Source organism: Cryptomeria japonica, chromosome 7 (assembly GCF_030272615.1).
Source record: "Cryptomeria japonica chromosome 7, Sugi_1.0, whole genome shotgun sequence".
NCBI lineage: Eukaryota > Viridiplantae > Streptophyta > Pinopsida > Cupressales > Cupressaceae > Cryptomeria > Cryptomeria japonica.
The window spans coordinates 302000833-302072921 of record NC_081411.1 but is presented as its reverse complement, the minus strand read 5'-3'; the positions used below and the strand labels follow the sequence as shown (position 1 = coordinate 302072921).

Sequence of the window (72089 nt, the reverse complement as noted above, 5' to 3'; positions counted from 1 at the left end):
GTAGTGCAGCTGGAGACAAGGGAAAGGTAATTGATTGCAAATATGATTGAATGAATAGTTTAAATAACTTATAATAATTATATACATCTAGACATAAATTGAGAGTTTCACATACTTGTGTATATGTAGAGAAAATTCTTGGCTTCACATCCTTGTTGACTACACCCACTATACCTGAACATGAAGAAGAAGAGCAAGAAGAAGAAGAAGAAGAGATGCCTCAGGTACATGTGTTTATTTTATTTTGTGTTTAGTAGATATAATTCGTTATTATTAGTGATAATTATATGCTAACTTGTATCAATGTCATGTTTGTGAACATATGTAGGTTGTGTATGAAATTATTGAAAACATTCCTCCTCTATCAAAGACATACATCAAGAGTCCTCCAAAGCCAAAGAGAAAACATGGAGATGAGGTAAACAAGAATAGTTCAATTATAGTTAATTTTATGTTAATTTTTCTAATGTGAGTTATATAATATAACTAATCCTAATTGTGGTTTGTTTTTTCTTGTGCAACATGCTTCAAAGCCGAGCAATGCGGTGAAGAGGATCAATTTTGATGATCCATTAGTAGCTTAGGATGGTATAGATAGTTTTGGGATTCTTACATGTCTATTTGCCATGTATACTTTGTATATGAACACACATTCATGTTTATAGACATACATTTTGTTTGAGTTGGCATTTATGTCATATTTGTGTATGGACATACGCTTGTAATCATTTGTCATTTTCATATGTATAGAAGTTGATATTTGATCATATAAATTGTTGCTCATGTGTGCATGGTGTTATCAGTTTAAAATTTAATCTTCAATCCAACAATTAACAATGGTTAATAATCTTTATTTAATGAACAATACAATTCATTTCATTTCATCGTAAGTGTTGTTTGTATAATCTTCAGATTATATATAATTCATTTCATCTAAATTGTAAGTGTTAAATTTGGTTGCCTTTGGCAACTTCACCAAATTTAATGACTTCCTCGCTCATCAGGCCTCCATGAGGTCAAATTTGGAAGACAAGTGTTTTGATGGATTCTCAATGTAGATAAGGTGAAGTATAATCATTTTTTCTGTAATAAGGTCATCTAGACCAATATTTGTTATGTCTAGTCATAGGTTACTCATATTGGCAAAATTGCTCAAGATTTCTCAAAAGTTGTAAGAAGTTGTCAATGAGGGATTCATTCGTTGAAATGATTCATCTAGGTTTTTCAAGATTCCCTATGGTTTTATTAGGGCAACATTTTTTTCAGTTGCCAAAAAAATCGTCAGTCTCCGTCAATCAAATATTGTCGCGTGGCTAATTTCTTGTTTTGCTCGTTGTGATAAAAAACCGTAAGTTCTCAAATGTCCAGTTAGGAATTCTTACCCTATGCATGCTCCTATTCCCCCCCCCCCCCCCCCACTCAGTCGAACGCTCAGGGTCATACCCTACCGGCATCATCCCTTGAGCACCCTAAGTGCTAAAAATTGTCAAACTTTGATGGACCCTGACTCAAAATATATGGTGCCTGCGAACAATCTGTTTGAACCTACGAGGCCACGAGATAGGTCCCTACAAAATCCTATCTCGGTTTTTAAATTTTCCCTATAGTTTTATTAGGGCAGCAATTTTTCGGTTGGGAAAAAAATCGTCAGTCTCATTCAATCGAATGTTGTCGCGTGGCCAATTTCTTGTTATGCTCATCATGATAATGAATGATGGGCTTTGACATGTCCAGTTAGGAATTATTACCCTATGCATTGTCCTATTCCCCACCCCCCCACTCGGTGGAACACTTCGGGTCATACCCTATCGGCGTCATCCCTTGAGCACCCTAAGTGCTAAAAATTGTCAAACTTTGATGGACCCTAACTTAGAATCTGTGACACTTGCAATGATCTGTTTGAACCTACAAGGCCATGAGAGGGGTCCCTACAAAATATTATGTTGTTTTTTCAATATTCCCTATGGTTTTTTTAGGGCAGCATTTTTTAAGTTGGCAAAAAAATCATCAATCTCATTCAATCAAATGATATCTCGTGGCCAATTTCTCATTCTTCTCATCGTGATCATGAACCGTTTGTTCTGAAATGTCTAGTTAGGAATTCTTACTCTATGCATGCTCCTATTTCCCCCCTCTCCACTCGGTCGAACACTTGGGGTCATACCCTATCGGTGTGGTCCCTTGGGCACCCTATGTGCTAAAAATTATCAAACTTTGACGAGCCCTAACTCAGAATCTGTGGCACCTATAAATGATCTATTTAAACCTAGTGGGCCATGAGAGGGGTCCCTACAAAACCCTATCTTGTTTTTTTAAATATTCCCTATGCTTTTATTAGGGCAGCATTTTTTCAGTTGGCAAAAAAATCATCAGTTTCATTCAATCAAATGTTGTCGTGTGGCCAATTTCTCATTCTACTCATCATGATCATGAACTGTCAGTTCTAACATGTCTAGTTGGGCATTATTACCCTATACATGTTCCTACTCCCCCCCCCCACACGGTCGAACGCTCGAGGTCATACCCTACAGGTGTTGTCCCTTGAGTGCCCTAAGTGCTAAAAATTGTCAAACTTTGATAGGACCTAACTCGAAATCCATGGCACTTGGGAATGATCTATTTGAACCTATGTGGCCATGAGAGGGGTCCATACAAAAACCTATCTCTTTTTTTTCATGGTTCCCTCTAGTTTTATTAGGGAAACATTGTTTTAGTTGGCAAAAAAATCAACAGTCTCATTCAATCAAATGTTGTCGCGTGGCCAATTTCTCGTTCTTCTCATCATGATCATGAACCATCAGTTTTGACATGTCCAGTTAGGAATTATTACCCTATGCATGCTCCTATCCCCCCCCCCCCCTCACTCGGTTGAACGCTCGGGGTCATACCCTACCGATGTTGTCTCTTGAGCGGCCTAAGTGCTAAAACTTGTCAAACTTTGATGGGCCCTAACTCGATATCCGTGGCACCTGCAAATGATCTATTTGAACCTATGAGTCCATGAGAGGGGTCCCTACAAAATCCAATCTTGTTTTTTCAAAATTCCCTACGGTTTAATTAGGGTAGCATTTTTTTAGTTGGCGAAAAAATCGTCAGTCTCATTCAATCAAATGTTGTCGCGTGGTCAATTTCTCGTTCTACTCATCATGATCATGAACCATTAGTTCTAACATGTCTAGTTAGGCATTCTTACCTTATTCATGCTCGTATTTCTCCCACCAACTCGGTCAAACGCTCAGGGTCATACCCTACCGATGTCACCCCTTGAGCACCCTAAGTAATAAGAATTGTCAAACTTTGATGGGCCCTAACTCATAATTTGTGGAACCTACGAATGATTTGTTTGAACCTATGGTGCCAAGAGAGGGGTCCCTACAAAATCCTATCTTAGTTTTTCAATATTCCCTACGGTTTTATTAGGGCAGCATGTTTTTAGTTGGTGGAAAAATCGTCACTCTCATTCAATCAAATGTTGTCACGTGGCCAATTTTGCATTCTGCTCGTCATGATCATGAACCGTTCATTCCAACATGTCTAGTTAGGAATTATTACCCTATGCATGCTCCTATTTCCCCGCCCACCCCCCCCACTCGATCGAACGCTTGGGGTCATACCCTACGAATGTCGTCCCTTGAGCGTCCTAAGTACTAAAAATTGTCAAACTTTGATGGGCCCTAACTCGGAATTTGTGGCACTTGCAAATGATCCGTTTGAACCTACAGGGCCACAAGCAAAATACTATCTTGTTTCTTCAAGATTCCCTATAGTTTAATTAGGGTAGCATTTTTTCAGTTGGCAAAAAAACATCACTCATTCAATCAAATGTTGTCACATGGCCAATTTCTCATTCTTCTCATCATGATCATGAACTATTAGTTCTGAGATGTCCAGTTAGGCATTCTTACCCTATGTATGCTCCTATTTTTCCCCCCCACTCAATCGAACGCTCGAGGTCATACCCTACGGGTGTCGTCCCTTGAGAGCCTTAAGTGCTAAAAATTGTCAAACTTTGATGGGCCCTAACTCAAAATCCTTGGAACCTAAAAATGATCTGTTTGAACCTACGGGGCCATGAGATGGGTCCCTAGAAAATCCTATCTTGGTTTTTCAAGATTCCCTATGGTTTTATTTGGGGAACATTTTTTTAGTTGATGAAAAAATCATTAGACTCATTCAATGAAAAAATATAGATAAACAAGCATTACACTATAGACACATAATGATCATCAATATTTCCATGTATTGTATACACATAATTACCATTACACTTTCATGTTACATCCATGAATGAATATGCAAATAGGATTTTTCATCATTATCAATGCAACTACACCAATGTACTCATGTACAGATACATTGTATATCATCAATACAACTAAACCAGTTTGCTCATGGACATCGTATATCATCATAACAAAGTTGCATCAATTCACATCCATATACAAATACAACATCCCACTTCATCTGTATTAGACATCCTCATGTCCTGAGAGAAAAGCTTACATAGAGCAATGCCTACATATAAATGAAGACCAAAATAAGCAAATTTTTTATGCGGAATGAATGTGCTACAAGAAACAAATTATAAAACATAATACAAATTATTTTTTCAAATTATAAATAGATCATTTGAAACATTTTTAAGATGCACAAGATTGAATAACTACAAAACTTACCAGTTTCTCTACAAAGTCTACAAGCATAACTTCAAAGAAAGACACATGTTGATTAAAGCCCTTCTCACTGCATTTCTTTGCATGGTTTGAGACAATGGTAGATATTATCATTTCTAAATGGCAATACATTCACTTGACATAGTGTATGAAATTTTGCAAAATTTAATCACATTGACAAAGTGAGGGAATTAGTGTTTACACATAAAATTTAATCTCATTAATGCACACAAAGCATACAGTATTGTATTTGGTTGTAAATTTTTGTAGTTCTTGAAAAAATAAATTAAAAAGTAGCTAAATATTGATAACCCCAAGGAATATGTACCATCACCAAGGGTAAACCAGTCAATGGAGAATGATCTAGCATGAACCTATATTTTTAAGAATTGTTAGTCTACACATAAAAAGCATGCATGAACATAAAGGCTTTATGATAAATACTTCAACTGAAATGCTTGATAATAAATGAAAAGGTGGGATTATATACCATAAAAATACATCCCTTTGAATTATATCGAGTGAACCCACTATGTTGACACAAAAATCATAATGCGATAGTGTTGTATATCATCAAAAAAACCTGCATGAGCATAAAGGTTTTGCGATAATTATATCATCGAAAATTGTCAAATAGTGTTGTCTATTATAAAATATTGTAATGCTCATCAAATACATGATAATAATTCGTGTTGCAAAAATACATCCCTTCGAATTATATCGAGTTTACCCACTATGTGCATGCAAAAACCATGTTGCAAAAACAAATGTTCATCAATAGACCTGCATTTTGAACACATCCTTAATATCCATATAACAAATTTGAACATTAAGGATTTATGATCATTGTTTGAAATGAAATGCATGATAAAAAAAATAAGGCACCATTAAAGACCTACTACTCAATTATTCTGGAAGGGTCATTTCTTTCCTTAAGAGTATCCAATATTGCTTCATGATCAACAGTAGTCATGGTCCATAGGTCTTTGGTCTTCATTTTTTCTTGATGCTTCAACAACTTGACATTTGTAGCTATAATAAGGTATGAATACATGAGAATGGTTTTGTGTCTCTCAAAGTCTTCAAATGAAGGTATGCCATTCTTTCTAATCATGTATGTTTGCAACCAAGTTCCCAAAACAACAACTGAACTTGTAGGATATGTGAACCCATCATCATCTATCACTGGCTGTGTTAGCTTTTGTTATACCCTGTACACATCATGCCCAATCCAATTTGTCTCCCAATGTGCCCTCCTCACCCAACCAAAAGAATCTGGTCACTTCTAAATCAAGAGTACCTCCATGTGACAATGCTGAACTACACCAATCAATAGTAGAACATGCATCAGAGAAATTTGTACTTGAAATCCTCAATTGCTCCATAACTAGAGCTCTCTTCAAACATGCACCTGCTCCATCATTCTCCCCCTTCCCATTCCCTACCTCAAAAAAACACCCAATATGAGGTATACACCTCTCTACATGCATTCTCATTCTTGAATTGACCCGTATAGTTATCTGACCATATCAGATGTCGATCAATTGCAATATCTTTCTCATGCAAGAACTCCAAAAAATTCTCGAAATAATGTTGCACGTACTTGGAGGAGTGTGATCTATCATCACACAAATAAAAATCATACTCCTTTATTGTCTTCCTATCCTCTTATGTACTAGCGGGAGCATGTCTATATGTAATGTGAACAAAAATATCAATCTGGATTGAATTGTAGTACTGAGACTGTACCTTATTCTGTGGTTGCAATGTATAGTTCTCTGCAAAATCAACCACTGATACAATAGTGCCAATTGGGAAAGAGTTCTTACACATTCTGAACTGTTGATCCCACCACTAAGACCTATGGGTGTGCCTTGCATACTTATAGAAAATATTTTCCTTAAAATCCAAACTAAAATCAGCAACACTCACTTCTCTTGAGACTAATTCGCATCTAGAACCTTCACCTCCACTATTCAAAGTATATTTCACTGTCTCATATCTTGTTTTCTCACCATAATTGTTTCCAAACTTGTGTTTGCTGCCCTCATGAAAACATGAAACAAACTTTGACAAATCACCACATTGTGAGCACTTCTCATTCAAACAATCATTTCTATAGAAATAGCAGCCATCATCTCTAGGGCATAAAAATAGATCTTGCAAGTCTCTTGATGATATCAAAAATATCATTGCACCACACTCCTACAACATCTCATTAGTATGCATCAGAGAATGAATAGGGCATAAAATTTCATGGTACATTGAAAACTCGACATGGTACTTGCAACAACAAGTATTATGAATCTTAAGAGGTACAAATAAAATGGCTTCAAAGATTCAAAGGCCCTTTGTGGTATTTGCAAAGTTGGATGTACTTCACAATTTTTTTGTACAACATTGTTTGCCTTGATTCCAAGAAATGTTTGGGATGTGGTGTGCAGTATCGGTTGCCGATTCTTAATTTCAAAAAATCCTTTATATTGGATGATGTTCTAGATTTAGAGTGCCAAAATTGTTGAATCTCCTCCTTCACATTGTCAGTCAACTTTCTATCAACATGTGGAATCCTCCCACCAAAAGCCCATGTATCATGTTGAAGTGGATCGTCAAGTCTTTGTCTTCGTGCAAGTGCTCTATCCAAATCAACACAAGTTTGTCTCATTTGGCAAACCCTCCTCAATTTATGTCTTATTAAAGAGGTTGTAATCAATCTTCAAGCGGCTTTCTTATCTCTTTCCTTGGTATTCTTTCCAATAGAATTGAGAGCATCAAATAGATTTTTGGCAATAATAGAATTTCTCTCCATCTTCTTGTTCATACTTTTCCTCAATTAGATTAGCAATGGTCTCATGTTTATCATCTTTAGCGATTGAAGAAAAATTTGGCATTGCTCAACCAATGTCTTGTTGCTAAAATTTTGATCGAAAAGTTGAGTAGCCCACAATCGAATGGTTCTTGTTGACCTCTTGCCTTCAAGATTCGCAATAATGTTCTTATCAATTTCAAGTAACCATTTTGGGGTTCTTAAAGGTCTTGGATTTGGAATTTGTCTTTCATCCATGAGAGGGCCTTCATTTCTGATGTAATTAGGTGTTACATCTTGTTGACTTGGTTGAGAAATTCCACCTTCAATGTCAAATTTTTTGACATTTTCACCTCCAATGTCAAAAATTTTCACATGTTCACCTCCTATGTCAAAATTTTCTATATTTTCACCTCCAATGTCAAAAAATTTCATATTTACACCAATATTATGGACACCTTCATTGTCAACTCCCAAATTTTCACTTTCCATTATAATATCATGTTGAGCATTTTCATTATCACTTTCAACATTTTCAACATGTTCAACATTTTCACTTTTAAAATCTATATTTTCATTTTCAATAACTTGTTCAACATTTTCAATTTCAATTGCCTCTTCACTTGAAGTAACATTAGCAATATTTAACATACCTTGTCTTCTCCTCCTATGACCTTCTCTATCTCTTTCTATATACATTTGAATTTGGTTATTTGAAAGATTTCTTTTGTGTTTAGACTTCCAATGACTACTACTCCCCATTTACCTCCACCAAGATGCTCCTAAATGATTGACAATGTAAGATTTGACTTTAAGAATCTCTCAAAAGAACAAATTTGTCTCAACATGTCTAAAAACCCATGGTTGTCGACATAAATAAGAATGTGCAGAATGTGGGCCATTGGAATCCACAAAATGGCTCACAAGGCTCTTTTTTATTTACAGAAATTGGATATCCGATTATATCAGATATGCAATTTTAATGCATAAATTTGGGATCAGAAAAATAATTCCCATTGTCGCCTTTTTCTTTACTGTTTCCACTTTAATGGCAATGACATAAATTGGATATCCGATTATCAGATATTTGGTTTGAGTACTCATATTTTAGAGAGAGAGATTAGAGGAGAGAGGGGGAGGGGGTAGGTGGAGAGAGAGACTAGGGGACAAAGAGAGAGAGAGAGAGATTAGGGGAGAGGGAGAGAGAGAGATTGGGGAGAGAGAGAGAGAGAGAGAGAGAGAGAGAGATTTTAGGGGAGAGGGAGAGAGATTATGGGAAAGGGGGAGAGAGAGAAAGATCAGGGGAGATGGGGGGAGAGAGAGATTAGGGGGAGGGGGGAGGGGGAGAGAGATTAGTGGAGAGGGAGAGGGAGATTAGGGGAAAGGGAGAGAGAGAGAGAGAGAGAGAGAGAGAGAGAGAAAATATTAGGGGAGAGGGGCAGAGAGAGAGAGATTAGGGGAGAGGGAGAGAGAGAGACTAGGGGAGACACGAAGAGAGCTTAGGGGAGAGAGGGGTCAGGGGGAGGGGGGAGAGGGAGAGGGAGAGGGAGAGAGGAGAGGAGAGAGAGAGAGAGATTAGGGGGAGGGGGAGGGGGAGAGAGATTATAGGAGAGGGAGAGGGAGATTAGGGGAAAGGGGGAGAGAGAAAATATTAGGGGAGAGGGGGAGACAGAGAGACTAGGGGAGAGGCAGAGAGAGATTAGGGGAGAGGGGGGGAGAGATAGATTAGGGGAGAGAGGGGTGAGGGGGAGAGAGAGAGAGATATTAGGGGAAAGGGGAGAGAGAGAGAAAATGATTAGGGGAGAGGGGGAGAGAGAGAGAGAGATTAAGGGAGAGGGACAGGGACAGATTAGGAAAGAGGGGGAGAGAGATATTAGGGGAGAGGGGTCATATGACCTCTTAGGACCCATAACAACCTAATATGGTGTCATATTGTGTCCTAAGGGGTCATATGGTGTCTTAAGGAGTCATATGACACAATATGACCCCTTAGGACACAATATGATCCATAATGACACAATTTGGTGTCATAAGTTGTCATATGTTTTCTTAAGGGGACATAGGATCCAATATGACCCTGTAGGACACAATATGACCCATAATGGCACTGTATAGTGTCGTAAAGGGTCATATTGTGTTTGAAGGGGTCATATGGTATCTTAAGGGGTCATATGACACAATAGACCCCTTAGGATACCACATGACCCCTAATGACACAATTTGGTGTCATAAGGGGTCATATGGTGTCCTAAGGGGTCATAGGACACAATATAACCCCTTAAGACACCATAGGACCCATAATGACCCAATATGGTGTCATAAGGGGTCATATGTTGTCCTTAGATGTCATATGGTATCTCTTGACCCCTTACAACACCATATGGTGTCATAAGGGTTCATGATGGGTCATATGACCCATAACGACACCGTATAGTGACATAAAGGGTCATATTATGTCCTAAGGGGCCATATGGTGTCTTAAGGGGTTATATGCCATAATATGACCCCTTAGGATACAATATGACCCATAACAACATAATTTGGTGTTGTAAGGGGTCATATGGTGTCCTAAGAGGCCATAGGACACAATATGACCCCTTAGGACACCAAAGGATCCATAACGACTCAATATGTTATCATAAGGGGCATATGATATCCCATGACTCCTTAGGATGCCATATAACCCCTAAGGACACCATATGGTCTCATAAGGGGTCATAAGGGGTCATATGACTCATAACGATATCGTATAGTGTCATAAAGGGTCATATTGTATCCTAAGGGGTCATATGGTCTCTTAAGGGGTCATATGACACAATATGACCCCTTAAGACATGATATGACCCATAACAACACAATTTGGTGTCGTAAGGGGTCATATGACACAATATGACCCCTTAGGATACCATAAACCCATAACAACCCAAGATGGTGTCATAAGGGCTCATATGTTGTCCTTAGGGGTCATATGGTATCCCATGACCCCTTAGGACACCATATGACCCCTAACGACACCATATAGTGTCGTAAGGGGTCATATGACCCATAACGATACTACATAGTGTCATAAAGGGTCATATTGTGTTCTAAAGGGGCATATAGTGTCTTAAGGGGTCATATGACACAATATGACCCCTTAGGACACAATATGACCCATAACAACACAATTTGAGGGCATAAGGGGTCATATGGTGTCCTAAGGGGTCATAGGACACAATATGATCCCTTAGGACACCATAGGACCCTTAACGACCCCATATGGTGTCATAAGGGGTCCTTAGGGGTCAGATGGTATCCCATGATCCCGTAGGACACCATATGACCCTTAACGACACCATATGGTGTCATAAGGGGTCATATGACCCATAACGATAACGTATAGTGTTGTAAAGGGTCATATTGTGTCTTAAGGGATCATATGGTGTCTTAAAGGGTCATATGACACAATATGACTCATAACAACACAATTTTGTGTCATAAGTGATCATATGGTGTCCTAAGGGGTCATAGAACACAATATGACCCCTTAGGAAACCATAGGACCCATAACGACCCAATATGGTGTCATAAGGGGTGATATGTTGTCCTTCGGGGTTGTATTATATCCCATGACCCCTTAAGACACCATATGACCCCTAACGACACCATATGGTATCATAATGGGTCATAGCATGTCATAAGGTGGTAATATGAACCATTATTACAATATAAAAAACATTGTCAATATTGCTTACAAAAATTTGACACCTAAGGGGTCATATATTGTCCTAAGGGGTCATAGGCCACAATATGACCCCTTCCCCCTCCCTCTCTCTCTATCTCTCTCTCTCCCTTCCCCCTCCCTCTCTCTATCTCTCTCTCCCTTCCCCCTCTCTCTATCTCCCCCCTCCCCCCTCTCCCCACTCTCTCTCTCTCTCTCTCTCTCTCTCTCTCTCTCTCTCTCTCTCTCTCTCACTCTCTCTCTCTCTCTCTCTCTCTCTCTCCCCGAATCTCTCTCTCTCCCTCTCCCTAATATTTCTATATTCCCCCCTCTCTCTCTCCCCCCTAATCTCTCTCCCTCCCTCTCCCATAATCTCTCTCTCTATCTCTCTCGCTTTCCCCTCCTTCTCCCCATCTCTTTCTCTCTCTCTATGTGGTATGGGGAATTTGGAAAGAGAGTAACAACAAAATCTTCAAAGACTCCTACTCATCTTCATAAATGGTTCTCACTAAAATTAAGTAGGCCATTTTGGAAAATCTAAAAGTTGATGGTAAATCTCTTCTTTTCAGGAACAAGGATGAGTTGGATCTTTTCAATAATTAGAATGTTTTTGTCTCTTTAGATAGGAAGGACAAGAAGGATAAGAAGGATAGCAACAAATGGTCTTTTCCACTGACTGGTTGGATCAAAGTTAATTTTTATGGGGCGACCAAGGGTAACCCAAGGTTGGCTGGGTGTGGGGGAGTAATATGAAATGAAGCAAGCTATTGTATTGTGGTGGTGGCACTCCCCTTGTGATCTCAGACCAACCACTTAGTCGAAGCCATGGCAACTTACCAAGCTCTTACCCTTGCTAAAACTTTGGGTTATAATAAAGTTTGGCTTGAGGGAGATTCAAATAATAGCATAAGATGTCTTAAAGGTATTTCCCCCCATCATGAACTGTCAAAAATATTATATCATTAACTAAGGAGATAGTTAACTCCTTTGAGCAATGTGTTATTTCACATGGTTATAGAGAGATCAATGCCATGGCGGATTGGGCTGCCAACATGGTTGTTCAAGCCGATCAAATGATCTACTGGAGAGGTGAGCTAGATCTTCCTAATGATGCCCGTGTCATCCTCATTTATGACAGATTGCATGGAAAAGAGGGAGAGATAAGTAATGATAACAATATACTTATCAATAAAAGCTTCTATAATGAATCGTAAAGGGTAGCACTTGAAGGGCGAGCTGGCATTTAATGCAGACAAGACCTTGCATGCTTTTGGGGTGTCCATTTCATTTTTGAGGGTTTCTATTCTCCACATTTTGGCCCATGTTATTGTTCTATTCTGCATTATGAACGGTTTGAGAAACTCTATTGTGGCTACAATGGGAGGCAACAGGAAGAGGATTGAACCACTTACCTATGATGAATGGAAAAAGAAGACAAAAGCATGGGCTACTCTGAAAACTGCTAAAATGATGGGGCATATGGAGCAAATTCTTGGCAAAAACCCTAATGTTACCAGGTTAATCAAGAAGAATTGGAAGGAGGGCAGAATCACCATAGGTGGAAGGAAGGTGTAAATTGATGAAGGAATGATTGCTGAAGTTACTGGGATGCTAATGGAGGGCAGAAAAATCTATAGGGATAGAAAGTTCACAAAGGTGGCTATTAAGAGGTTCCCGAAGGAAGATTTTGAGAAAGCCAAATTGGTGAAATCCAGCAATACCTATTATTCGGCCAAAGTGATTAAAAAGGTATGTCTAGATAGTTTTTGTTTTTTGTGATGCAATATGTCACTATAGATGATAGATACTCTCATTTTTATGGCTATCATTTTTTTCTCTTGAATCACTTTCACCACAAAGATATGGTGTCAATCCCTTTCTACCTATATTGTTCCTTGAACACTAGCATATAGGATTTTAGGAATAACTCGGATAGAAATTCATCCATGCATGAAGGGTTAATGTTGCTTTTATATAGTCATGTTAAGGACACCTTTGTTTAGTACTCTATCACTGAGCTTTGACCTTGGAAGAGGAGTCAGAGAACTTAGATGACAATGAAGATGAAGGGTAGGATACAAAGCTGAAAGGTGATTCTGATATGGATAACCCTGCTAAGGGATCTGGAAAGGGGAAGGATAAAGATATGGCTTATGGGTCTGGAAAAAAGACTTCGAGCAAAGGGGTCAAAGGAAATAGGAAAAAGGTGTAGGAGGAGGACAACTGGTTTGAAGAAGATGATGAGGATGATGATGGTATGGAGACTGAAAGTGAAAATGCCACCCCACAACCTAAGAAGAAAACTAGGCGCAATCCAGCTATTCAGCCCGGAGAAGGAGGTTGGTACCCCAAAGGCCCCTTCTCATCCTTTGGATCCTAATAGATGGATTTATGGTGTGGAGAAAGAGAGAAAGAATGTGGTGGATGGGGAGACTCAGCCTCCTATAGACAGAGTCACAATTGTTGATGTGGAAACCCTGAAGAATAATGCCGATTTTTTAGACTTCAATAAAGATAGCAGTAATTCTCCCATAGCTATGCTTCACACTATGAAGAATGAGGTGATGGATTTTTATAAGGTTTTAAGATGGGTCTACTTGGAGATTGAAAGTTTGAAGTCTAAACAAGAGGCCTCTTCAAAGAAAATGGACATTTTGGAAGCTATCGGGATGGGTAGTTCTTTGCCTAATAATCTGAAGGAATTAACTAAAGTCATTAGCAATACGAAGGCTATTAGTGAGGCTTATGGTTCCAAATTCAAGGCTGTGGAGGCTAGGTTCAATGAGATGGAAAATAGGGTTTACAGTCATGAGGAAACCCTAAAGAAGATCGAAGAACAAAGTCACAAGATTTTGAAAGCTTCAGTTGAAAATTTCAGAGTGTTGATTAGTAAACTGGAACAAATCCACCTAGAAAAGAATACGATAGATATTTTTGAGGACAAGGACTTGCTCCCTATAGGTATGGTTGTTGGACATGGAAAAAGAACCCAGGAGAATACAAAGAAGGTGGCACAACAAGCTAAGGAACTGGATGATCTCAAGTGTGTTGCTACCTCTATGGTTCAGCTAGAGAAAGAGGTTGTGGAGATTCTTAAGAATTTCTCTTAGTTATATTGTCCTATGCTCTTGGCCATCCCTCTGGTGTCATTGTGTTGTCCTTTTGTTACTTTTGGTTCTCTGGTTGGTTTTTTGTTTCTACGAGTTGTTTATGTTTGTCGTTATGTTCTTTCTAGCTAGGCCTTTCTTGTTTTATCTCTTTTCTAATTTGTCGTAAAGGGTTTTGGGGCCCCTTCAAAACTTGTTTTTTACATAATGAAAAACATTATATAGGAAGGATGTAGGCTATTAAAAAATTTCTCAAGAGAAGACATCAAGTGGTCTATGGAGATTGTAAGTGGTAATACTATGGAGTCGACTAGGACCATCGTCAAGGTGAAAAATGAGCCCCTTGTCGCTACTCCTACCATGGGTATGATTAAAATACTATCTTTATATGAGAAGCTCAAGGAGCTTAACCAAGATTGGAAAGTTTCTAAAACCCCTACACTATAGACCATTTGTCATGTCTTTTGTGGGTGGTGTTTTTTGGTGATTGATCATGTTTTGTTTTGTCTAGTTTTTTGTTTATTCTATTTTCATTGGTTCTAGTTTTTTTCTATTCTATTAGTTCTAATGTTGGGTGTTCACACTCCATGTGAGACCCATTTCTTCTATTGGGTTGAAGCCTTCTTTTGCTTTTTCTAGTTAGAACACTATATAGTCAAATAACAAAAAACTCATAAAACCTATGCCTCATACCATATGCATTATTTGCATATGAGAACTAATACTAAAGGTAAATCTATAGAAGATGAAGAGTGGGTTCTAAAGAAAGGTGAGGAGTATTCTACGAAAGTTTATTCTAACCCTACCCATGAGGAAAAACCTAGTACCAAGAAACCAAAGTTTTTCCAAATTTATTGGTCTAGGGGCTCATATATAGGGAATGATAATCTCAATACAAATGTTGTAGGCTCTAATCAAAAAGGAAAAATATTGAATAAAAAAAGGGTAAGGGTAAGGAAATCCCTATGGGGAAGACAGATTTTGATGGGAAAGGGGCAAATAATGTGCTAGGGAAAATGAATGTTGAGAAGATATGGAAGAATTTATTGAGCTTACTATTGGAAGGAATGTGGTAAATCCAAAAGAAAAGAGAAAATGGTGGACATCAATATAGTTCAAACAATACTTAGATGAACTTATCTAGTGGTATTGGTATTGGGCATCATAAATCTAAAGGTAAAGATAATGTGGGAGAGACTAACATAGGTCACTTCATCAATTTGCATGATTTGTCTAAGGACCTTACCTATTTGAACACTAATGGAGATAATGTTTATGATGTTCTTGGCCTAGCTAAGGATTGTATGGTGGGACGATTCAGATTGGAGAATTGGTATCCCTTTGAGATTAACCAAATTAATGTGAATTTGAGGGCTCTTAAGAACAAAATGTATACAATTGATGACAATAAGGATATCTTGAAGAACAAGGCTAATAATAATAAGATGCTTAACACTCTAGAGGACGTGGCTAAAGATGATAGCTTGATGAAGAATGATTTTTAGGATTCTATCCACTTTCTAGAGGAAACTGCTGAAAGTTTCACCAAAAATTTGAGAGGTTGTGCATGTGTGTTAAACTACTATTCAAAATGATGATGAAGGACTTTGTATTCTTAATAAAATGGTTAAGAATACGAATGCTAAGGATCTAAAAGGAAAATACAAAGATGTTGTAAATTCTTACATGTTTATGATTAAAGGTATAAGTGTAAAAAAATATTATTCAGTCGTTTAGATCACACAATCTTGGCACACTAGGGTGGGCCTCACAACATTATTCAAGGATGTAGCTAAGTTTATTAAAATTTGTGAAACTTTTCATGGATTCTTTGACAAGATGAATTTTTTTGGGTCCATTTTCGAGTTTGTCTCTATCTTGGCAATTGAATACTGACTTTTTGAGATATATTTATGAAAAATAATAATATGCAAATGAGTGCAAATTGATTTTTGTGACTCTAGATACTGATTTGCAGCTTTCTTTGTTGCCTACACCATAGATGGTAGGTTTTTTCTATGGTTTTTTATATGCGAATGTGTGGAAATTCAAACAGAGTAGATGGTGCAAGAAAATGCAAGCCTAACACTAACCTCCATAGGAGAACTTGTGTTAAGGAACTTATGGCGCTCTCATCTAGTCTACAAATACATCCACCCAAGCGTTTCAAAGGATGGAAACCTTGTTCTCTTAAACCTCTAGTAGAATCATCTGGGATTCATTTTATGATCGAACTGATAGCAAACTGCTAGGGCAGATGTTAAAGGCTGGATAGAAGCTTCCTGCAAACATTTCTCCTAAGAATAAAAAGTCAAGATTGTTTCTATTGTACCTTACTTCATGATTACTTTGATTCATTTATAACCTCAAAACTAGTTAAAATGTATTTCAAATATTCCACGACACGTGTAGGTATGGAGTTATCTTATACCCAATTTGAGAATCAGTGCACCCATATCTATTCTCAAGGAGGAGGATTGTCGTCAAAAAAATTTACCAGTACCCAATAACTGCCTTTAAATTAGATTTAGATGGACATTTAATGGGTCTGCTTCATCCTTCCAACAAGACAAAGATCTTCCATTAACTACTTGCCATCCTTATGATTGCAGTGGCTGACTCTGATTTCCCAAGACTATGCAGAGACTATTAATGTCACAGAACCAAATTTCGGATGTGCTCCATGTGTTCCTATGGTGTTCTCAGAGAAAATTAGGCACAGATCATGACTTTTTGGAACTAGAAAATATCAACTATTTTACTTATGCTTATGAAAACTCTGATATGTTAGTAAAACACTTTGCGTCGAAGACTGTTATTGTAAAAATGCTTATTTTAAGGTCCATTGCCAATTTTTCTAGCGGTTATTACTATCTAGAGTCCAAATCTATTCTATGAAAACCAAGACTCTAGTCGATAAGTTTTACAATTCCAATACTCAGGTTAAAATCTAGTGAAGGTCCACAATATTGTTTTTGATCTTTTATATCGCCATTGATTTAGCTCACCAAGGGATTTATTTAAGAGAATAAATTTAGATTTCAAGTTAGTATGTTTCTTATAGTGTTCGTAGACACCATCTTTACAAATTAAAAGACTAGAAGATTAAGATGATTAGCTTTTTGGGAGCACAATTTATTAGATCATTATCTATCTCTTTGATCAACTTCATGATCATTATCTATCTCTTTGATCAACTTCATGATGCACATTAAATTCATGACAATGATGATTGATCCTATAAGACTCGAAATTGTTGTACATATAATTTTGATATTTTCTATTATTAAAGCTGAGAGACATTCTATAATGCTTGCAAAGAGTAGACTTTCATGGCATAAGTCTATAAACAAAAACACTTTTGTTTTACCTTAAAATTTGATTAGCCTTTTTACATATCAAAGTATTAATGTTTAATAAACATAATATTTCTAAATTAAAAATCACATAATTTTTTTGTTTTTCATATATGTAGTCAATTAAATAACTTTTAGTTAAATAAAAATATCTACAAATTGATTTCTCTTGACATTTTGTAGATAAATGTATTTAAGATATCTATATTAGTTCAACTACAACATACATTTCATTTCATGTCAAACATCAAATATTAATTTTATTATCTAAATTAATTACATCAAAAGAAATTATATATATATATATATATATAGAATTGATTATTTAACATCTTTATTTTTAAGGGATTATTGAATCCAAATGAGTTGCCCTAAAAGAATGATAGACAATTTATTTCTAAATTTTAATTCATCTTTTCTTTTACTTCTCAAACTTTAAATTGGTTCCCTTCTCCTTTTCAAATGCTTACCATTTTCTAAATGCACTTTAAAATAATAAATAATTTCATAGAATAAATTAATTAATTAGCAAAATATTGCATATTCAATAGATATTTATTTATTTAAATTAATTATAATAAATTTATTCAACCTAATTTAAATGTTTAAAGGATAAATAACAAAATCATTAAAAAATTAAATGATAAAATAATTTTTTTTTAATTTAATATTAGAAAAAATAAAATAATAAAAATTATATATTCAAATAAACAAAATAATATGAAATAAATTTGTTTTTACAAATTGATAAAATTATTATAATTATATATCTAAACTATATATTTAAATATAAAAAATAAGTATGTTTACATAAATTTATTGTATGATCTATTTAGACATAAATGTACATATGATCATATTCATTATTTTATTAGATCAAATATGTATTTAAATGTCTAATTGAATGTTGCCAAGTTTATTTAGCATAAATATATTAACTATTTATTTATTAATTTAGTTAATTATCTAAATAAAACATTTTCTTAGCTAGATGACTGAAGAGTCACATAATTGATATGCATTAAGCATAACTATTTATTTTCTTCATCTCACTCTCTTGGGCCCTTACACAACGTCAAGTCTTTATGATGAAGCCCTTATGTGCATGAAAAAAGAAAAACGTCTAGGAATTGATGGCCTTCCAATTTAGTTTTGTCAAGCCCTTTGGCCTCATATTCATGAAGACTTTTATTATGTGTATCTTGAAGGAATTGAAACTAGAACTCTAGGCCCTATCATTAATCAAGGCCTGATAAAAATTATTCCCAAAGGTAAGGATGAAGATACTATTAATGGATGGAAAACTATAACCCTCCTCAACACTTCATACAAAATTATTGCTAAAGAACTTGCTCAAAGAATTAAAAAGTTTATTCAAGAAATTGCTCATCCTAAAAAAATAGGCCTCTTGAGAGGGAGATTCATCCTTGATAACATGGTTCTTTCTTGGGAAATTGTTGAATGGGTAGAACAAACTACCCAAGATGCTCTTATTATTAAACTTGATTTTGATAAAGCCTATGACCATATTCATTGACCATTTATTCTCAAAATGTCAAAATGGCTTGGCTTTGGTCACAAATTTTATGATCAAGCTAACATGTTATTCGTTGATACTAATAAAAAAGTGGTTATTAATGGAGCTCTCTCCCCTCAATTCCCTTTCCAAAAATCTATTCGCTAAGGTTGTCCTCTTGCCCCATTTTTGTTTGTCCTTGTTGTTGATGCTCTTGGCTATGTTTTGCAGTATGCTCTATCAAATAAAATTATTCATGACAACTTCTTACAAGATTCAAAATGGTCAAACATAAGAAGTATTTGATCTTTTCCTCTTAAAATCATTTATAGACAGCTCCTTCCATATATCTCTCTAGCAACTAGACTCAACTCTAAGTGGAAATGGAACCTTAATCATGCAAGATGGAACAAGTTAAGTCATCAAATTTGGAGATCAAAAGCTGATGCTTAGTCATAGTTAACAGATTGGAAAGTGTTGCACATGAAACTACCAATCGATGAGCATCTCTCCTTCATTTTTCCATACCAAGTTTGCCCCTTTTTCTCTAAGAAAGTATTTATTAAGCATTCTTTTTGGTTTCATGGACATGCTCACCAACTATGGTTCTTCTTTTTTTTCATGCTCCTTGCTCTTTTCACCCAACCATGGTCTTAGCAAACTGCACTTCTTGGACTCTCCTCTTGCCACAATGTAATCACCCAAAATTTGAGGCAAGTCATTATTAACTTCATCAGGAGGTTTAGATGCCTAGTTATTTTTTCTTAGTCCTATTTTCCCCTTCAAGTTGATGTTTAAATGATTTGTTTGAGCTTGACCCTCCATATTAACACTCTACAAAAAGCTCCCTAGTTAAACTTAGATTATATTGGATCTTTACATAAAATTAGAGCTCAAATTAAGTGGTATCAGGAGAATTGCAGCAATCCAGTTTTGAAGACAGTGTCAATTCTTGGGCTTGGCAACAATAGTATCCAAGCTTATTGAGGTTGATTGGTTTTACAAAGGTTCTAGATACTTGTTCCTGCTGGCAAGAAGATGATGTTGTTGTTCATTTTTGCTTACCGTAGTTGTTGTGCGGTTTCCTATATCTGAATTTATGTTGTTACTTTGCAGAATCCTGTTGCTTTGTAGTTGCTTTGCAACAACTTGTTTCTTTCAAATTATTTATGTTTTTAATTAAGATAATCGAGTTTTATAGGGAACCGAAACCCAAATCCAACAAAAAATAAAACACAATAAACAATGTCTAACTAGTTGCTAACGAGCTATAAAAACAGGGGCATCACCCCAGAATAGAAACCACAAAAACAAAACTAAACAAGACGCAACAATATAAAGAACTAAGATAGAGCTTTCATAAGCTCTGCATTTTTTTGGATTGCTTTTTTATTAATCTCTTGGAGCTCCTCCATAATAAACCTTGAGCTACTAGTAACCTGATGTTTGCTCTTGGTCCTGGTACATGGTCTCATGGATGCCTGCACCTCTTGGTTCAACTTAGTCAAGAAATTTCCTCATTGACTCTCTTAAGACACTCGGCACTATTGTGCATGGCTTCCTTGGTAACTTCCACCAAACCTTTAGTTTACTGTTCAGTTTCTGAATCTCTTTCTCTAGCCTCTTGATGTTTACCTCATGCTCAATCTTCATGATATTGATATCTTTCACAACTTACTGGGATAACTTTAGGAGCTCATTCATCTTATCTGGAGCAGGAATCTCAGTGAAAGTGGCAATGAGGTCTTTAATCCCCTATTTTAGAATATTGATTTCTCCAAAAAACCATCAAAAACACTTTTCTTGATACATTAGCGAATTCCCTAGAAGCATTTCAACACACTTTTCATCATCTTTGGTCTCGTTATGGCCCACATTGATCGGGATGTTGAGTTTTATTTTGGTATCCTCCTTGTCAAGATTCACCACCTTATTTCCAGTTTTATGTTTCTTTAGATTTTGCAGCCCCAAAATGTGGGTCTGCGAAATAGGGGTTTTCTTTTTACCAACCCATCTAGGAGGGTTTTTTCTGCTACTACTAGTACCAGGAGTCTTTTTCAAGGGATCCTTAACTTTTGAGGGTTTGTAATCTAAGTCATCTAACACTTGGACATTATTCCAATCCCTCGCTTTCCTATCCTCAATATCATCAATCTTCATCTTCGATACATCATTCACCTCCTGGCTAGCTAAAGACTTAGGGTTTACTTGAATAGGGGAGGGTTTGACCTCATGGGACTTCACATACTCCATGTTTAAGAGAATTAAACCCTCATGGAGAATTGGGTTATCCTCATTCTTAGCATGCTTACTAATAGATAGCTACAGGGCAGATAACAACTAAAACATAATAGAAATTTTTTGGTCATGTTTAGAATGGTTTAGAATAGTGAAATGGTAACAAAAAATACTAGCAAAATGAGCATCGAGGGTAATGTACCTCATAATGAATTCTGCCATGTCTGCCCAGAGACTTTGAAGGTCCAACCAGTTGTAGCCAACATCCGAGTTCTTCTTAACCCTCCTCCTTTGACTCTGTTTATCGTAGAAAATAGAGAGGGCTTCTTCTGAATTCTTCCTTTCCCTAAAGAATTTTCTACCTTCCATACTGAGCCCAGAAATCACGGTGATGAAAGGTTCATCGATTCTGAACTCTGCCCCATACACAAGAAGCACCCCATTATCCCAATTACTCACAAATAGGTTTGTGAGCTGATGTTTCTATACATGAAGTTTCCAAACAAAGGGCTCCATTTCCCTATCCACAATTTCCCTCCAGACCTCCTCATTCTTCTCCCAAAGCTCACATGAGGATGACTCCAATCTATTTTTGTCTCCACCCATTATAATACTGCTTTTGTGATTTTTTTGGAAAACACCAAAACCAGACTTCAGGCTGACACAAAACAAACAGAGCCACAAGAACAATCTAGAAACTCGTCTTTGTTCTTTTCTATGAAAATACCTATACATGTGATAAGTCATCATTAATGATCGAGAGATGAAATATTTTTAACGTCCTTCCTCGCCAACTCACACAACTAGAATGGGAAGGAATCCCCTTCCTGCCACCACATTTCATCATCTCTAACTACACCTAGATTAGCCACGTGGTCATCCAACCTATTACCCTCCCTCAAAACATGTGATATTTTAATATCCTCAAATTTGTACATCATTTCAAAGCACTCCTGGATTAAACGGTTGATCATCCAGCTAGGTGAAGATTTTTTGTTCAAATAGTATATTATATTTAATGAATCAATCTCCAACCACACCTTCTTAAATCCCCCACAACTTTCCATTCTAAGCCCAATGTAGGTTGCATTTGCCTCAGCAAAATGGTTTATTTGGGTGCTCAGTGGGAGTGCCACTGCCGAGACAAGCCTACCATTGTAATCACGCGCAACTCCCCCACAACTTATTGGCCCCGCATTACCTTTGGCTGCCCCATCAACATTAATCTTGATCCACCCCCTTAGAGGAGCACTCCAAGTAATGTTAGGTCTTGTGTGTTTCATTTTAATAGTAGGTCTAGAAATATCCCAGTCAATCTGTCATCTGTTGATGATATCCCAGTCCATTTTTGGAGAATTAAAAGCTAGATCATGTTGTTAGGAAGGGAAAGATGCAATGAAATTTTCCTTAATAGAGGCTTGGATATGACACACCACCACAGTAGTGGAAGATTTTCTATCTCTAAAAATGTGATTATTTCTTTCCTTCAAAATTCCCTAGGCCACATGAGGGACCACAAAATTCCAAAGAAACTTAATAGCCTAATTATACAAAGGAAATGACCATTGCAGCCAGCAATCTAGCAAAGTCATAGGAAAGCACCAACTAATACCCCAGAGTTCAAAGAAGTGAGCCCAAATCCCCTGACTAAAAGAACAATGCAAGAGAAGATGAGCAGTATCCTTAGCCTCTTCCTTGCAGAGAAACAAATGATTAGGCAACATCCCCCTTCTACAAAGGTTATCAACACAAAGCAATTTATTTTGCATGAACAACTGGAAGTAAATATTAATTTTGGGGATCGAGAACTTATTCTAGAGACAAGACCAAAAGGGGCCAGAGAATAGGTTCTAGAAAGAAAAGAAAAGGCTCAAGAGACAAAAAAAACCCTAGAAGAAGATCCTACCCAGACCAGAGAATCTAGATCCAAATAACTCCCGAGCCTAGTACACACAACGTTCTCTCCCACAATGGACCAAAAACTATGGAAGAAGAACATAGCAAACCCATTAGGCCCTGAAACTTTATTCCCTTCAAAAGAAAAAACTGCTTGTCTGACCTCTTCAGTAGAAGGGATTCTAGTTAGCCCATAATTCATATCTTGAGAAATATATGCCTAAAATTCATTGAGAATTTCCTCCTAAGAAACCAAGTAAACCGGAGCATCAATAGATAAAAGATCAGAAAAATAGTGAATAGCTTCAGAGCTCATATCATCATGCTTATCAATCCAATGATTACTGACAAAGATCTTCTTTATTCTATTAGAATATCCATGCTTGAATGTTGTCATATGGAAAAATTTAGTATTCTTATCCCCATTTTTCAACCAAATGGCTCTAGATCTCTGTTTCCAAAATTCCTCTTATTTAGAGATAATATGTTGTAATTTGGACAGGAGCTCAACTTATTTGTCCATTATGATGGGGAAATACCCTTGGGATCAAATATCATCCAACTCCCTTTTCACATAATCTTTTATTTGGAAGATATTGCCAAAGGAGGACTTATTCCATTTCTGGACATTAGATTTTACATTAGCCAATTTCTTGGCCACTCTATACATAGTCGTACCATGGACACCAATATTCCACCACTCTACAATATTATCCATAAAGCCAGGATTATGAGTCCACTTTTTTTTAAATCTGAATGGGAAGCCTTTTTTATACCAAAGGAAGAAATGCTCAAGAGAATTAGAAAATGGTCCGAACCAATCCTAGATAAAGAGGATAAATTAAAGGAAAAATCCAATTGCCAATCAGGGGAAATAAGACCCCTATCAAGTCTGACTCGAATAAGATCTTCCACACTCCTCCTATTTGACCATGTAAAATTAGACCTGTTCAACTCCAGTTCAAGCAATCCCAAGGCATTTATGAGATCCAAAAGATCATGCTTACTATCATCAGAAATCAAAGCCCCACCAATTTTCTCCATACTGAAAATAAGGCAATTAAAATCCCCCATTAGAATCCACTTCTTATTATTAAAAATAATTCTAGAATTTACCAAAGAGTTCCACAAGATCTTCCTGGCACTCCTTCTATTAGGAGCATAGATATTGTAAATGATACAAGAAGATCCATCGAGAAGATTAGTGAATCTAGTGGCAATGTGATTTGGATTGGAAATAATTGCCGAACCTAGCACAAGACTTGGATTCCAAAGTTAGTTAACTCCTCTAGAGGAAACATCCGCATCAACACAATGAACACTACAATCCTTAAAAATAGCCAACTTTGTCTTTGAAAGTTTATAAGAATGTATTTTAGTTTCTTGGACAAGACAGATTCCCTATCTATGATCTCGAATCATATTTGATAGGAGATCATGTTTATGGGGGTTATTGAGCCCCCTTATGTTCCATGAGATGATCTTCATTTAGAACGGTCAGGGGACCCAATCCCCATATCCTTCAGAGTTCACTGAGAACCATTAGCAATATTTGACTTACTTTTCTTATCTCTACTAAAGAGATTTGGGGGTCTCCCAACCCCTCTTGGTTTAGAGCCACAATCTATTCTATACCTGTTCCTAGTTTTGACAGTCATAGAACCTGACACCACCCCAACATTTGAGGGATGAGTACTCAGTCGCCAATTCTTAGATCTAACTTTAATGAAAGGATTAAGGTCTTCAGTCTCCAAGCTAGAATCCAAAGGGGAATTTGGACAAGAAGCATCAGAGGAAGATGAGTTCAAATGACTTGATTTTTTATGAGAGAAGCCCATATCCATAATCAAGTTCAAGTTTGTTTTAGCCACGACATTGGATAGGATGGCAACCAGGGAAACTTTATTTTCCTCTAAAGGACGAGGGATCTCTCCCTGAATAGGACATTCTAGAGTTGGAGACCCAAATGGAACCTCCTTCAACTCACTCCCCATTACTTCCCCCTGCCCCTTTTGACAATCCTGACTATTAGGATCTGGAACCACCATCTCAGGATCCTGAGAGCCATGAGGCCCAAAAGGCATTTCCACAACACTAACCGACTCAGAAGATTTATTCCTCCAAACTTTCTTTGACTCATTCTTAGAAGGGAAATCTCTAGCCCAATGACCAACCTTCTTACAATGAAAGCACACAAAAGTGATTGATTCATATTTTACCTTTTGAATCCATTTCCTAAATTTTGATTTTAAAGTGACTTCCTAGGGAAGGTCAGATGATTTCCTAATATTCACACAAATGCAAATGTAGACCAATCTTCTTTTAGCTGCAATCATTGGGTCCAATGAAAGAAGTTCACCAAAACAGGTGGCTAGCCCACAAAAGATTTCCTTGTCCCAATATTCCAAAGGGAGCCCCAAAAATTGAAGCTAGGTAGGAGCTTTATTACATTGCCAACCCTTTGGGTTGAAACCGGGTTCCCATTTCTTCAGGGCCAAGAAAGATTTCCCCAATAGCCATGGTCCTCCATCTAACACTAATTTTAAATCTTCATCATAGGTAAAGGAAAAGGAGAAAAACCCATTGGCCATTTTAGTTACCTCAGTCTGACCTTTTCCTCTCCATTTGCCAGTGTTGGTGTAAATAATTATTCATCATGGATATTATTACACCTTACTTAAGTTTACTTAGGTACATGCATTTCATAGTAGTTTGGGTATGAGACACTTGGGTGTTTGTGCCACATTGGGATAGTGTGTGTAGGAGAATTTCCACCTTTTATGGTGTGATCTTGTAGTTACACTCCACATTCAGTGGGTGATCCACCTCGTGTGGAATATTATATTGTTTCTCCTACCTACCCACACCTATTTCCTACCTACCCTTATTTCTTATTGAGTCACATGTCATTTTTATGTGCTCACATATCTATATAGCCTTGCCTATATAAGCAAGCTCATATTCATTGTATGAGAACAACGAATGCTTAATGATCTAGTTGATCATATTTTTCATCTTGATAGAATACAGTTTATTTCTATCATATATTTTGTGTCTCTTATTTATGATTTCCATTGCCTCTTGATCTTGGAAAAATCTCACATGTTATCAGAGTTGGTCCATGTCTCACATGGTATCAGAGCCATTAGAGTGTCATTGGTTTGCTAATTGAGAGAAATTTGATGTTATTTGGGGTTGTGTATTTTGGAGTTTTCTATTGCAAGTTATTATTGAAGCTTGATGGGTCAAATATGAGGTTACCATTGGATGTAGGAGGTCCAAGAAAGTTAGTTTTGCCTTTTGTTTCATCCAAATCGGACTTCGGAGGCCAAATCTAGAGGCATTTGAAGTTTGACGTTGCGGCGGAAATTTTCCAGAAATTATAATTTTGTAGGCAATTTTCAAATAGCGATATCTCACTCATCCGAACTCGTTTTTTCAAGCAATTTTTTTTGTTTTGGGGTAAAATTTCATGATCTGTATAGTGGTACAGAATTTTTTTGATTTTTGGATACAAGTTCTTCAGAAATCGTGAAATCCTGATTTTTACAACTTTGGAGGCTTCATTTGGGCTCATATGGACTCCTTTTCAGGTGTCGTTATTTTTTTCATCTACTTTCATAATCTTCCATCTATTTGCAGTGATTTTAAGTAGAAATTGTACTTTCAGTATTTGGCCATTTTTGGCATATTTGGTACTTGCATTTTGCTTGGATCTCAGTTTAGATCACTAGCAGTATTTGTTGAAGTCTCTTAGATCTCATTTTGAGAAGTTGTAAATTGAAATAAGAAGTCCACTTTGCCTTGTTTTGCAAGTGGCCCATTGTATACGCACTAAGTATAAAGTGCCAAAATCACCATTTTGGGGGGATTTCTTGATTGAGTATTTTGGGGGGGTGTCTTGTGTGATTGTGCCTCTCTCTATCTTATGTTTTTTCATTTTGGTGCTATGGGTTCTCCTAAATTTCCACTTTTAACTCCTCATAATTATGCATCATGGAAAATTAAGGAATGGAGTAAACTAATGGAAAAAGGACTCATTCATTATGTAAATGAAACTATTACAGCACCACCTGATCCTAAGGCTGATCCTAATGCTCAAATTGAATGGCTTACTAAGAATGCTATGGCACTTGGAACTCTTAGAAAGCATGTTTCAGATGACCTCATTTTTCACATTGATAAGTGTACAACAATTAAAGAGGCTTCGGATATTTTTCAGAAATTGTATGGTCAAGTTGATGAGATTAAGGGCTACAAGCTTGATAGTGAACTCACAACTTTGGATTCCAAGGATTTTGATACAATCCAAGATTATGTCACAAAAGCAACTGAGCTAAGAGCAAAGCTAAAGGATTGTGGAATAGACATAAAGGATGCTCAATTGGTTTATAACTTGTTGGACAAGCTTCCTTCAGACTATGTAGCCTGTGTATCTAGCTTTCACACCCATAGGTTGCTCAAGGTTCCTCATACACTTCTCCCTCATTTGATTCATTCACGGAGATGTTGATACTTGAGCAATCTAAGTTGACCATAATGGGGATTCTCAAATCTTCAAAGTCACAAGCTTTGGTGGCTAACAAAGGGAATCAAAGTAATCAAGGAAAAGGAAAGAATCAAAAGCAACCTAAGTCTAAACCACAACAAGATGGAGCACAATCTTCCTCTCCACAACAAGGTGATTCACCATTCTCACCTAAGAGGAAATAATATAAGGACAATATTTTTTATCGATATTGTAAGAAGTCGGGACATGATGAACATCATTTTTATAAGAAGGATATTGATGAGTTGAAGAATCTTCTTGAGAAGAATAGAATCAACCTACCTTTTAGAATGTCTACATTGGCTTCTTCTTCCAAGGATAAAGGAAAGGATCACTCTTTTGGGATAGATAAAGGAAAGGGACAAGCTCTTTGTGCTACTACAAGTCATGATTCAGGGAGATGGCTTCTAAATTCAGGGGCTTCTCATCATATGGCATCTTCGCAGTCTATGTTTTCTACATTTGAGCCTTGCCACATGCCGCAGATTTTGATGGGCAATCATACATACATGGATGTGATTGGGAAAGGATCTATTACCATTGGGGATAACTCCTTCAATGATGTGTTGTGTGTACCCCACTTGACAAATAATCTTCTTTCCATCTATCAAATCACACATGGGGTAACTAGGAAAACTGTGGAGTTCACACCTGATTCAGTTATCATTAGAGACTTGGAGAGTGGAGCTATCATTGCGACTAGGGTGGTTGATCATGGATCTTAGTTGTACTCTTTTTCACATTTTGTTCCTATTGATGAGGTTGGTTCTTCCTATGTTAACGGTTTAGATTTTGAGGAGAACTTTGGGCATTTGAACTTGGGGATTCTCACATGTGACCCCATTCTTGAGCCTTGCATTTCATCTCCTTCTATTGATATCACACCACCTATTGCACCTGATTATACAACTAGTGCGACAGTTTTGCCTTCTTATGATTCAGTGCAGTAGGATATTTCATGTCTTCTAGCTTCAAATTCATGGGATGATTACCTGACAGACATTGCGGGTTTGTTTGTGGAATCCTACATTGCAAATTTGGGAGACACCATTGATGACATTCATCTTCTCTTTGATGAATATGATCCTTCTTTGATTGTTGCGAGGGATCACTCTGACCCTCTTGTGCATTCTCTACATGATCAATCTTTAGAGGTTGACATGATTGTAGATACTTTTGTACAACACTTGGACGAGGTCTCTATATCTTTTGAGGAGACATATGAGTCTTTGGACATTGTTCTACATTCATCTCCACTAGATCTTGGAATGCCTTTTTTAGCAGTGTGGCACAGTTTACCACCTTTGGAGGGGGTACCTTTCAGCATCGACATGGGGACATTTGAGCAGTTTTCAGAGATTCCTTTCATCATGAGTATTTTTTCTCCATCTTCCTTTCATGGTTGGGGAGACTTCATGGATACACCTTTGGTTTTGTTTCTTCCTAAGGGGAGGAAGGTTGTTTGACATTCATGGAGCAGTTTCTTCATTCATCTTCGAGCTTCTATTATTGGTGCAGATTCTAGATTGAGGGGGGGCTTCCTAGTCTCTCTTCTTCTTCTCTCACATGGGCGGGACTTTTTCCTCACATGGGGTTTTGTCCTTCACATACTTCTATGAGAGTTCTTTGTATCTAGTTTCATCTCTCTTTTCGGGGAGGGTTTTTTCCCATTGGGTTTTTCTCTCTTTCCTTGGTTTGTGAGAGATTTCCTTGCATTGGTTTTCATGCATTTGCATTTGTACATGGGTACCTAACATGGCCTCGTAGTCGGGACCCATCTTGCATTACTTAGATGCATTGTAGACTTAAGTGAATTCCCCTAAGTTGCACTTAAGGGGGGGTGTTGGTGTAAATAATTATTCATCATGGATATTATTACACCTTACTTAAGTTTACTTAGGTACATGCATTTCATAGTAGTTTGGGTATGAGACACTTGGGTGTTTGTGCCACATTGGGATAGTGTGTGTAGGAGAATTTCCACCTTTTATGGTGTGATCTTGTTGTTACACTCCACATTCAGTGGGTGATGCACCTCATGTGGAATATTATATTGTTTCTCCTACCTACCCACACCTATTTCCTACCTACCCTTATTTCTTATTGAGTCACATGTCATGTTTGTGTGCTCACATATCCATATAGCCTTGCCAATATAAACAAGCTCATATTCATTGTATGAGAACAACGAATGCTTAATGATCCAGTTGATCATATTTTTCATCTTGATAGAATATAGTTTATTTCTATCATATATTTTATCTCTCTTATTTATGCTTTCCATTACCTCTTGATCTTGGCAAAATCTCACATGATATCAGAGTTGGTCCATGTCTCACAGCGAGAAACCCAAGACCTAACAGATTCAATATTGGGATGTGACCCCACAAATTTTCCCACCAAAATAGGCTCCAAAGTGGCCATATTTTTATCCACAATGCAATCCGGAATGGATATGGAATAAATACCAGAAATAGGGTCATCACGGTGAGAAATAGGGGACACTAACTTACCTTTCGCGCAAACTACATAAATTTGTCCATTTCTTATTGCAGTCAGAAACAGACGAAGAAGAAGTCTGGCGCCTGGAAAGGTCACTTGGACCCTCAGAACCATGCGAGCTATTGAGACTGTTAGATGAGGCATCATTGTGACACATTGGAAAGCACTAAGCACCTCCATCCTAGGAAACCTTTCCATACCCATCCACCTTTTCGTCCTCATCCTCTTTCCCCAAGATGTTCCCCATGCTTGCTCTGGCATTTCTGCCTTCACTATATATAAATTCTTGCCTGCTGTAAATTCAAATTTTGAACTCCCTCCACCTCCGCCAGTTTTCAGGCATGTAAAGGTGTGATTGAATAATCAGAAAAGCAATTTTGTTCAAATTGTTTATATTACCCCTGTGTAGGAAAATATTTGCATTGTTACCTACTATTGCTTGTTGTTCATAAGTTGAATAACAAATATTTTTAATCTTGTAATTCCCTTTCTTTATTCAATTTTAAAAAAATTCTTTATAGAATAGAAATAAAAATTAGACATGCACTTTGACTTTAGTGGAGTGAAATGAATACAACGTTCTTGACATGAGTGCAGTGAAATGAATGAGATTTTGTTTGATTAGGAACAATGTACTCATTATGATGGTAGTAGAGAACTTTGTAAAGCCATATATTTGGGGTCTCATTTTTCTTTGTTAGTCTACCGTAATCAAACTGACTTTGACTTCAATATCGCTGATTTAAGGAACTTAGTGTTATGCTTAACTAGTTAATCATAACCCCTGCCTTCCATTGCCATTGCCATTACAGGTTTGTAATTTCAGATTGTCTTTCATTCGAGCATGTTATTTTATTGTGACTTGAACATAACTGTTGTTTTGAAAAATTATAACAACGGGCTGCTTTTCATCCTCTCATTTTTTTATTTTGCTACTTCTGACACTCTTCCTTCTATCATGCTCTCCAATTGTAGAGAGCCTTGCTATTATTTCTGCAACTGCCTATGGACGAAGAATGTGGAAAAAAATATCTAGTCTCTAGATTTTCGAACACCGTCAGTTTAAAGAGATGCACTCGTCAAACCGATCCTTTTGAGCAGCAATATCTCATATAATGATATGAAACTGTGCAGTTTGGATGTGGATTATTTTGCTATGGTAGTCCATGCGATGCAGGGTACCTATTTACAACTTTTTTTTTCTACACGACACTGATGATAGATTATATGGCGTGCAAATGGTATGGAGTTCAAACAGAGACCAAATGGTGCAAGAAAATACAACCCTAACACTCACCTTCACAAGAGAACTTGTGTTAAGGAATTGAGATGGCACTCTCATTTGGTCTACAAATACATCCACCTAGCTTTTCAAAGGATTTCCATAGAAGAATATAGGAACCTTTTTCTCTACAACTCCTCTGGTAGAGTCATCTAGCAGTGTTTTGATTATCCAACTAATACCCTATTGCGAGGGTAGAAGTCAAAGGTGCAACAAAAGCTTACTGCAAACATTTTGCCTAAGAATACAAGCCAAGGTAGTTTCTATTCTACCTTTCTTAATAATGGCTTTGCTATGTTTACAGCCTCCACACTGGCTAAAATATATTTCAGATCTCCCAAGCCATGTGCAGGTGTGGAGTTATCTTATGCCCAGTTCGACAACTAGTCTATTAATGTCTATAATGAAGGAGGAGGATCACCATCAGTTAATTTATCAGTACCCAATAGTGTTGGAATTTATTGTACTAGCCTCTAGACAGCCCCCAACGGATATCTTCCCACCTACCTGTCAGGAGAGTGCTGAAGTAGAACAACCCAGAGGAGATTTGGTTGGGATCTCCATCCCAACAGCCCCTAACGAGAACTGCAGATTCGCAACAAAAATTAATTTGGTAGGTAAGTTTTTTGATTTGGAATTTTGGGGAGAAATTTGAATGGAAAACAAAGTTACAAAAGGAGAGAACATTTTCCAGTCAATAAGTTAGTAGAGTGCAGAGTTCTCCACCAGACAAGTGTAGCTCTAGATTAAGTGTAGAGAATAGAATATGACCATTGTTGAGATCACAAGGAGCATGCTTAAAGAAAAAGGATTTCCAAATGAATATTGGGGTGTGGCTATAGAAACAACAGTATATTTGATAAATAGAAGTCCAACAAAGGTGGTTTGTGACAAGATTCTGCAAGAGGCATGATCTAAGCACAAGTGCATGGTTGATCACCTTAGAGTGTTTGGGTGTGTAGCATATGCACATGTGCCAAAGGAGAAGAGGCAAAAGTTGGATGACAAGGGTGAGAAATGCATTTTCATGGGCTATAGTGTTGAGTCCAAGGTATATAGATTGTACAACCCTATCACCAAGAAGATCATCATAAGTAGAGATGTTGAGTTATTATAGAATGATTCATGGAATGGCTCGATGGATACCTCTTTACCCACCTCATAAAGTATGCCCATCAACGATGATGATGATGAGTATGAAGATCGGGAAGAACCTCTAGACAACTGTCGAAAAATCATGACAACACCTGACGTGGATATGCACTCAAGAAGACTATCACATAATTCTCTGAATTCAGTGAAAGATAGATAGTTCCGTACAACTTCTAAGAGCTCCCAACAGCTCCAGACAACTCTTGACAGAAACATGCATAAAGGCAAGCAGCCAGAGGTAGCTAGAGAATCAGCTCCCAACAACTCTCGATGGTAGAGATTAGAGTCTGCACAACATAGTAGAAGTAGTAGTGAGAGTTCATACCCCACTCTCTCCTCCCTAATGCCAAAGAAGACCAAGAGTCTAAAGGAGATCTACCAAGATGCAAGGTATGATGATGGGTTTGATGAAAATGTGAACTTTGCATTATTTTCTCATAGTGATCCGATTTACTTCGAGGATGCTTTTAAGAAGGAGAAATAGTGTGAGGCCATGGATGAGGAAATAGATGAAATACAGAGGAATGACACTTGGGAGTTAAATAATTTGCCACCCAACAGGTAAGTCATTGGGGTTAAGTGGGTCTACAAGACCAAGAGCAATTCCAAAGTCATAATAGAGCGCCATAAGGAAAGATTAGTGGTCAAGGGGTACAAAAAATAGTTTGGGAAAGTCTATGATGAGATGTATGCCCTCGTTGCAAGAATGGAGACTGTGCAGACAGTCATAGCGATTGTAGCCCAACACAAATGGATGTGAAGTTGATGCAAAGTTTGCCTTCCTTAATGGAGTGCTAAAAGAAGAGGTTAATATAGGCTGAAAAAAGCTCTTTTTGGGCTAAAGAAAGCTCCACGGGCATGGTACAACAAGATTGACTCATATTTGATGAGAAATATCTTTGGCAAAAGAAATGGTGAGCCCACTCTTTACATCAAGACAACTAATGGTAAGATTTTCATTGTTGTCTTATATGTTGATAATTTAGTTTTCATTGGGGATGATGATTTCCTCATTGTTGATTTTAAAGAGGCTAGGAAAAGAGAGTTTGAAACGACAGATTTAGGTCTTTTCATCTATTTTATAGACATAGAAGTAAAACAAATACATGATGGTATATTTCTCTCTCAAGAAAGATACGCTAATGAGATCTTGAAGAGATTTAGAATGTATGGTAGTAATCCTACACCAACGCCAACAACCATAGGTCTTAAGTTGCTCAAGGAAGATTTCAACAACAATGTTGATCTGACCAAGTATAAGAGTTTGGTTGGAAACTTGATGTATTTGACAGCAACTAGGCATGATATAATGCATGTAGTGAGTCTAATTTCCAGATTTATGGAGAATCCCAAGGACACTCATTGGAAAGCGGGTAAGAGAATCCTTAGGTATGTGAATGGCACCAAGGGATATGAAATTTTTTATAATATTGTAAGTAATTTTAGGCTGATTGGTTATGCAGATAGTGATTGGACAAGAAGTGTAGATGATAGGAAGAGCACGTTTGGGTATGTGTTTCATTTTGGTTTGAGTTCAATCTCATGGGATTCTAAGAAGCAACCCATTATTTCCCTATCAACAGCTAAGGTTGATTATATAGCAGTGAAAGTAGCAGTACGTTAGCTATTTGGCTGAGAAGAATTTTAGGAGATTTGAAGGAAGAACAAGAGGATGGAACATCGCTTTTCTATGACAATTTTTCATCGATTGCATTGAGAAATAACCTTGTGTTTCATGGAAGAAGAAAGCTCATTGAAATCAGGTATCACTTCATTAGAAGTTTAGTTAATAATGGTGAAATAAAATTAGAATTTTGCAAGTCTAAGAAGTAGCTAGAAGACATTTTCACCAAGCCATTGGGCAAAGATAGCTTCGAGTGCCTAAGGAGAAATCTGGGCATAGTCAATTTGAATTTTGATTGAGTTTGTTGGCTCAAGACAAAGGGGAGGTGTTGGAATTTATTGTCTTCACCACTAGACAACCACCAACAAATATATTCCCACGTATGTTAGGAGAGTGCTAAAGCAAAACAACCTGGAGAAGGTTTGATTGGGATCTCCATCCCAACAACCCCTGATGAGAACTGCAGATTGGCAGAACAAATTAATTTAGTAGGTAAGTTTTTTGAATTGGAATTTTGGGGGGAATTTTGAATAGATAGAAAAGTGACAAAAGGAGAGAACATTCTCCAGTTAGTAAGTTAGTAGAGTGCAGAGTTCTCCAGCAGAGAAGTGTAGCTCTAGATTGAGTGCAGAGAATAGAAGTTATAGCAACAGCCTGTAGGTGTTAGTTATAGCTTATTAGTTGGTCAGAGATCACTCTTGATTGCCCTTGACAATGTGTAGCTCCAAGCGAGAAAATCTTCAATTTATAGTGAGCTCAAAGAAGCTCCATTTTGTGTAGAACAATGAAGCTCCTTATCATTGCCTGCAGATTTGTAATCCATAGGTTATTGTTTACAGTTTGTATTTTGTATTTTGTAATCTCCAATATAGTTTAATAGAAAACAAGAAATATTGCATGTCTCCTTCTGTGTTTTGATTTTATTCATGTGTGTGAGTTCCTAACTATTTGGGAATTGAGACAACAGTCTCTTTGAGTTGTTTGGGTCCATCTAGCTCGAGAGATTTTGATCTCTCTACATGGTATTAGAGATATAGAGATAAAGGCCTGAAATCCTTGTGTTTGGGCATTTTTATTTTCAGGGTGTTTGAGTTTTTTGTGTAGGAGACATGGATGGAGATGAAGTAAAGAGCTAGCAGCAACCTTCATTTTTTAGTGGATAAAATTATAATGTTTGGGCCAAGAAGATGAAGACCATCATGGTTGCAAATGATTTGTGGGAACTTTGTGCAACTGGGTTGGTGGATACAACTGATCTAGCTCAATATGCTGCCCTCACAAACAATTAGAAGAACCAATTGAGGGGAAGAAGGAGGAAAGATGTTATTTCATTGAGTTTGATTGAAGCATCCTTGATAGGGGCCATATTTCCCAAAATAGCAACAACTAATTATGCTAAGGAAGCGTGGGAAATCTTCCAAATAAATTACAAGGGGACTGATAAAGTCAGATTGGCGAAGCTCCAAATGCTTAGAAGAGATTTTGAGACTTCAAAAGAAGGACAATGAGTCCATTTCAAAAATTCATATAAGAGTCTATGATTTGTTGAACCAACTAAGGACTAATGGAGAAACCATGAAGGAGAAGAGGATTGTGGAGAAAATCCTTCAAAATTTGACATCAAAGTTTGATGCAATAGTGATTGCCATTAAAGAGGTAAAGGATTTATCAGCTTTGACAGTTGATGAGTTGATGGGTTCTCTTCAAACTTATGAGAAACACCTAAATAGGACAGCTACTTCTTCCCAAGAGAAATATTTCAAAGCTCAAGTCAATGCAAGAGGTAGGGGGAGAGGAAGAAGTGGAAGGATTTCAAGAGGTCGAGATCGTGGCAATCAAGAAAGCTCAGGTCGAGAAAACAACCAAGAGGGAGCGAGCAACTCTCAAAATAACTCCAAACAAGGCAAGAAGAACAACAATTTGAATCAAACATATGATAAGAGTAATGTGGAGTGTTTTAACTGCCAAAAATTTGGGCATTATGAAAGGGATTGCTGGAAAAAGAAAGGTAATCAGGCAAGACATAATCCTAATGTGGTTGATGTGAATGTGGGTGAAAATAATCAGTCCACAACCTTCATCATGTGCAACATTGGTGAAGAAGGTAGCCTTGAAGTTTGGTATTTGGATAGTGTTTGCAGTAACCACATGAGTGGTAATGAGAGTTTGTTCTCATTTATTGACAAGAATGTCAAATATGAGATCAAAATGGGGAACAATAGAATAGTTCTAGTTGAAGGAAGAGGATCTATTATGATTTGCACTAAGAAAGGTGAGAAGAAGGAGATTGAGAATGTTTATTTTGCCCCAGGAATTAAGCATAATCTCATGAGCGTTGGTTAGCTAATCCAAAATGGATACAAGTTGGTGATGGTGAAGGGTAAGTGTGTCATTTTTTACAAAGATGGGAGTAAGAAAGTAGTTGCAACAATTGAAATGACAAAGAACCAGATGTTTGCATTGAGAATAGAGACATGTTTCTCTTCTTAGTCTAGTGCTGCACCTCGCAAGAAAGCATGTACAATAGTGCATCAGTTGAAGGCCCTCAAGAGTAGCATTGAAGACCCTTCCAAGCTGTGGAATCTCATGTATGTATACTTGGGTTATGCTGGTTTGAGTTTATTGTCCAAGAAAAGAATGGTAGATGGTTTTCAAGTATAGAAGAGCCTAGTAGAAAGTGTGAGGCTTGCATTTTGGGTAAGAAACATAGGTTACCCTTTCAAAGAGGCAACTCAAGAAGGGCAAGAGCACCATTGGAGCTAATGGATACTGATTTGGTTGGCCCTATGTAGACCATATCTATTGGTAGCAGCCAATATTTTATGACCTTTATTGATCATTTCAGCTATAGAACATGAGTTTTTTTTTTGAAGCACAAATCTAAAGCTTTTGATAAGTTTTTGTTGCTTGAAGCCCAAGCTGAAAAGGAAAGTGGACATTGCATAAATGTCCTAAGGTCATATCATGGAGGAGAGTATACCTCCAATGCTTTTGTGAAGTTTTACAAGAAAAATTGCATAACAAAGGAGCTAACAACTGCATATACTCCATAGCAAAATGGCATTACTGAGAGAAAGGATATGACCATTGTTGAGATCGCAAGGAGCATGCTTAAAGGAAAAGGATTTCGAAATGAATATTGGGGTGAGGCTGTAAAAATAATAGTATATTTGATAAATAGAAGTCCAACCAAGGTGGTTCGTGACAAGATTTTTCAAGAGGCATGGTCTAAGCACAAGTGGATGGTTGAGAACCTTAGAGTGTTTGGGTGTGTAGCATATGCACATGTGCCAAAGGAGAAGAGGCAAAAGTTGGATGACAAGGGTAAGAAATGCATTTTCATGGGCTATAGTGTTCAGTCCAAGGCATATAGATTGTACAACCCCATCACCAAGAAGATCATCATTAGTAGAGATGTTGAGTTATTGGAGAATGATTATGCAATGGCTCAATGGATACCTCTTTAGCCACCTCACAAAATGTGCCCATCAATGATGATGATGATGATGAGTATGAAGATTGGAAAGAAGCTCTAGACAACTCCCAAAAAGTCATGATCACCCTTGATGTGAATATGCAGTAAAGTAGACTATCACAGAATTCTCTAAATTCAATGAAAGCTAGAAAGTTTCGTACAATTTGCGAGAGCTCGCGATAGCTCTAGACGACTCCTGACAGAAATAGATAGAAAGGTAAGCAACCAGAGGTAGCCAGAGAATCGGCTCTCGAGAGCTCTCGACAGTAGAGATTAGAATCTGCACAACAGAGTAGCAGTAGTAGTGAGAGTTCATACTCCACTCTCGCCTCCCTAACACCAAAGAATACCAAGAGTCTAAGGGAGATCTACCACGATCAAAGGTATGATCATGGGTTTGATGAAAATGTGAACTTTGCATTATATTCTCATAGTGATCCAATTTACTTTGAGGATGCTTTTAAGGAGGAGAAATGGTGTGATGCCATGGATGAGGAAATAGGTGCAATAAAGAGGATTGACATTTCGAAGTTAACTAATTTGCCTCCCAAAAAGCAAGTCATTGTGGTTACATGGGTCTACAAGACCAAGAGCAATGCTGAAGGAAGAATAGAGTGCCATAAGGAAAGATTAGTGGTCAAGGGGTACAAATAGTAGCTTGGGAGAGACTATGATGACACGTATTCCCTTGTTGCAAGAATGGAGACCGTGCAGGCAGTCATAGCGATTGTAGCCCAACACAAATGGAAGGTATTCCAAATGGATGTAAAGTTGATGTGAAGTTTGCCTTCCTTAATGCAGTGCTAAAAGAAGAGGTTAATATGGAGCTGAAGAAAGCTCTTTATGGGCTAAAGAAAGATCCACGAGCATGGTACAACAAGATTGACTGATATTTGATGAGAAATGTCTTTGGCAAAAGAAATGGTGAGCCCACTCCTTACATCAAGACAACTAATAGTAAGATTTTCATTGTTGTCTTATATGTTGATATTTTAGTTTTCATTGGGGATGATGATTTCCTAATTGTTGATTTAAAGAGGCCATGAAAAGAGAGTTTGAAATTATAGATTTAGGTCTTTTGAGGTATTTTCTAGACATAGAAGGAAAACAAATACATAATGGTATATTTATCTCTCAAGAAAGATATGCTAATGCGATATTGAAGAGATTTAGAATGTATGGTAGTAATCATGCACCAATGCCAACAACCGTAGGTATTAAGTTGACCAAGGAAGATTGCAACAACAACGTTGATCCGAATAGGTATAAGAGTTTGGTTGGAAGCTTGATGTATTTGACAGCAACTAGGCATGATATAATGCATGTAGTGAGTTTCATTTCTAGATTTATGGAGAATCCCAAGGACATTGATTGGCAAGAAGGTAAGAGAATCTAGAGGTATTTGAATGGCACCAAGGGATATGGCATTTTCTATAATATTGGAAGTGATTTTAGGCTGATTGGTTACACAGATAGTGATTGGGAAGGAAGTATAGATGATAGGAAGAGCACGTTTGGGTATGTGTTTCATTTGGGTTTGAGTGCAATCCCATGGGCTTCTAAGAAGCAACCCATTATTGCCCTATCAACAACTGAGGTTGAGTATATAGCCGCGAATGTAGCAGCATGTCAAGCTATTTGACTGAGAATAATTTTAGGATATTTGAAGGAAGAACAAGAGGATGGAACAATAGTTTTCTGTGACAATGTTTCATCGATTGCATTGAGAAAAAACCCTGTGTTTCATGGAAGAAGCAAGCACATTAAAATTAGGTATCACTTAATTAGAAGTTTAGTTTATAATGGTGAAATAAAATTGGAATTTTGTAGGTCTAAGCAGTAGATAGAAGACATTTTCACCAAGCCATTGGGCAAAGACAACTTCGAGTGCTTTAGGAGAAATCCAAGCATAGTCGATTTAAATTTTGATTGAGTTTGTTGGCTTAAGAAAAAGGGGGGGTGTTGGAGTTTATTGTCTTGACCACTAGACAACTTCCAACATATATCTTCCCACCTACCTGTTAGGAGAGTGTTGAACCAGAACAACCTGGAGAAGATTTGATTGGGATCTCCATCCCAACAACCCCTGATGAGAACTTTAGATTAGAAGAAGAAATTAATTTGGTAGGTAAGTTTTTTGAATTGGAACTTTGGGGGGAATTTTGATTGGATATCAAAGTGACAAGAGGAGAGAACATTCTCTAGTCAATAAGTTAGTAGAGTGCAAAGTTCTCCAGTAGAGAAGTGTAGCTCTATATTGAGTGCAGAGAACAGAAGTTATAGAAACAACATGTAGGTGTTAGTGTGTAGCTTATCAATTGATCAAAGATTGCTCCTGATTTCCCCTAATAGTGTGTAGCTCCAAGTGATCAAATCGTTAATTTGTAGTGATCTCATAGAAGCTCCATTTTGTGTAGAACATATCAGCTCCTGATTGTTGCCTATAGATTTGTAATCTATAGTTATTGTTTATAATTTGTATTTTGTATTTTGTAATCTCTAGTTCAGTTTAATAGAAAGAAAGAAATCTTGCATGTCTCCTTCTATGTTTTGATTTTGTTCATGTGGGTGAGTTCCCAGTTGTTTGGGTCCACCCAGCTCAATAAATTTTGATCTCTCCACAAAAAGAATCCTTTACATTAAATTAGATCAGGATGATCATTCAAGGGTTTGCTCGGTCCTAGAAACAAGAGGAAGATCTTCCCTTGACTATGTTCCACCCTTCATGAAATCAATCACTGAGTGCGATTATCCAAGACCATGCCGAGACTATGGTTTTTGTACAAATGGTCAATGCAACTGTCTAGGGGATGACAATGTTTTTAAGCTAACAGATGTCACGGAACCCAATATCGGATGTCTTCCCCGCCAGGCCTGGAATTTGACGGTCACCCCTACCTATCATATAAATTTTTGATGATGGTTTAGTCATTTCAATGCCTTTCATTTGACGTTTTAAGAAAAATATTAACTGTCAAAAAATATTAAAGTAGAAGATTGAAGCCACACCAAAATGCAATGCACATCTTTCTTCAGAAGAAATGAAAATCACTGTCGTAATGAGAAAATAATGATAAATTAGTAATATATGCAAAAATCTTAAATGTACTAAATAAGTTTCTAAATTAATACACTAATATATATTATATATTAACATTAAATGACAATCAATTAATAATTTCTAATTTAGTAATAATAAACATTAAAATTTTAAAATTATATATATTATGACAAGTTTCTAAATTCATATGAAAAAATAGAACTATTATAAAAAATCATATTAAAATATTATAAAATTAGAAAAAACTACATCCTTCCATATTCTAAATCCTTCCATTTCAAAATATTCTAAATAAATTTTTATTTTTATACTAAACATTCTAAACTAATATATATATTACCTACTATATTTTTTTACAGTTTATTTATAATTTGAAGTGTCATCTATATGGTTTTAGAAAAAAAAAGCATGTCAATGCATACGTTCTACTAATTTTTTAAGCTGTCAAATATGGTTAAAAAGTGAAAAAATAGCCATTTTGCCTATCAAATTCTAGGCCTATTCCCTGCATTCCTCTGGTGTGCTCCCAGACTAGTAGAAGCCAAGGTCATCACTTTTTGGAACTAGAGAACGTTTCCTATTATAATTATGTTTGTGACAATTCTTCAATGCTAGGGTTGGTTTCAAGATATGAATGTAAAACACTTTGCCTCGAACACTGCTCTTGCAAAGCTGGTTTTTTCAGGTACGAGACCAATTTTTCTAGTGGTTATCGCTATCTAGAGTTCAATATCTATTCTATGAACACTAACAGTCTAGTCGAAAAGTACTACAATTCCACTGCTTATATTTAAATCAAGTCAAGGCCCAAGCACATTAAGTCCTTATTTTTCGTCATCATTTGTGCTTCTATGGGTGAAACAATAGCTCTGTTTATCTTATTGTGGGCATGGATAAGTCAATTAACAATAGACATCAGATAGAAAAGGATGAAGATGAAGGTGAGGATGATCATGTGGATTGGATTCACATTCCAAGAATTGCAAGATGCTACAAATGGCTTTAGCATCCCAAGGACCATTGCGATTCTCATTCCAAGAAATGCAAGATTCTACAAATGGCTTTAGGATTAAGTTGGGTAGCAGAGGATTCAGTTCAGTTTATGAGGGTGTTTTGTCTAATGACTCAAAGATAGAAGTGAAGCACCTTGATAGAGAAGGACATGAATAGAAAGGGTTCTAGGCAGAAGTGCAAACGCTAGGGAAAATTGATCATCTTAATTTGGTAAGACTGAAGGGATTATGTGTTGAAAAATTCCATCAAATGCTTGTATACAAGAATTTACCAAATGGATCTCTTGATAAATGGATATTTTCCAACAAGAGCCATCAATGTTTTCTAGACTGGAAGAGTAGATCCAAAGTAGCTCTTGATATTGCAAGAGGATTGACATATTTGCATGAAGAATGTCATGAACGTATAATACATTTCGACATTAGGCCTCAGAACATTCTCTTGGATCAAAATTTCAATGCCAAGGTCTCAGATTTTGGTTTGGCAAAGTTGGTTAACAGAGATCAAAGTGAAGTGATAACCATGATGAGAGGCACACCAGGGTATATGGCACCTGAGTTGTTGAATATACATATCATTGAGAAGGCAGATATATTTAGCTTTGGCATTATGGTGATAGAAATTGTAAGTGGAAAACGAAGTAGAGAGATTTCAGAGGACGGTTTGTTTTCACTGTTACAAGTTAAGGCAGCAAAAGGGAGGTTAGTAGATTTGGTCTATCCATGAATTGAAAATGAGTAAACAGGCATAATGGAGGAGGCAATTAAATTGATAAAAGTAGGAATATGGTGTGTACAGGACAATTTTACAAGGTTCCCAATGATGTCCACAGTGGTGAAGGCATTGGAGGGTTTAATAGACAGGTTTAATGATGTACCACCCTCATTAGCAGGGTCAACAGTTGCATCTAATCAGTAGTCTCTCTTCTCATCTGAGTTGTTCGTGTTATCTGGACCTTGATAATTTATTTATTTTATTTTCTTATTTTCCTCTATAGGTTTTTCTTACCAATAATCTCCACCATCTCTATTGTTTGATTGTTGGCTAGGTCTTCATAATAAGTATTTAGTCACCCAATTAATCTCATTAGATAAAATAGGCTTATCTGTAAATGTTTATAGGATGACACTCTATTTGTAATCAAGCAATTGCTATCAGCCATGTTTCTTAGCAGGGTTCTCCCGCATTATCCTTGTTTTGTGTTGTATGGACATCACATAATTTGTCTCTATTTATTAGTACCCACTTATAAGATGGGGGACTAATCTGTTCATGAAACTCATTTGGTTAAAGTTTGTGCTTGGAACTGTGTTCAATTTTTTTTCTAATTTATAAATCTATTAAATAAGAGCCAAACAAACAATTGACTGTCATTTATAGGTTGGAATATCTTTAATTTTTCATTTTAAGAAAAGCAAAAATATTTTATGCAGCGCATATATGTATACAAGTGCTCATTGCTTGAACATTGGGTGGTTTGGATGGAGAGAAATTGAAGCTTTACCATTATTATTGTAGTTTTACTTCCATGTTGCTCCCTTTAATATGATTGATTTGCATGCAATTTGCTTTACAGAAATAGATTAAACAAAAATTTCATTGGAATAATGTATACTTTGCGAAAGGTAAATAACATCTACTGTGTTTTCTTATTGCTAGTGCTACTAAGCCATAAACCAAGTAGGTCGAAAATATATACATACTAGCGGTTGGACTTGGCAAAGGTCCAATGTGTAATACCGATAGGATTTCATCAGTAAATTGTAGGTGTAGAATAAAATAATCAAATCATTGGCAGAAAACTTGGAATAATTAACGTCAATTTTCATTCATCAATGATGAAAGTGTTGGAATATTGTTAGGGTTTCAAGCAGATCCGAAGCAAATATGAACTAACAATTATGTGCAGATTTAAATACAAAAGATAAAGAAATAAAACAAGACACATATAACATAGAGATTTAACGTGGTTCACCCAGAATGGGTTATGTCCACCATACACAACCATCCAATCTTTCTTATTATCCAACAAAAATAGTACATCAACCTTACAATGCCTTAAGCATCCCAGCCGCTTATAACATGCGTTTTTAGGGCAACAAACAAAGTTGGTTTTCATCAACAAAAAGAATGGTAAAAAAAAAAAATTCTCGGGGGCTACTACCCCCGAACCCCCATAGCGAGCTTCGCCCACTTTGGGGGCTGCCACCCCCAAACCCCCGCAGTGAGCTTCGCTCGCTTTCCTGGGACTCGGCCTGGCCCCGGACCCCTTTGAGAATACATACTGAGTGTACAGTACTTTGTTGATCAGTCACCACATATCAACAATCTCCCACTTGGAGACTAATTAGGCTCCACACCAAACAATCTCCCACTTGGAGACTGATATTAGATGACACCACTATGCTTGCAACATCCACTGGATAAAACACTGGGACTTGACTAGTATAAATTCCACAATTATCAATCAAGAAAACCAATAGAAATTGATGAAGAAATAAGCTTCTCCTATGGAACTGCCTTCGTGAACATATCGGCAGGATTCTCACTTGTGTGAATCTTCTCAAGCCGTAACTAACCCTCCTCCAAAACAGTTTGAATGAAGTGGTACCTGAGTTGAATGTGCTTTCTCCTTGAATGAAAAGCAGAGTTCTTTGCAAGATGAATGGCACTCTGGCTATCAGTATACAATGGGCTATCCTCTTGTGTTTGACCCAATTCCTCCAGAAAACATTGTAACCAAATGATCTCCTTGCTGGCTTTTGTAGCAGCAACATACTCAGCTTTAGTGGTTGAAAGTGTAACAACCTTTTGCAGCCTAGAAATCCAACTGACTGCAGTTCCCCCTATAGTAAAAATATACCCTGTAGTACTCCTCTGTGAATGAATATCATCTGCTAGATCAGAGTCAACAAATCCACTCAAGGCAGCATTAGATCATTTGAAACATAATGCCTTCGTAGTAGTTCCTTTCAAATATCAAAGAATCCATTTCACAGCATTCCAATGTTCCATACCTAGATTACTCATAAACCTGCTCACAACTCCCACTGAATGTGCAATGTCTAGCCTTGTGCATACAATTGCATACATCAAACTGCCAACAACTGATGAATACAGGATGTTAGACATTTTATTTACCTCTTCCTGTGCCTTTGGACACATCTCCTTAGTCAATTTGAAATGACTAGCCAAAGGTGTACTAACTGCTTTTGCATCCTGCATGTTAAATCTTTTCAACACCTTCTTTACATACTCACTTTGGGACAAATTCAAGGTTCTATTTTTCCTATCCCATGTAATCCTCATATCGAGAATTTTCTTAGTTGCACCCAAATCCTTCATAGCAAATGACCTAGCTAATTTATGTTTAAGATCATTTATATGTTGCATGTTAGACCCAGCAACAAGCATGCCATCAACATAAAGCAACAGGATAATATAACTGCCATTATCAAATCTCTTAAGATATACACAATGATCATAATGACATCTATGATAACCGTGTTCAGCCATGAAACTATCAAATTTTAAGTGCCATTGTTGGGGTGCTTGCTTTAGGCCATACAGACTTTTCTTCAACCTGCACACCAAGTTCTCCTTACCTTTGACGTCATATCCCTATGGTTGCAACATGTAAATTTCCTTCTCCAAATCTCCATGGAGAAAAGTTGTTTTGACATCTAGTTGTTCCAGATGTAAATCATTTGCAGCCACAAGACTAAGTACAGTTCTGATTGAAGTCATTTTTACAACTGGAGAAAATATTTCATCATAATCTATACCCTTTTTCTGTGCAAAACCTTTTACCACAAGTCTGGCCTTATATCTTTTCTGACCTCCTTCCTCCTCCTTCAGCTGATAAACCCATTTGTTAGGCAAGGCTCTTTTTTCTGTAGGTAAAGGGACTAAGTCCCAAGTCTTATTTTTCATCAAGGAGTCCATCTCCTCTCTCATGCCTAGCTCCCACTTTTGTTTAGCATCCACCTGCATTGCTTCTTCATATTCTTCCGGTTCACTAGAATTAGTTAATAATATAGAATAGAAGGAAGGAGAAAATATTTCAGGGGGTCTACTTGACCTCGTTGAACGTCTAACACTTGCAGGAGTTTGTGGGACAATCTGTTGTTGCTAAGCATCAGGTACCTATGGCATTTCATTTTCAGGAATCTCATCCAACACCACATATTCTTGTTTGTCATGTTCATACTTATTTTCCTACATCTGTTCTTTATACATAACCTTCTCATTGAATATAACATCTCTACTTCTAATTATTTTCTTATTTTCAAAATCCCATAATCGATAGCCATATTCATCTATCCCATATCCAATGAAGGTACATTTCTGAGATTTAGCATCAAACTTGGTTCTATTTTCTTTATCAACATGGACAAAGGCATCACAACCAAAAGTTTTCAGAAAATAATAATTTACCTTTTTATAAATCCATGCCTCCCTAGATTGCCACCACCCAAAGGGGTTGAAGGTCCTCTATTTATCAAATAGATAGCAATATGTACAACATCTGCCCAAAAATGTAAGGGCAATCCAACATGCAATCTCATGCTCCTCGCACGTTCCATGATAGTCCTATTCATTCTCTCTGACACACCATTTTCCTATGGAGTTCCTAAAACTATCTTTTGCTTTCGAATCCCATTTAAGGAATAGTAATCTTCAAATTCTTTACTGCAATACTCACCTCCATTATCCAATCTGAGACACTTCAACTTTTCTCCTATCTCATTCTCAACCAAAGCTTTCCATTTCTTAAAAGTTTCAAAAACACCTAATTTTTGTTTTAGGAAATATACCCATGTTTTTCTCGTTGAGTCATCAATAAAAATAACATAACAACAAGAGCCACCAAGAGATGATACCTGAGCCGGTCCCCATACATCTGAATGCACAAGCTCTAACTTCTCACTCTTCTTCTCTTTCCCAACCTTGAGAAATCTGACTCTTTTTTGTTTACCATAAACACAGTTTTCACATAACTCTAAATCAATCTTTTTTAGTCTTGGCAATAGATTTTTGGAGTGAAGGGTTTTCATCCCTTTCTCACTCATGTGCCCAAGCCTATGGTGCCACATTAACGAATTTGTTCTTGCAACATCTATTGTTGTTGTCCCTGTAGTAATTTTATCTGTAGCAGCTAGGGTAGAGTAAGTGTTACCAGTACACAGATATAAAGTGCCTACCTTTGCACCTTTAGATACTACTAATGATCCTTTAGTGACCTTCCACATACTATCTGAGAAGGTAACTATGCAACCTTCACTACCTAGTTGCCCTGCAGAAATTAAATTTCTTCTTAAATTAGGAACATGTCTTACCTCCTGCAGAAACTAGTCATTTCCATTCTGCAACTTGATCTTTATCTTTCCTTTTCCAACAATTTGACAGGGCTCATCATCACCCAAATATACCTGTCCAAAATCACCTTGAACATAATCTAGAAAATATTTTCTATTGGGTGTAGCATGAAATGAAGCCCCAGAATCTATTACACAGGAATCATTAACATTATCCAAACATAAGATTAAAGCATCTTGTAAAGTATTACTTGGAATATTAGCTTCCTTACTGTCATTTTCATTTTTGTCTCCTTCTTTGTTTTTTCAAGACCAACAGTCTTTCTTTAGATGACCAGGCTTTCCACAGTACCAGCAATCTTTCTTTCCTCTAGATTCAGATTGTCCTTTCTTTGACTTCCCTCGTGACTTCTCATTCCCAGGGCCTTTTCCTCTTTCCTTTGATCTTCCTTTGTTCTCCACATTCAAAACACTACCCGATGATGTTGGAGTCTCACCTATGCTTTTCCTTCGCATTTCTTTGCTTAGGATAACACCAACAATATCATCAAATACCAAAGTATTTTTACCAGAGACTGAGTTACTTACAACCATAACCAAGTTATTCCAGCTTTCTGGCAAAGAACATAAAATCAAGAGAGCCCTAACCTCTTCTACAAAAATAAATTTTACCGAAGACAATTGACTGGTAATTGTATTAGATTCATTTAAGTGCTCCGCTACAGATCCTCCCTCACTCATTTTCAAATTAAACAGACATTTCATAAGAAATACCTTATTTGAAGCTGAGGGTTTCTCATACAACTTAGCCAATGTCGCCATCAAATCTATAGTCATTTTTGCTTCTGTTATATTGAATGCTATAGAAAATGCAAGGCACAATCGAATGGATCCTAGTGCCTTTCTATCTAAAATGTCCCACTCTTCATCTGACATTGTGGTCGCTTTCTTTGCCTTTCCTTCCAATGGATGCCACAAATCCTTTTGATACAGGTAATCCTCCATCCGCATTTTCCATAACTAATAATTTTGGCCGTTAAACTTTTCGACCTTGAATTTGGAATCCTCCATTGCTCCCACTCAAATTTGAAAGTCCTGCCAATTTATAGAAATCCTCGCTCTGATACCTATTGTTAGGGTTTCAAGCAGATCTGAAGCAAATATGAACTAACAATTATATGCAAATTTAAATACAAAAGATAAAGAAATAAAATAGGACACATATAACATAGAGCTTTAACGTGGTTCACCCAAAATGGGTTACTTCCACCATACACAGCCGTCCAATCTTTCTTATTATCCAACAAAAATAGTACATCAACCTTACAATGCCTTAAGCATCCCAACCACTTATAACATGCATTTTTAGGGCAACAAACAAAGTCAGCCTTTTTAAGGTTTTATTACAATGTCGGTTTTCATCAACAAAAAAAAATGGCAAAAAAAAAAAGCTTCTCGGGGGCTACCGCCGCCGAACCCCCGTAGTGGGCTTCGCCCGCTTTGGGGGCTGCCACCCCCAAACCCCCATAGCAGACTTTGCCCTCTTTCTCTGGGCCCGACCTAACCCCAGAGCCCAGCGAGAATACGTGCTGAGTGTACAGTACTTTGTTGATCAGTCGCCACATATCAACAATCTCCCACTTGGAGACTAATCAGGATCCACACCAAACAAATATATGACAATAGGGTATGTGGAAAATATTTGTGTGGAATGCCTAGACAAAAAAACTTTGAAGAGCATGCATGTGAACCATACATAAGCTGAAATGAAAACTCCAAATTTAATTTAGAGAGCATCTTGGAAAAAGAGGGATGGATTTTAACGTGCAAGTCTGGGGCCACTATTAAGAATGTTTCAACAAATACCAATAGAATTTTTTCAAGTTTACTAACATTACCAAGAGGATTTTCTTGCCACATCTTTCTTTAATTTGACTAAGTTATGAGACTTGCTATTATATGGAACTCCATGTCTTTCTTTAATTTGACTGAGTTATCAGACTTACTACTATATGGCACTCGGTGATAGTATGCAACACTGATATAATTAAAAATTACATATTTTTGTCCTGATCTGCCCAAATCTACCAGAAGGAAAAGGATTTTGCACTTTATTTCTAAACAATGCACATACAAAATAATATAATTAACAAATACATGTTTATGTAAATCACACATACATATCATAGCATACATCGACAGTGATAGACTGAGAGCCTTTCCAAGTCAAACAACCAGAGTTATGCCCAACATCTTCAACATAGCAAAATTTGTATTTTCTATAGCTATTAATTTAGGATACATAATATTTGCTACCTTGGCAGTATCCAAATCTTCTTCTATTCATTACTAATAATGAAAGTGTCACAACAAAAAAGTTGGTTTGAATTTTCTTTCAAATGAGATTTCAATTATGTCTGAACTATATAATTAGCAGAAGTATCTTTGTTCATTATGATATGTACCTTGTATCATATGATTGCAGAAATACCTAGGAATTCTAATCTTGTTCTCAAATTCAATCTCTTTAAAAACATAATGTAAATATTTGTATAAGTGTGTTAACTACTGATACATTACTATGACTTGACCACAAAAAAACCCTTATAGTTACTGTACACATTAGTGATAGATGCCAATGTCAACTGACAATAGATGTTGTAGTTTGCTTTTATGTAGTGTGAAGATTGTATTGCCATTATTATGTTTGTTCTTGGATGCTTGCACTATTTTTATAAGCCTGATCCATGATTACAAGTCTCATTGTATGATAGTAGAAGTTGTTGATAAGTTGATTAATATATTCAAGGAAGAAGAACTATCATTGTGATAAAGGAAATGTACAAACGAATAGCAAATGAGGTTAATGCAAAAGATATTTATTCACATTACAATCATACACACAGACAAACAACTATTGTAGATGTCAATTCTTGACATACACAAAATGCTTCCTACTTATTTTGAGCTTCTCTGTGAGCTTCCTTCTTGTTTGAGCTTTGCATTTAGAAAGCTAGAAAATTAACAATATAAAGATTGGTTAAAATAGAAATCAGCTATCCACTGCAAACAAAGTTTTAAAATGAATAACAACTAAATTGCACACAGAGATTGCCAATAGGCATGAAGCAATTCATGGTTGTTAATTGGATTCCAGGTAAATAACCACATTATTACTGTGTTGGTGGTAGACTTGAAGGCAAATGGGCTTCTCTGTGGGCTTCCTGTGAAGCAATTCATGGTTGTTAATTGGATTCCAGGTAAATAATCATGTTATTATTGTGTTCATGGTAGACTTGAAGGAAAATGAGCTTCTCTGTGGGCTTCCTATTCGTTTGAGCTTTGCATTTAGGAACCTGCAAAATTAACAATATGAAGATTGGTTAAGATAGAAATCATCTATCCACTACAAACAAAGTTTTGAAATGAATAAAAACTAAATTGCACATAGAGATTGTTAGTAGGCATAGCTTGCAAAATTAACAATATGAAGATTGGTTAAAAAAGAAATCAGCTATCCACTGTAAACAAAGTTTTGAAATGAACAACAACTAAATTGCACATAGAGATTGCTAGTAGGCATAAAGCAATTTGTGGTTGTTAATTGGAATCTAGGTAAATAATCATGTTATTACTATGTTGGTAGTAGAATTGAAGGCAAATGGTATATATAGACTAAATCATTTTTGTGAGATTGATGTTAGGATAAACAATTGTAGCAGTTGAATTGCTAATAATGGAGGAGTTTGGTGGGAACCCATAAAGTGAATTAGCACATTGAAGAGGAAGGCAACATCTTCAGGAATATAATTATTGTAGCATATAGGAGAGATGGTAATGTGGGATGGAATTCTCAACAATGGATATGTAGGATTGTAATGGGAATGAGTGTATTGAAGTAGAGAAGAATTATAAAGTAACAAAATCTATATGTAGGGAAAAAAACTCAAAATTGTAAAGCCAGAAGAGGAGCTGCCTATACCCTTTTATCGTTATCACGAAATCACCCAGACAATTGGAGGTGTGAAGTATTAGGGTATAAAGTGTGTGGAGAGATGTTTTTGCTAGAACTAACCATAAGCTGTTGAGATCTACTTTTTTGGAGCTAGAATGATTCATTTATGTATGTGATAAAAAAATTGCTCCTTGTTTTTTTCTTAATTTCCTATATGAATCAATATCCAGAACCAATCTAGAAAATATGAAAATTTTTTATGAAATTCATTTGGCCAAGCATTGTGTAGATGGTCTTTGACATTTACAGCCCACTTGCAAGTGATCTGTGTATATCCCTATGATGAACTGTCTTGACATTTCAATGTTATTTTCTTGTACAAAGTAGTGCACAATACAAGTTAGGTTAAAATTTTGTGGTTCAGACAGCATTGCTTGAACAAAGTACTATAATTTAATGTCATTATTTTCAAACTCCTATGAATATTATATTACGATGTCAACTTGGACTGACTATAGGTTCATGAACAATAGAGCAGTTAATTTTGTTCCACGTGGAATTTAGAGTGTTTTGTTTACATTTCACGGACGATTGATAGATTTCCATGGTAGACGGATCTAACTAAACATAGAAATGAATGATAGATTAATGTGACTCAATGAAGACTAGGTAATTTTTAATCAAGTGCATAAGAAATGGGGAATACGATTGAATTACACAATTACTGAAGTGACTATAGTGTCATAAACGTATCTAGAAATTTCTTGTCTTCCACAATTCTCCACTACAGAAGCTTAAGGTATTTTATTCATAAGGGTTGTAACTTTCATTGATGTTTAGGATCAATATTGTTTAATCAATCTAAGATGCTTTCTTGGAAATCTCTTATGCAGTTATCATTTTGAAATTCCTTGTTTTCTATAGTAATGTAATGTAGTTTTTTAAATTTGTCATTGGTCCATTCATAGCTAAAATTAAACTTGACGGACTAATCCCATTAGAGAGCAATAATATGTTAAATTGCAACAAAGAAATAATCCATTGTTTTCTCTTCAGGGCTAGCCTGAATGCTGCTAGTTTTCAAGGGGCCAGTCCAGCCAATCTTTGTTTCTGGTTCGGATCAGGTTTTGCTGATGATTTGCTGATGAATTTTCTTCAAGTTAAGGGTGCTTGGGAAAACCTTGCCTGTTGGCTAAGGGTGCCAGACAAACCCTTGTTCTCTATCTTCATGGTCTACAAGGTATTTTAGATCCGTTGGATCTACCAACATGGTTTATATTGTCCTATCTTTGTAATCTTGTTGGCTTCCATTTAGTGTTGGTTGTTAGGTGTCTTTGATCTATTTGCTTGCAGCGTCCTATTGTTGGGTCCAGATCCCTATGTTATCTGGGGGTTTCAAGTTCCTTCAAACCTGTTGTATGGGGTTTCTACTCCCTCAAAACTTGTTTATCCTAATCAAAAACAAAGAAAGAATCCAAAGGAGAATAGAAAGTACAATTAGAAACAACCAAGAGAATGGATCCTAAACTAAATAAATATGTGATTAACGTTAAATTCTAACATGAAAAGTCAAGAACACAACAATCTAGTGATTGTGAGGAATCAACAAACATTAATAACCAAAAAAGTAGCAAAAAATGCCATTCAGAATGCCAATTTGGAGGGGCATGCAACAATCTACCAAGTTCCAAAGCGCAAACCCTCATCTTTAGGAGATTTCTAAAAGGGCGAAAAGGGTTGTTGAGATTTTTTTCATCCAACCACAACATAGACCATTGGCAAATTTATACAGATCGTAGTTTTTTATTTATTTTAAATGACACATTTATGCAGCTCCAGATATTTGAAAAGCTTTTCAAAACCCTAAAGAAAAACATAATTTTTTTTTGTTATGAACCCAACAAAACAAATTTCATTTTTTAAAATACCTAAAACCTTTATAAAAAAACTTCAATCGCTAAATCATTAATTTTTGGTTCATTTTCAAACCTTTTGGGAATTCACATATTGAATTTTAATATGTATTGAATGTTAAACCCTATCTCTTAAAGCAATGTTCTCTATTAAAAAAAAAACTATCTTCCCATCAAGCAGATATAAGAAAGAGGGAGTTTTATTACAGAGGCCTAACAGTGGGGACTGATGTTCAAGACAAACAGATGAATGCTGTCATAACTGCTATATTATTGTATTATTTTAAAAGTATCTATTGATCAACTGAAATATACAAATTAACCTAAATGAAGGTAAAAAAATAGTTACAAATTAAATAAATAGATATTCTGGAAACGAAATCAAATGAGTCAAATGGAATGAGCTCAAGCAATGTTGCTACAAAACTCTTATCCATTGGAGGATTTTGATTGAAAAAAAAATAGTTAAAATTAAATAGAAAGATATTTTGTAAACCAAATCGAAGAAGTCAAATGGAATGACCTCATTGGGTGAAAAAACCGTGCCCAATTTTGGTTATGACATATACCCCAATTGACAAGACCAATTGCAAGTCCTGGGTGAATCTCAAGGAATAGTTATCCCTTGGTCGTGGCATCTAAGCCAAAGGGTATCCCCACAAAAGGATATTAACCAATCAAAAAATAAAGAAAAGAAAACTAAATAAAATTAAAATATTGGATCATAAGACACATCTGGAAAGTCATCAAATTGTATCCAAGTGAAGGAAACATCAACAATTATTATAAAATTGTTTTGATTTGAAATTGTCTAGATCTTGGGGTTTGAATAAAGAATAATCAGTCAATGCATGTATCTGAAATATGCCTGGAATGGAAACTTAACGAAAATTTTCACCCTGCTTCCTTTTAAATATTTTGGTCAAACAATTTGCTTGTTTGGTGTTGATAAGTGTCTTAGATAATTTGTTTTCATATAATTACTAGTATATTAAACTCCAAAACATTTGAGCTAATGTTTGTATACACAGGAAAATCAAAGTCTTCTTAATTAATGTAACAATACAAGAACCAAATACAAGTTTTAGATCCTTCTTTCCTTAACCATAATACAACTGTTCTTACATCTTGTAGGTAGTCGAGACAAAATCCTTACCATGTTCGGATTGTTTATTAGTAGCTGACATATTCCATGGATTAATATTACTCAAAACCATGATTCATGTTTCATATCCACTTGATTCTAGTACGCCATACCCAGTAAAGAGTCAAATTGTCTCTCTGCTCATCACAACTTTCTATGTCTCTGTGTGTGCAAATAGACTGTGGAAAGGGTATCTGATGATGCTGTGGATTTAGACAGAAGATCAGACCACCTTAGAATAGTTCTTTGAACAATTTGTCAAGTTGCTCACAAATGTTTAACGTAATGGGAAGAAGGAAAGGATCAGAAATTGTTAAAAAAATCAATGTATAATATGAAAATTTTATGATCAAATATTTCAACTTAAGGGCACAAACAACCTTATTACACAATCCCTTAATGCTACTTTTGTCTGTTCTTAAAAACCCTAAACATAAATTTCAGCACTGCTGTCAGATACCCTTTAAACTCTACAAAACGCCCAAAGCCCATGGATTAATAATTATTTGAAATCTACAGCAATGCCCAAAACATTCTTTCTACGCATCAAGCATGAATTAGACGATTTTTCATAATTTCACACTAAAATTATTAAAAAAATGAATTATGCCCTAGACAAACGATTGCCATTGCAAACCAAACTTTCCCATTTGTCGAAAAAAACCCTCGTAAATGTTTCCAAGCACAAACAACACTAATGCACAACCACTCATCACCGCATTTCTTAAATGTCTGACCCAAATTGCACAAACCAACCCAGTAATTAATGGTGTCCAGAGTCCACAAGAAATTTAATCTAATGCAATCTCCAACTAAGTAACAATTAAACAAATTCTCAATACCCTAAAACTCCTAAATCAAAATTCTCTGTCTTCACCCAAATCCCATGTACAAACAAAGAAATTTGCCAAAATCTGAATACACCAACCCACCCTCTTTGACATATATGAAATTGAATAAGTTAATAAGCTAATAAGTTGTTTTCATGCCCAGATGAGGAGGAATGGGATCATGGAGATGGTTATCAGCGAAACCAAACTAAATTAACGCACACAGATTTCCTTGAAAATAGGGACAAGGACAAACATTAAAAAAACATTGCATAAGGATTTTATGTTCTATACGGATATTGACCTCTCTCTCGCTATGCCACGACTAAGAAATGCAAACCCTCCAGTGCAATTTTCTCTCCTCTTCACAGCAAATCAGAATGAATGCCCTTCAATTCGTGGAAAAGCATCAATCAGGGTTTTCATGTTTGAACCTTACATTTAAGACAACGCAGACGGGTCCATTAGAAAAGTCTACTAAAAATTTTAATCAAACCAAAATTTGCAGAAACCATAGGCTCATAATAATAATAAAATACAAAAGCGCACCTGCAAGAGCTGGGTTTTGTTATTTTCTAGTCGTTTGTCTTCTTCACGTCACCTTCCTCCAATATAAAGGGCCAAAAACATATCGTGCGTTACAATGCTCTGCAGGGGAGGTGTTGGCTGCCAACGAGAGTGGGAGCAATGGTGTGAACGCATGGGGGCATCGAGCACGCAGGCAGCCACAACGATTTCCAGCATGGTGGCAGCTATTCTCCTACGCGTTAGCTCAAAAAACCGTGCCAGGCATTACAAGGGAAAACCTACCCATGCGGCTAACAAATTCTGTCCGACGGCCTTCATCTTTCCCGGCGAGATCCTTATTTTTCCAGCACTTAGCCAATATTATTTTTGCTTGTAATTTTAAGCATAGACAAGGCACCTAAACTCTTCGGTAGAGCCAACAAACAGTAATGGAGTTACATTATCAAATGATCAATCATTTAATTCCTGCAGCAAAGTTGAAATTTTATAATTTTGTGGTCCATTCTAAACCTACCTATCATCATCCATTTTAACAAAAGGCTACAACACAACCAAACATCGTATAGCTGAAGATAGAGGATTTTGATGACTGCAGAGATGCCTAAATTGGATGATATATGTATAATATAAGCTATATACATCATGTAAGTATAAGCAAAAGGTGCTGAACTTGAAACAGTGTTGTATAAGCTTAAATAGTTACAAAAATGAGAGATAAGAAATGTTGTAATTACTAGCTTCTTGTGATAAAGACATAACGTCCAGTCTCTATAGCCATTATCTAACTATTAGATTCTTCCATTCCAGTACTGTTCATTTTTCTTTCTCAATTTAACAGTAAGAATATAAATATATTGTTATTTATCTCAAAGAATCTGAACTGATTCCTGTATTTTTTAAAGGATTACAAGTGGGTGATGCGGAGTTGTATCATAAAAGATTCAACTGTTCTTTTAGCAGGGCATGCTTCAATAGTGATAATGATAATTGTGGGTTTGAATGTCAATTCTACGAAAGTGCTAACACAGAGGTATAGATTCATGGGTAATCGATATAATCCTAAATAATAGAGGCTAAGACTTTTCCTTTTGAAATGTATATTATATGCATGCCTCAATCAATGAGAATCTCCCTTACCTACACCAAAATGGGTGTAAGAAAATGGTTTTGTGAGACCCATCAAAAGATACTAATTTATGCATGGAAAATGAGGAAACAGAGGTGGACTACATACACATGCATGCAAACTATTAAATATGGAAACACATAAAAAGATGCAAATGGTTTGATAAAATACCTCAGAGAAGTGATGGATGATGGAATGCAGTTCCACATGGTATGCATAAAACAAATTGTTGAAAAGACTTTAGAAACATTCAACCAGATCTAAAATATCAAAATTCAAATTAATATGTATAATAACTTTGTACCAGAGATATTTCCTGACATAAACAAGGGACTCGAGATGCATCCTAGGGCATTGTTTATGCAAAACGCCCACAATCATCATTCATTATGACAAAGGAGGAGCACAATGCATAACATTGCATGCTTCATAAAATGTCTCAAAGAAGTTTATACCACTAATATAAGGGAGGTAACTAATTGCAATCAAGTATTATTTACGCAAAAGCCCACAATCATCATTCATTATGACAGAGGACGAGCACAATGTAGAACACATTCTTGAAATCAAGGGTGAGTTACATACCAATTTATGTAGGGAATATTAGCTACTCTGAAAATGCCCCCAAACTCTACAGGATTTTGGAAGCTTTGAACACGAACATATGGGGGTTCGAAACCCAGGAAGCTAGAGAAACAACAACCAAACACAATGGAGCCCGTCGCGTCGAATAATGCCCTATAAATTCCAATTAAAGAGGAAGATGGAGAAAGAATGGCCAAACAGTTTAAAAGTGAGCCAAAAAAACCACGACAGTGGCATCAAACCTATTTTCAGCCTACACATAGCAAAATAAACAATAAAAATTAGGCCTGTGTAGAGGGATCTCCTACCTAGAATTGATGATTTTGTTGTTTTCTTGTGTGTTCTGTCCCGTGACTGTGCACTCTTGTTTGTATGTCTGGATTTTGTCTTGTTTTCGTCACTACTTGACAATAATCTAAGATACATTGATGGCGGTGCTAGACAAATTACAGAGCAGTGGCTGGGTGGTAATGAACGTGTGGTCTGTAGGAAGCACCTGGATGAATATCAATCTCCAGTCGCACAACAGGTACCTAGGTGCATGGCATGTCATTGATAACCATAGCCCATTGTTGTTGGATGAAAACACATTTTTCTTTGTCTCGCAAAACAGTTTGACACGAACAACCATTGAAAAAATCGACGATAACGGTAAATAAAGATTTCACAGCGTGAGACTCTTTCCCGGCGTGGGGTACCCCCAAGGGGAATAGCCTATCGACTAATTATGACCGACAACAAGTCTATATTTTATTGTTCTCAAGTTTGTTATTCTACACATGAATAAAGAATTTACTAATCATTCAATTGCATATTAGTTGTCCTTGGGCAGTACGTAGAAAAATATTTTCAAGCATTATTATTTTGTAGACCTTCAAATGAAAATATAGTGCTATTTTCTATATTTCCTTTGTTTCCTTCCGTGCAATGCAATTTATGTGTTAGTCTTACCTACAAGATTTGTGCATTTAGAATTGTATCACTTTTTATCAATAGTTTGTCTCAAAAAAAATAAAAAAATGATTTGATAGGGTCATTGCATTGCATAATGTGTTGTTTGAAAATTGAGAAACTATATCAAGTTATAGAACTGTATCTAACTTGGAAAGAGGTATTGTGTATATCAAAGTGTGATATACTTATGTAAACCCTTTTTGGCCATTGTATTGGTAAGGTAACTATGTTTGGGTCTAATTTTAAGCATAGAAACATAAATTAAATATTTTGGCGTGTAACTGTTTGAGTGTGAAAAATGCCTATCATTCCTCATACCTTTATGTTTGTAATATTTTTTTTCCTTGACACTATCTCTCACAATAGATTGAGAGCATGTTAGTGTATCTGAGATTATATAGATATAGTTGACTTCAAACATTGGATATTTATCTTTATTTGTACAAAATATCTCTAGTATTTGTAGGGAATAAGGTTTTTCAATGTGAGGTTTCACTTAGTAATATTTCACAATATGGTCACTTCCATCCCCCTTCTCCCCTATTATGGCTTATTCAATCTATGTTGTGAAAATTATTATGAGTGTGCGATATTAATGGTTTTAATCAAGTTGGAATAAAACCATGGAATTTAATGCTTTGGAGAAACCTAACAGAATGTGCCAAAGCGAAGAGAAACTCCAATATATTGGAGAGAAAATTTGTATGAATAGAAAGGAAATAGAAGCAAGAATGAATGATGATATTGTAGCAAGGTATTTCGGCTATAATTTTTCTACAATTTTAATTTTTAGGATGAATTACGACATCAAAATTTAAAATCTTAAAGGCATTAAGGAATGTGGCAATGAGAGGACAATTGTCAAGGTTATGAGGCTTTATGAGAAATTAGAACCATGGAAAAAACTTCTAAGGTGTAAGGTTCTCCAAACTTTTGAAGTCTAGGTAAGGGAGTGACTTGCGTGATTTAATGCTAGGAAGAACTTGGGACCAAGAAATAGAGAGGTTAAAGGATTTGACTTTTTATGTTTTATTGAGCTTAAAAATTTGAGTTGTTAGTATTTGATACATTATGAGAACTAAGGAATAAGGGATCAAGTATACATATGACAAATTACCCTAAAATTCTAAGGCCTTGGATGGAGGAAATAGTTTAGGCTTCATGAGACAAGAGGGAAGGTGGACTAAGAGCTTGGACAATTAGGATTTCAAGGTTTTAGAGAAAGCAAAAACTATTGGACATAGCCCAAAGGTTTGTAAAATCATTAAAACTCTATGGTTAAAGAAAGGAAAGGGAATGGGTGTGAAGGGATGGAGGATGGGGATTCGGGGTAGATTTAAGAATTTGAAGAATTGGGTAAAATGACAAATGGTTTTGAAGTTATAGAAAATTCTAAGACTTTGAACAATAAATGGGATAGACAAAGGAGGTTGGGGCTTAGAGTTTTATAGGGGATTTCCACCTCAACACTTTGTACAAATGTTTCAAGTCCCTCTAGAGGTCCAAAATCTAATAGGGAACAAAAATGAATCTAAGAACATAAAACACACATGCCAAGTTAGATGATTTCCACACCACCACCAATTCCTCATTGATGAATTTTAACCTTGAACAATAATATGACCTCGAGAAGACAACAAACTAAGAAAACACTATGTTTTCATTTATAAGGATTTGGGGAACTAGATAAACCAAGAAATCAAGGGTATACTCTAATGTCCCTAAAATGTTTAAAACTCAGAAAGACCTAAAATCGCCTAGGGAAGGGGCATAGTATGAAAAACTAACTACAAAAATACACAGCCAATTATTCAAAGACTTTGAATAAAACCCCTTAGACAACATTGAACACATGAGATCAATAGATGAGTATGGTCAAAATATATAAAGGGGATGAGACTCAAGAAAAAATGACATTTTTAAATTGAGAAACAATAACACAAAACATTTGAATAGACTAATAAGGTCCATTTATATGACATGGATGTGAAGAATACGAAGTTTCTTAGATTCAAATCTTATCAAAATCAATAGATGATTTAAATCTCGATTTAGTTGAAGTGAATAGATGGAATTTGACCCATTTCTTCCTCATCATTTAAGAGATAATCCTTTGTATAAAGATAATATTAAAAAATTCTGACATATATTTAAAAAATTATTCCACTTATAATAGACCTAACTATTATAATATGACGAACAATAATAATCTACATAAATTTTAAAATAATTTTGATTTCAAATAAAACATATGTTTAACTAGAAGATTCAAGACTGTTTATATGCAACAAAACATAAATGTTTATTTTCTTCCGCTTACATTTTCTCCATTGACCATGCATTCCCTTCTCCTTTACATGGCATCAATCCTACGATGTTTGAATTAGATGGAATTTGACCACATTTAAAAGACAAACCTTTATATAGAGATATTATGGAAAGATTGTGACATAAATTTAAAATATTATCCAACTTATAATAGACACAACAATAATAATCTACGTAAATCATAAAATAATTTTGATTTTAAATAAAACAATTCTTTAACTAGAAGTCTCAATATTCCGATTATATGCAACAAATCATAAAAGTTTTTTTTCTTCCCATTACATATTCTTCGCTGACCACGCGTTCGCTTCGGCTCTTACACCGCGTTAATTCTACTTCTAATAGAATTTAAAAAGCGGTACCTACTTGACTTTAGTGCAGTGAAATCAAAGGAATTTTGTTTGATTGGAGAACATTTGCGTTTCGTAATGATCGTTCAAGATTTTGGAAAGCCATAGAATTCCGTTTATATTTTGTTTTATTGGTTTCCTACTCTGTGTTATCCGAGAGACTTTGACTTCAAAATCGTTGGGCATTTTAACTTGGCGTTATGCTCAACTCTAAGCCCGGTCTTCATTGCCATTAAATCTCTCTAATTTGCATTTGTCCTTCATTCGAACATCATGTTTTCTGTGATCTCTCTATTCACATAACTTCTGTTTTGAAAAATGATAATAATGGACTATTTTTCGTCTTCTCCTTCTTTAATTTCGCTACTTCTAACACTCTTTCTTAGATCGTGCTCACTATTTGCAGAGAGCGTTGGTATTCCTTCCGCAGCTGCATACGGAGGCAGAACATGGATGAACAATATCCAGTCCTTGGATTTCTTGACACCGTCATTTTACGCAGATGCACTCGTCAGGCCGATTCTTCTGAGAAGTAATATCTCATATAATAATATGACTCTGCAGTTTGGATGTGGATTCTTCTGCTATGGCAGTCCTTGTGACACAGAGTAACTATTTGCAACTTTCTTTGTTGTCTACGCCACTGATGGTAGGCTGTTTGATATTCACATGGTGTGGAGCTCAAACAGAGACCAGATGGTGCAAAAAAAACGCAGCCCTAACACTAACCTCCACAGGAGAACTTGTATTAAGGAACTTAGACGGCACTCTCGTGTGGCCTACAGATACATCCACCCAAGCTTTTCAAACGATGGTGATACAGGAATCTGGGAATCTTGTTCTCTATAACACCTGCAACGGAATCATGTGGCAGTCGTTTGATCATCCTACTGATACTGTGCTGTTGGGGCAGAAGTTGACAGTGGGGCAGAAGGTTATAGCAAACATTTCTCCGAAGAATTCAAACCAAGGTCGTTTCTATTGTTCGTTGCTTCACGATAGCTGTGCTATGTTTACAGCCTCTGCACTGGCTAAAATTGATTTCAGATATCGAGTTTGACAATCAGTCCATCAATCTATATTCTCAAGGAAGACGATCTCCACTAATGAAGGTATCCGTATCCAAAAGCTTGCTTTTCTTTAAATTAGATTCAGAGGGACATTTAAGGGTTTGTTCGGTCCTACAAACAACAGGACGATCTTGCCCTGAATATTTCGCATCCTTCATTAAATCAGTGGCTGAGTGAGATTATCCAAGGCCATGCGGAGAGTATGGTGTTTGCACAGATGGTCAATGCAGCTGTCCAAGAGACGGCAATGCTTTTAAAGCGATTGATGCCACAGAACCCAATTTTGGATGTGTTCCGCGTATTCCTCTGGTATGCTTGGTTAAATAAGTCTCAACATGGCAGCCAGCAGAAAGAAAAGATTGAAGATGAAGGTGAGGATGATCATATAGACTAGCCGTCAGGCTTACCGTTGCGATTCGCATTCCAGGAATTGCAATACGCTACAAATGGCTTTAGCACTAAGTTGGGCAACGGAGGATTCGATTCTGTTTATGAGGGTGTTCTGTCTGACAGCTCAAAGATAGCAGTGAAGCGTCTTGATCGAGCAGGACAAGGGAAATGGGAATTCCGGGCAGAAGTGGAAACTTTACGAAAAATTGATCATCTTAATTTGGTAAGACTGAAAGGGTTTTGTGCAGAAAAGGCCCATCGAATGCTTGTATACGAGCATCTACAAAATGGGTCTCTGGATAAATGGATATTTTACAACAATATGCATCAACATTTACTGGACTGGAAGACTAGATACAAAATAGTTCTGAATATTGCAAGAGGATTCAGATATTTACATGAAGATTGTCGAGAACAGATAATACATTTCGACATCAAGCCTCAGAACATTCTCCTCGATCAAAATTTCAATGCTAAGGTCTCAGATTTTGGTTTGGCAAAGTTGGTTAACAGAGATCGAAGCGAAGTGATAACCATGATGAGAGGGACGCCGGGATATATGGGACCTGAGTTGTTGAACATGCATTTCACAGAGAAGGCAGATATATTTAGCTTTGGTGTTATGGTGATAGAAATTGTTAGCGGAAGACGAAGCAGACAGCTTTCAGACGACGGCTTGTTTTCACTGTTACAATTTAAGGCAGCGGAAGGGACGTTAATAGATTTAGTCCACCTAGGACTTGAAAGTGAAGAAACGTGCGTAAAAGAGGAGGCAGTGAAACTATTAAAAGTGGGAATGTGGTGTGTACAGGTCAATTTTACAAGGTGGCCAGTGTCCATTGTGGTGAAGGTTTTGGAGGGTTTAATAGATGTTGGAATGTGAAGTTCAAATTGGATTCTTAGCTAGCAGTGGTTGAGTCATCATGGCTATTTTAGCTAGCAGTGGTTGCGTCATCATGGATTACGTACTATAAATAGAAAGTTTTATTAATAAACTTTCTATAAATAGTAATTTCAACATGTGTTTTACATGCAGTTGTGTGAGTCATATTTATTATATTTAGTAGGTTGTCTTCAAGTAGGACTCTGCAACTCGGTTGTTTTAGGCTGCTCAAAGTCATCTTTTGATATACAGTTTTGAGATTGTTGTAACTTTGTAATTCCTAAGAATCAATACGTAAGACAAAATTTGCCCGTGGTTTTTTATTGGTAGTTTTTCCACATAAATCTGTGTGCTATGTGTTACTGTTCTTCTTTGCAAATTTTCTACACTTGTTCATTTTTCTCACAATTGGTATCAGAGCCATAGGTTATTTGTGTAGAAGTTGTTTGTTTTTAGAAGTGAGCAATGGCTGGAAATAGTGTTACCGGATTTTAGGTACATAAGTTTGATGGTTCAAATTTTGCTCTATGGCTGGAAGAGTAAGTGTGGCATTTCATTTTCAGGAATCTCATCCAACACCACATATTCTTGTTTTTCCTGTTCATGCTTCTTTTCCTGCATCTGTTCTTTATACATAACCTTCTCATTGAATATAACATCTCTACTTCTAATTATTTTCTTATTTTCAAAATCCTATAACTGATAGCCATATTCATCTATCCCATATCCAATGAAGGTACATTTCTGAGAATTAACATCAAGCTTGGTTCTGTTTTCTTTATCAACATAGACAAAAGCTTCACAACCAAAAGTTTTCAGAAAAGAATAATTTACCTTTTTATAAATCCATGCCTCCTTTGGATTGCCACCATCCAAAGGGGTTGAAGGTCCCCTATTTATCAAATAGATAGCAATATGTCCAGCATCTGCCCAAAAAATGTAAGGGCAATCCAACATGCAATCTCATGCTCCTCGCACGTTCCATGATAGTCCTATTCATTCTCTCTAACACGCCATTTTCCTATGGAGTTCCTGGAACTGTCTTCTGCCTTCAAATCCCATTTAAGGAATAGTAATCTTCAAATGCTTTGCTGCAATACTCACCTCCATTATCTGATCTGAGACACTTCAACTTTTTTCCTGTCTCATTCTCAACCAAAGCTTTCCATTTCTTAAAAGTTTCAAAAACATCTGATTTTTGTTTTAGGAAATATACCCATGTTTTTCTGGTTGAGTCATCAATAAAAATAACATAATAACAAGAGCCACCAAGAGATGATACCTGAGCCAGTCCCCATACATCTGAATGCACAAGCTCTAACTTTTCACTCTTCTTCTCTTTCCCAACCTTGAGAAATCTGACTCTTTTCTGTTTACCATAAACATAGTTTTCACAGAACTCTAAATCAATCTTCTTTAGTCTTGGCAATAGATTTTTGGAGTGAAGGGTTTTCATCCCTTTCTCACTCATGTGCCCAAGCCTATGGTGCCACATTATCGAATCTGTTCTTGCAACATCTATTGTTGTTGTCCCTGCAGTAATTTTATCTGTAGCAGCTAGCGTAGAGTAAGTGTTACCAGTACACAGATATAATGTGCCTACCTTCGCATCTTTAGCTACTACTAATGATCCATTAGTGACCTTCCACATACTGTCTGAGAAGGTAACTATGCAACCTTCACTACCTAGTTGCCCTGCAAAAATTAAATTTCTTCTTAAATTAGGAACATGTCTTACCTCCTGTAGAAACTAGTCATTTCCATTTTGCAACTTGATCTTTATCTTTCCTTTTCCAACAATTTGACAGGGCTCATCATCACCCAAATATACCTATCCAAAATCACCTTGAACATAATCTAGAAAATATTTTCTATGGGGTGTAGCATGAAATGAAGCCCTAAAATCTATTACCCATGAATCATTAACATTATCCAATCATAAGATTAAAGCATCTTGTAAAGTATTACTTGCAATATTAGCTTCCTTACTGTCATTTTCATTTTTGTCTCCTTCTTTGTTTTTCCGAGACCAACAGTCTTTCTTTAGATGACCAAGCTTTCCACAGTACCAGCAATCTTTCTTTCCTCTAGATTGAGAGTGTCCTTTCTTTGACTTCCCTCATGACTTCTCATTCCCAGGGCCTTTTCCTCTTTCCTTTGATCTTCCTTTGTTCTCCACATTCAAAACACTACCCGATGATGTTGGAGTCTCACCTATGCTTTTCCTTCACATTTCTTTGCTTAGGATAACACCAACAATATCATCAAATACCAAAGTATTTTTACCAGAGACTGAGTTACTTACAACCATAACCAAGCTATTCCAGCTTTCTGGCAAAGAACATAAAATCAAGAGAGCCCTAACCTCTTCTACAAAACTAATTTTTATCGAAGACAATTGACTGGTAATTGTATTAGATTCATTTAAGTGCTCCGCTATAGATCCTCCCTCACTCATTTTCAAATTAAAAAGACGCTTCATAAGAAATACCCTATTCGAAGCCGAGGGTTTCTCATACAACTTAGCCAATGTCGCCATCAAATCTACAGTCATTTTTGCTTCTGTTATATTGAATGCTATAGACAGTGCAAGGCACAATCGAATGGATCCCAGTACCTTTCTATCTAAAATGTCCCACTCTTCATCTGACGTTGTGGTCGCTTTCTTTGCCTTTCCTTCCAATGGATTCCACAAATCCTTTTGATACAGGTAATCCTCCATCTGTATTTTCCATAACTAATAATTCTGGCCTTTAAACTTTTCGACCTTGAATTTGGAATCCTCCATTGCTCCCACTCAAATCTAAAAGTCCTGCCAATTTACAAAAAACCTCGCTCTGATACCTATTGTTAGGGTTTCAAGAAGATCTGAAGCAAATATGATCTAACAATCATATGCAGATTTAAATACAAAAGATAAAGAAATAAAACAGGACACATATAACATAGAGATTTAACGTGGTTCACCCAGAATGGGTTATGTCTAGCATACACAGCCGTCCAATCTTTCTTATTATCCAGCAAAAATAGTACATCAACCTTACAATGCCTTAAGTATCCCAACCGCTTATAACATGCGTTTTTAGGGCAACAAACAAATTCGGCCTTTTTAGGGTTTTATTACAATGTCGGTTTTCATCAACAAAAAAAATGGCAAAAAAAAAAGCTTCTTAGGGGCTACCACCCCCAAACCCCCGTAGTGTGCTTCGCCCACTTTGGGGGCTGCCACCCCCAAACCCCCACAACAGACTTTGCCCTCTTTCTCGAGGCCCGACCCGACCCTAGACCCCAGCGAGAATACATACTGAGTGTACAGTACTCTGTTGGTCAGTCACCACATATCAAAAATCTCCCACTTGGAGACTAATCAGGATCCACACCAAACAAATATATGACAATAGGGTATGTGGAAAATATTTGTGTGGAATGCCTAGACAAAAAAACTTTGAATAGCATGCATGTGAACCATACATAAGCTGAAATGAAAAATCCAAATTTAATTTAGAGAGCATCTTGGAAAAAGAGGGATGGATTTTAACGTGCAAGTTTGGGGCCACTATTAAGAATCTTTCAACAAATACCAATAGAATTTTTTCAAATTTGCTAACATTGCCAAGAGGAATTACTTGCCACATCTTTCTTTAATTTGACTAAGTTATGAGACTTACTATTATATGGCACTCCATGTCTTTCTTTAATTTGACTGAGTTATCAGACTTACTATTATATGGCACTCGGTGATAGTATGCAACACTGATATAATTAAAAATTACATATTTTTGTCCTGATCTGCCCAAATCTACCAGAAGGAAAAGGATTTTGCACTTTATTTCTAAACAATGCACATACAAAATAATATAATTAACAAATACATGTTTATGTAAATCACACATACATATCATAGCATACATCGACAGTGATAGACTGAGAGCCTTTCCAAGTCAAACAACCAGAGTTATGCCCAACATTTTCAACATAGCAAAATTTGTATTTTCTATAGCTATTAATTTACGATACATAATATTTGCTACCTTGGCAGTATCCAAACCTTCTTCTATTCTTTACTAATAATGAAAGTGTCACAACAAAAATGTTGGTTTGAATTTTCTTTCAACTGAGATTTCAATTATGTCTGAACTGTATAATTAGCAGAAGTATCTTTGTTCATTATGATCTGTACCTTGTATCATATGATTACAGAAAGACCTAGGAATTCTAATCTTGTTCTCAAATCCAATCTCTTTAAAAACATAATGTAAATATTTGTGTAAGTGTGTTAACTGCTGATACATTACTATGACTTGACCACAAAAAAACCCTTATAGTTACTGTACACATTAGTGATAGATGCCAATGTCAACTGACGATAGATGTTGTAGTTTGCTGTTATGTAGTGTGAAGATTGTATTGCCATTATTATGTTTGTTCTTGGATGCTTGCACTATATTTATAAGCCTGATCCATGATTACAAGTCTCGTTGTATGATAGTAGAAGTTGTTGATAAGTTGATTGATATATTCAAGGAAGAAGAACTATCGTTGTGATAAAGGAAATGTACAAACGAATAGCAAATGAGGTTAATGAAAAAGATATTTATTCACATTACAATCATACACACAGACAAACAACTATTGTAGATGTCAATTCTTGACATACACAAAATGCTTCCTACTTATTTTGAGCTTCTCTGTGAGCTTCCTTCTTGTTTGAGCTTTGCATTTAGAAACTTGGAAAATTAACAATATAAAGATTGGTTAAAATAGAAATCAGCTATCCACTGCAAACAAAGTTTTAAAATGAATAACAACTAAATTGCACACAGAGATTGCCAATAGCCATGAAGCAATTCATGGTTGTTAATTGGATTCCAAGTAAATAACCACGTTATTACTGTGTTGGTGGTAGACTTGAAGGCAAATGGGCTTCTCTGTGGGCTTCCTGCGAAGCAATTCATGGTTGTTAATTGGATTCCAGGTAAATAATCACGTTATTATTGTGTTCATGGTAGACTTGAAGGAAAATGAGCTTCTCTATGGGCTTCGTATTCGTTTGAGCTTTGCATTTAGGAACCTGCAAAATTAACAATATGAAGATTGGTTAAGATAGAAATCATCTATCCACTGCAAACAAAGTTTTGAAATGAATAAAAACTAAATTGAACATAGAGATTGTCAGTAGGCATAGCCTGCAAATTAACAATATGAAGATTGGTTAAAATAGAAATCAGCTATCCACTGCAAACAAAGTTTTGAAATGAACAACAACTAAATTGCACATAGAGATTGCTAGTAGGCATGAAGCAATTTGTGGTTGTTAATTGGAATCTAGGTAAATAATCATGTTATTACTATGTTGGTAGTAGAATTGAAGGCAAATGGTATATATAGACTAAATCATTTTTGTGAGATTGATGTTAGGATAAACAATTTTAGCAGTTGAATTGCTAATAATGGAGGAGTTTGGTGGGAACCCATAAAGTGAATTAGCACATTGAAGAGGAAGGCAACATCTTCAGGAATATAATTATTGTAGCATATAGGAGAGATGGTAATGTGGGATGAAATTATCAACAATGGATATGCAGGATTGTAATGGGAATGAGTGTATTGAAGTAGAGAAGAATTATAAAGTAACAAAATCTATATGCAGGGAAAAAAACTCAAAATTGTAAAGCCAGAAGAGGAGCTGCCTATGCCCTTTTATCATTATCAAAAAATCACCCAGACAATTGGAGGTGTGAAGTATTAGGGTATAAAGTGTGTGGAGAGATGTTTTTGCTAGAACTAACCATAAGCTGTTGAGATCTACTTTTTTGGAGCTAGAATGATTCATTTATGTATGTGATAAAAAAAATTGCTCCTTTCTTTTTTCTTAATTTCCTATATGAATCAATATCCAGAACCAATCTAGAAAATATGAAATTTTTTTATGAAATTTATTTGGCCAAGCATTGTGTAGATGGTTTTTGACATTTACAGCCCACTTGCAAGTGATCTGTGTATATCCCTATGATGAACTGTCCTAACATTTCAATGTTATTTTCTTGTACAAAGTAGTGCACAATACAAGTTAGGTTAAAATTTTGTGGTTCAGACAGCGTTGCTTGAACTAAGTACTATAATTTAATGTCATTATTTTCAAACTCCTATGAATATTAGATTATGATGTCAACTTGGACTGACTATAGGTTCATGAACAACAGAGCAGTTAATTTTGTTCCACGTGGAATTTAGAGTGTTTTGTTTACATATCACGGACGATTGATAGATTTCCATGGTAGACGGATCTAACTAAACATAGAAATGAATGATAGATTAATGTGACTCAATGAAGTCTAGGTAATTTTTAATCAAGTGCATAAGAAATGGGGAATACGATTGAATTACACAATTATTAAATTGACTATAGTGTCATAAATGTATCCAGAAATTTCTTGTCTTCCACAATTCTCCACTACAGAAGCTTAAGGTATTTTATCTATAAGGGTTGTAACTTTCATTGATGTTTAGGATCAATATTGTTTAATCAATCTAAGATGCTTTCTTGGAAATCTCTTATGCGGTTATCATTTTGAAATTCCTTGTTTTCTATAGTAATGTAATGTAGTTTTTTAAATTTGTCATTGGTCCATTCATAGCTAAAATTAAACTTGACGGACTAATCCCATTAGAGAGCAATAATATGTTAAATTGCAACAAAGAAATAATCCATTGTTTTCTCTTCAGGGCTAGCCTGGATGCTGCTAGTTTTCAAGTGGCCAGTCTAGCCAATCTTTGTTTTTGGTTCGGATCAGGTTTTGCTGATGATTTGCTGGTGAATTTTCTTCAAGTTAAGGGTGCTTGGGAAATCCTTGCCTGTTGGCTGAGGGTGCCAGACAAACCCTTGTTCTCTATCTTCATGGTCTACAAGGTATTTTAGATCCGTTGGATCTACCAACATGGTTTATATTGTCCTATCTTTGTAATCTTGTTGGCTTCCGTTTAGTGTTGGTTGTTAGGTGTCTTTGATCTATTTGCTTGTAGCATCCTATTGTTGGGTCCAGATCCCTATGTTATCTGGGGGTTTCAAGTTCCTTCAAACCTGTTGTATGGGGTTTCTAGTCCCTCAAAACTTGTTTATCCTAATCAAAAACAAAGAAAGAATCCAAAGGAGAATAGAAAGCACAATTAGAAACAATCAAGAGAATGGATCCTAAACTAAATAAATATGTGATTAACGTTAAATTCTAACATGAAAAATCAAGAACAGAACAATCTAGTGATTGTGAGGAATCAACAAACATTAATAACCAAAAAAGTAGTAAAAAATGCCATTCAGAATGCCAATTTGGAGGGGCATGCAACAATCTACCAAGTTCCAAAGCGCAAACCCTCATCTTTAGGAGATTTCTAAAAGGGCGAAAAGGGTTGTTGAGATTTTTTTCATCCAACCACAACATAGACCGTTGGCAAATTTATACAGATCGTAGTTTTTTATTTATTTTAAATGACACATTTATGCAGCTGTAGATCTCTGAAAAGCTTTTCAAAACCCTAAAGAAAAACATATTTTTTTTTTGTTATGAACCCGACAAAACAAATTTCATTTTTTAAAATACCTAAAACCTTTATAAAAAAACTTCAATCGCGAAATCATTAATTTTTGGTTCATTTTCAAACCTTTTGGGAATTCACATATTGAATTTTAATATGTATTGAATGTTAAACCCTATCTCTTAAAGCAATGTTCTCTATTAAAAAAAAAACTATCTTCCCATCAAGCAGATATAAGAAAGAGGGAGTTTTATTACAGAGGCCTAACAGTGGAGACTGATGTTCAAGACAAACAGATGAATGCTGACATAACTGCTATATTATTGTATTATTTTAAAAGTATCTATTGATCAACTGAAATATACAAATTAACCTAAATGAAGGTAAAAAAATAGTTACAAATTAAATAAATAGATATTTTGGAAACAAAATCAAATGAGTCAAATGGAATGAGCTCAAGCAATGTTGCTACAAAACTCTGCTCCATAGGAGGATTTTGATTGAAAAAAAAATAGTTAAAATTAAATAGAAAGATATTTTGTAAACCAAATAGAAGAAGTCAAATGGAATGACCTCATTGGGTGAAAAAACCATGCCCAATTTTGGTTATGACATATACCCCAATTGACAAGACCAATTGCAAGTCCTGGGTGAATCTCAAGGAATAGTTATGCCTTGGTCGTGGCATTTAAGCCAAAGGGTATCCCCACAAAAGCATATTAACCAATCAAAAAATAAAGAAAAGAAAACTAAATAAAATTAAAATATTGGATCATAAGACACATCTGGAAAGTCATCAAATTGTATCCAAGTGAAGGAAACATCAACAATTATTATAAAATTGTTTTGATTTGAAATTGTCTAGATCTTGGGGTTTGAATAAAGAATAATCAGTCAATGCATGTATCTGAAATATGCCTGGAATGGAAACTTAACGAAAATTTTCACCCTGCTTCCTTTTAAATATTTTGGTCAAACAGTTTGCTTGTTTGGTGTTGATAAGTGTCTTAGATAATTTGTTTTCATATAATTACTAGTATATTAAACTCCAAGACATTTGAGCTAATGTTTGTATACACAGGAAAATCAAAGTCTTCTTAATTAATGTAACAATACAAGAACCAAATACAAGTTTTAGATCCTTCTTTCCTAAACCATAATACAACTGTTATTACATCTTGTAGGTAGTCGAGACAAAATCCTTACCATGTTCGGATTGTTTATTAGTAGC

General features: G+C 36.1%; 3 protein-coding genes across 3 annotated transcripts; all 3 read left to right on the top strand.

The window, feature by feature from the left end:
- Positions 1-35976: 35976 nt before the first annotated feature.
- On the top strand, positions 35977-38766 carry LOC131856704 (uncharacterized). Its single transcript, XM_059208590.1, has 3 exons — positions 35977-36735; positions 36892-37056; positions 38575-38766. Exons 1-3 carry the CDS (start codon positions 35977-35979, stop codon positions 38764-38766), a joined length of 1116 nt encoding a protein of 371 aa, XP_059064573.1.
- A 284-nt stretch (positions 38767-39050) lies between these two features.
- On the top strand, positions 39051-39518 carry LOC131856703 (secreted RxLR effector protein 161-like). The gene is made up of 2 exons (XM_059208589.1): positions 39051-39258; positions 39349-39518. Exons 1-2 carry the CDS (start codon positions 39051-39053, stop codon positions 39516-39518), a joined length of 378 nt encoding a protein of 125 aa, XP_059064572.1.
- A 22050-nt stretch (positions 39519-61568) lies between these two features.
- On the top strand, positions 61569-63325 carry LOC131856702 (G-type lectin S-receptor-like serine/threonine-protein kinase SD2-5). The gene is made up of 4 exons (XM_059208588.1): positions 61569-61916; positions 62002-62094; positions 62177-62350; positions 62480-63325. The coding sequence occupies exons 1-4, from the start codon at positions 61569-61571 to the stop codon at positions 63323-63325; spliced, it is 1461 nt and encodes a 486-aa protein (XP_059064571.1).
- Positions 63326-72089: the final 8764 nt, after the last annotated feature.

What these genes read in the sequence shown, in the direction of transcription:
- LOC131856704 (XM_059208590.1), top strand. Translation starts at nt 35,977, where the DNA reads ATGAAGGAGAAGAGGATTGTGGAGAAAATCCTTCAAAATTTGACATCA. An exon ending in TTAAGCATAATCTCATGAGC is followed by an intron (nt 36,736 to 36,891) that starts GTTGGTTAGCTA and finishes TTCTCTTCTTAG; the next exon opens with TCTAGTGCTGCACCTCGCAA. An exon ending in GAATGGTAGATGGTTTTCAA is followed by an intron (nt 37,057 to 38,574) that starts GTATAGAAGAGC and finishes CCTTGTTGCAAG; the next exon opens with AATGGAGACCGTGCAGGCAG.
- LOC131856703 (XM_059208589.1), top strand. Translation starts at nt 39,051, where the DNA reads ATGTATGGTAGTAATCATGCACCAATGCCAACAACCGTAGGTATTAAG. An exon ending in GGACATTGATTGGCAAGAAG is followed by an intron (nt 39,259 to 39,348) that starts GTAAGAGAATCT and finishes TTGGTTACACAG; the next exon opens with ATAGTGATTGGGAAGGAAGT.
- LOC131856702 (XM_059208588.1), top strand. Translation starts at nt 61,569, where the DNA reads ATGGCAGTCCTTGTGACACAGAGTAACTATTTGCAACTTTCTTTGTTG. An exon ending in AGTTGACAGTGGGGCAGAAG is followed by an intron (nt 61,917 to 62,001) that starts GTTATAGCAAAC and finishes CTATGTTTACAG; the next exon opens with CCTCTGCACTGGCTAAAATT. An exon ending in CAATTTTGGATGTGTTCCGC is followed by an intron (nt 62,351 to 62,479) that starts GTATTCCTCTGG and finishes TTCGCATTCCAG; the next exon opens with GAATTGCAATACGCTACAAA.